The sequence below is a fragment of the Pogona vitticeps genome, chromosome 5 (assembly GCF_051106095.1).
Source record: "Pogona vitticeps strain Pit_001003342236 chromosome 5, PviZW2.1, whole genome shotgun sequence".
NCBI lineage: Eukaryota > Metazoa > Chordata > Lepidosauria > Squamata > Agamidae > Pogona > Pogona vitticeps.
In genome coordinates, this window is record NC_135787.1 from 8,295,353 (window position 1) to 8,367,441 (window position 72,089).

A 72,089-nucleotide genomic window follows, 5' to 3' on the forward strand; every position below is an offset into this window, starting at 1 on the left:
AAATTGCTTGTCTAATATGTCAGCTGGGGTGCTTCTCCAACATCAGAAACTTAACCCGGCTAACACAGAGTTCCTTATTTTAACTCCCTCAGTGTTTTCCCCTCACCATCTTCAGGTTTTTAAAAACAGTCTCTTTCTTTTATGCCTCATATTCAGGCTGCACTTAAAACGGGTAATTTTCTCTCTCTACATCATTGCTAAAATGCACCTTTTTATTATTTTCCTTTGCTAAAATTTCACATCTCACTTATTTCTCATTAAGAAAACTGTAACTATCTATCTATTTATTTATTTTTGGTTCTAGCCCTCCCGTTGCTGCCCTTCAGCAAGCAGGCAAAGACCTTTCTCTTCAGGCGAGCTTTTCCTTAGTGACTGAATGCCTGTAGATGAGTTTTAAGTCAAGTGTTATACCTTGTTGCTTTGAATCTTTTTGTGGTATTGATTTTGTTGACCATTTTAAGTGCGATATTTAGTGTGATTCTTTTTAAATATTTGTATATTTACTGTTTTTAGCTTTTAAATATTGTCTTTTAATTATGTAAGCCACCTTGGGTCATTTTTTTTAAAGGAGAAAGGCAGGATAAAAATATTTTAAATAAAAAAATAAAATAAGTGGGTTTGCTCCTTTTAATAACAACCAGGCTTGCAGAATATAAACTCAAACATTAGTTAAATACACATACATACAGCTGTACACATAGTTAAGGAAACAATGATGGAGCAAAGTTGCTTCACTGAATGATTGCAATTCATGAAGGATGCACTGAGCAATCCTGGTATTTTTCTCAAGTGCTCAACATGATTTGAATTCTTCATGTGTGCTAGCTGGTGTAAGGCAGTGGTTGCCAACCTTGGGTAACCCAAACGTTTTTGGACTGCAGTTCCCAGATGCCTTCACCAAGAGCTGTACTGGCTGGGGTTTCTGGGAGTTGCAGTTGAAGAACACCTGGATTATCCAAGGTTGGGCACCACTGATGAAAGGGCTGCATCTGGGCCATCATTACAACTATCTTCTCTCTCTCCTTTCCCCCCTCTCTCCTCTCTTTCTCCTTCATCTCTCTCCCCTCTCCTCTCTTCTCCCTTCTCTCCTCTCTTCTCCCTTCTCTCCTCTCTCCTCTCTCCTCCTCTCCTCTCTCTCCTCTCTCTCCTCTCCTCTCTTCTCTCCTCTGCCCTCTCCTCTCCCCTCCCTTCTCTCCTCTCTCTCCTCTCCTCCCTTCTCTCCTCTCTCTCCTCTCTCTCCCCTCTCATCTCTCCTCCCTTCTCTCCTCTCTCTCCTCTCCTCTCCCCTTTCCTCCCTTCTCTCCTCTCCCCTCCCCTCCTTTCTCTCCCCTCTCTCCTCTCTTCTACCTTCTCTCCTCTCTCTCTTCCTCTCCTCTCTTCTCCTCTCTTTTCTCTCCTCTCTCTCCCCTCTCCTCTCTTCTCCCTTCTCTCCTCTCTCCCCTCACCTCTCTTCTCTCCTCTCTCTCTCCTCTACTCTCCCCCTTCTCTCCTGTCCTCTCCTCTATCCATGTGCTGCCACCTGGATGGAGCGTTCCTCAGTGTGATAGTATTTAATGTGGCACAAGATTCTTTGTTACTTGGGTGGAGGCCCTGAAAAGAGAAGTTCTACAATATTTTGCACAGAGTTTGGGCTCCCACCTTTGTCAGTAACCCAACCAGATTTCAGAAGAGGAGGAGGGTCGGGCGAAGGGACCGTTTGAGGAGTGCTACGGATGTTAGGAATTCTGAGGAAGCTTTCCTCTGCTTTATGAATGATAAAAGAGCTGTTTCAAAATATTCACATGTTATCCCCCAAGTTAAGGCCATGAGGTGTTTGGTTGTGCAGACTCTGTTTATTCAGCAGTTTCTAGCAACCCATGACAGCTTTTTCCACTGAATGTTGTGGTATTCAAATGAAATATGGCCTGCAAAAGTGTTATCCACATACCTTGTATGCACATGGCAGCACATATTTTGTAAAATAAACCTTGCACATGCATCCACATGTCTCCACACACATGCGCATATATACATGCATGTTGTGTTTAGCTTGGCAGCAGATGACATCCTGTTAGAATCCAGAACTTAGTCTGTGGCAGGTCTTGCTAGACAAGCAATCCAAATACTGTATCACTCTTAGATGATGACGGAATCATTCCAAATCCATACTAATGTAAGAAAAGCATTCCTGCCCCCACATTCCTAGCAATCAAATATCATATAGAAATTATGAATTCTGTGCAAACCACAGAATCCTAAAAGAACTTTTCTTTTTCTTTCTTTTTCTTTCTTTTTTGCTAGATAGGGCTTGAATGTCATGACTAACTCATGAAGGTCACTCAACTAAATCAGCTGAAGGTGGTTATGCCAAGTCTTGTCCCATGCCATTGTTATTCATGGCTTTTTCCAGATTCTCCATCATCAAAACTTGGGTTTCACCCATCCAGTTTCCTTCTGGGGTCGATCTCTTTGCAACAGTTGATGTAAGGTTATGGCTGGGCTGCTGAGGAACCGCTGCTGGTAAAACAACATTGCTTTGTCCCCGCTGGGAATACATTTCCCGGGGCATCACATTTTGAGAGCAGAGCTGAAGCTGGAAGGCTGCTTGGAAACCTCTACGAAAGTTCTCGTTGAAAAAGCCATAGATGATAGGGTTGATGCTGCTGTTGAAGAAGGCCAGCCAATGAGCAAAAGGGTAGATGTAGATGTTGATGGTTTGCAACTGCGCTTCGCTCAAGTCAGCGTAGTCTGAGAGCATTGCCAAAGTCCACAAAGGGAGCCAGGAGAGGATGAAAAGCAGCGCCACAAGGATGAGCATTTTGACGACCTTGAGCTTCTTCTTGTAAACAGAGTGGCGCTCTTGGCCTTGCTTTCCACCCGCTGGCAAGGACGTGTGGAAGAGGGTGATGCCTATCCGAGCATACATGATGACAATGAGAGAAAGAGGTGCCAGGTAGATGTTAGCAAAGAGTACCGTTGTGTAGATCTTTCTCATATCCTGGTTGGGCCAGTCTTCCCGGCACCAGTAGATGGGACTGGTTTTGTTGCCATAGTCCAGCACCACCCGGAAATGCTTCTCCTCTTGTACCTTCAGCATCACGGCAGAGGGACACATAATAGCAACAGCCAGAACCCAGATGACCGCTATGATGACCACCGCTGTCCATACAGTGAGCTTTTGTTTAAATGGATAAACAATGGAACGGAACCTGGGATGGAGAGAAAAAGCAACCGTGTGAGGGTCAACCTGCAAGATTTTGCAAGATGCCTACAAGATTTTTGTTCCTCCCATCTCAGATTTGAAAATGTACCTCCCTGTGATAGGAAGGATGTTCTATTATAGCCAGCTGTCACCATTATCTGGATTCCATGACTCTCTCCAGCTGGCGATTTCAGTATCACAAATTTCACAAATTCACAAAAGAGTTATACAGTGGTGCCTCGCATAGCGAGGTTAATCCGTTCCGGATTAACCTTGGCTATGCTGAAGCATCGTTAAACGGTACAGAAAAGCCCATTAGAACGCATTAAACATGGTTTAATGCGTTCCAAATGGGCCAAATACTCACCGTTTAACGAAGCTTCGTAATGGCCGGCAGCCATTTTCGCGCCCTCGCCTCGCTTAACGAGGGCGCGAAAACGCTGCGGGCGGCCATTTTAGGCCATTTCCCGGCTTCCGGCGGCCATTTTGGCCGCCGAACAGCTGATCGGCGGGGGGCGTTTTGCGAAGATCGGTAAGCGAAACGCTTACCGGTCTTCGCAAAGCGAATTTTTCCCTATGGGAAAAACGTTGTGCGATCGCATTAGCGATCCGAAAAAACGGATCGCTATGCGATTTAATCGTTATACGGTGCGCTCGTTAAGCGAGGCACCACTGTACAGTCAAGTATTCTACCATCCAGACAATAAATATAAAGGTTTTTCAAATATTTCTGAAGGGTCAGGCTCACAGATACAACTGCCTTTGTGTTTGTGTGGGTCTTTGTGAAATCCCAAAGAGTGGAAATCTACTCTTGGGGGTTTCTTAGCACATATTTCTTCTTCTTTAATTAAATCCTTTATTTATGATGATTAATCTACATACTACAATTCACTCCGATGCTTGGAGGCATTCAAGGTCAAACTGGACAACCATCTTTCAGATAGTCATTGATTTGGGTTCTTGCACTGCCCTGTGGTTGGACCCAATGGCCTTATAGGACCCCTCCAACTCAATTATTCTATGATTCTAAAGTGGGGGCCATTAACGAAGAATTAGCCTGTCTCTGCATGATTGTGTTTCTACTCTTTGAGTAGTTTGGCCAAAATCCTACTGATTAAGTTTGTGTAACTTGCCATAGATTATTTTGGCCAGCTGACATCTTTCTCATGTCCTGGTTGGGCCAGTCTTCCCGGCACCAGCGCTGGGGCATATCTCAACCATGCACCTAGCCATGTGCCTGACTACTTAACCAAGATGTGCCTTGGTGCCTCCTCAATCAGCCACAATTAGCCACAGCACGTTAAATAGACCTTACAGGAACACCAGTAAGATCTCAGCCTTTGTAATGTTCTTGCACTATTAAGCTACAAACAGCATAGGCCAACAGTGAACAGAACTCTGAGCAAGAGCTAGGCCTAAGCTGACAGTCTGTATTCTGCACCCATTTCTGGGGTTTTACAAAGTCATACCTGTCAACAGCAATTGCCACCAATGTGAAAACAGAAGCTGACACCGAGATTCCCTGTACGGTCCCGTTCATCTTACAGACAATACTCCCAAAGGGCCAACCTGAAGAACAAAGAATTAAATCAGCAGAACGTATCTTAGCTGTATTCACACCACACTAACAATGAAGGATATAACCAGGATTAAACTAGATGTCATGGAAGTAGCCAATTACATTGCTTATGTGATTCCCCCGTTAATATACCCAATGCACAACCCAAAGGGCTGTATAGGTAAAGGGAGATGCACAGTTTGAATATCTGAAAATTCAGAGTTTAACCATTGTTATGGATTAGTGAGGACTTTTGAGGAATTCTAGGAACCAAAAGCAGAACCATCATACAAGCACACTACTTGATCACACACACAAAAAATGGGGTTTTTCAATCCTGCCCTATCAAGTATAATTTAGGTTGGGTCCTGATTGAGATGGTTGACGTTGGTTATTGCAGGCTACGTTGCCAATAACATGAAATGTCTCCAACTCTTTTAGGAAGAGTATGAGGCCCACCTGATATGATGTTATCCAGCAAGGTGGTCGGCATGCAAAATATCCCCACCAGCAAGTCACTGACAGCAAGGTTCAAGATGAAGAGGTTGGTGACCGTCCGCATGTGTTTGCTCCGCAGGACGATATAACACACCACTCCATTGCCAACCATGCAGAGGAGGAAGATGAGAAGGTAGGAGATAATGAAGGTGGCAGCTATGAGTGGCTGGTGGAGGTAAAAATCCACATAGGACACATTGGTTTCCATGTTACAGATGCTCAGATGTCCACTGCCATTTTTTCCCATGAGGTCCACTGACGGAAGAAGTGAGGACCAGGTCCTTCTTACTGACACTGCATTGTGCCTTCCAGAAGATAGAAAAAGAGGAAGAGTCTGTGGGAAGGAAAATAGCAAGATAGCACAGATTAAAAACAGATCACGATATAGGCTCAAGAAGTGGGGTGGAGTTTGTTCAATTATCCCTGAGATTGGTACTTGGTCTTCAATGTGTGATTAATACCTGCTACTTGTGTTATTTTAAGCTAGGCAAAAAGTGTCTGTCTTTACATTAAAGGTATGTTACAAACATAAAACAATTGGGTATTTGAAATGATTCAAAATGAGCTTCACGCATGGCAGATTGTATATTACACTGGTACTATAATGTTCCTCCTCCTGCCAACCTAGCTGTTCAAAAGCATGTAAATGCAAGTAGATAAATAGGTACCACCTCGATGGGAAGGTAACAGCGTTTTGTGTCTAGTTGTGCTGGCCACGTGATCATGGAAACTGTCTTCAGACAAATGCTGGCTCTACGGCTTTGAAACAGGGATGAGCACCTCCCCCCTAGAGTCGGACACAACAGGACTAAATGTCAAGGGGAACCTTTACCTTTACCTATAATGTTCCTCATACACTGACTTCTAGGAAGCATACATGGATATGGATTATCAAAACTGTGCACTCATTTTATGCGCATAATAAAGATGTGAAGAACACTTGGCTCACACAGTAACTGGTCCAAGTCAGCAGCAGGTCACAAATTTAATGATGGATCAAGGTGTGAACCCAGCTACCTCCAGTTCAAGTCTGACATGCCAACCACATGCTGCTAACTGCAAGCTCCCTCTTCTCTGGCTGTCAACTGATTCAAATTAATTGGTTATTAACTCCACAGTTTGCATCAGATTTAAAACCTGTTGACTACATGACTCAAAGTGAAGCCCAGGGAAGCCCAGTGGGCAATGACCTTTTTTTGGTGCTCCAATATGGGAAGATCCCCATGAAGATTGCCAACTGGAACTGCCTGGGAAGATCAAAGGCAGCTTCTGCTGTTGGAGTCCTGACAGACAGCGTCCGCTGCCTGTGTGCCTGCTGATTCCAGCGACGAGAGAACTGTGTGTTGTCTGGATGGCTACAGCAGTTTCACCCATGGAAAACAGCAGGAAGTCGATATGCAAAAAATGCAGATCAAAGCCTATTTTCCCTTCTGGGAAGGTGTTCTCTTTGACAACTGTTGTTGTTTAGTTGTTAAGTCATGTCCAACTCTTCATGACCCCATGGACAAGAGCACATTAGTCCCTCCTGTCCTCCACTGCCTCCAAAGTTTGGTCAAATTCATGTTGGTCGCTTCAGTGACCCTGTCCATCCATCTCATCCTCTGTCATCCCCTTCTCCTCTTGCCTTCACTCTTTCCCAACATCAGGGTCTTTTCCAGGGAGTCTTCTCTTCTCATGAGATGGCCAAAGGATTGGAGCCTGTATTGCTGTAATGCCAAGTGTCTGATGGTGGTTTGGCCTTGAATAAGCCATTGAGAACCACTGGCTTTATAAAAGACATACACCTTACTTGGGGGTGGGGATTATACGATGAACTGAATCGGAAGCCTGCATATTTGGATTCTCCTGATGGAGCAGGGTTGACGATGGGGACTGTTATGATCAGCACTTGCATTTCCACATTTACCATTACATCACTGCTGAGTACCTCATTTGACAGAAACATTACGAAGAACTTCTGGCTGAACATTGGGGAGAACTGGCAGCACAAATGATTTGATTAGTTTTTACTAATGGATTCCGCCAGTTTCAGTTGGTTTATTCAAATGATGGCTAAGTCTCACAGCCCAGGAAATCCATTTTCAAAGACTACATTTCCCAGAATTCTAACCCCTCCAGCTTAGCATCTTTTTATACTACTTAGGAGCTGATTAGGTGAGTCAACCACTCCATAAATTCCATGGATTCAGTGGACCTATTCTAGATTTTATTTATTTATTTAATGATATTTTTATCCCACCCAAATACTCTGGGTGGCATACAAGTAATATATTATAAGCACACAAGACCAATAAGAAATTGACATAAGATGACATACAAAAAAACAGAACCTCTAAAATTAGGATCATGGCAACAGCAAATTCATAGGCACAACAGAAAAAAGAAGAAGAAAAACCCAGTTATTCAAGATAAGATTAGTCTGAGGCAAGGCCATGAAAGGCTTGTGAAATCAGCCAGGTTTCAAGATGTCTCCTAAAATCAAGGAGGGAGGGAGCTAATTGCACCTAGATCAAATTAAGCTTGGATTATCACTGGAGACAAACAAATTGAAACTGAGGCTGTCATGAGAAGACAGGATTTTCTGGAAAACGACAACCATGCTAGGAAAGGTGGAAAGCAGGAGGAAAAGAGGAAGAGCAAATATGAGATGGATAGACTCCCTAAAAGAAGCCACAGGATTGACTTTGCAAGAGCTGGGCCAGGCAGTTCAGAACAGGGCAGTTTTGGAGATTGGTCCTTCATAGGGTGGCCATGAAGGTTGGACCTGACTTGACAGCACGTAATGACAACCACTCTGGTTGTGATACAGCACTGGATTTCAGCCAGAATGCACAAAGCACTGTCAGGAAAACAGAACAAAGCATAACTTAAGAATAGAAGCTGGACATTTCAAATTGACTTTACAGAATCCACTTTAGGCAGGAATTTTTTTTTCTTTAAAAAATTAACTGTATAATTATCAATGGAGATTAGCCCAAACCAACCTATAAACAGGAAAAACTACGTTTTCATTTCTGCATTCCATTTTGCCAAAACGAAACGAAGCGCCAAACTCTTTTTCTGTCCGGTGCTTCAGTTTTTGCTTCAGCAAAATGGGTGCCCTCACTTCCCACTGCCCTGTCATCTCCCAACCTGATTCTGCCACTGCCTCCTCTTCCTTTTCCATTGCTGCCATCTGGAAGCTGGGCCAGCTGTCTCTGCGCATGTGCTGGCCCATTAGCTGATCAGTGTGCCCATGTGCAGAAACAGCAGGCCTGGCTCCCGGAAGGGAAGCCAGGGGCTGCCTTTGAAGATGGCAGTGGCAGAGAAGGGGAGAAAAGGAGGTGGCAGGACCAGAGAGCGTGGCGACAGGGGCAGCAGGAAGCGGACGGGAGTGGTAGTTTTTCCTCTGCCCTGGCATGAATCGGAAAAACAAACAGTGAACTGATTCATTTTTCCAGGGTTTGTGGGTAGTTCGTGATTCGCTACGAACCACAAACCACCCCGATTCAACTTTTTCTTGTTCGTTCCCACCTCCACAGTTCACAACATCCAGCAGGGCTGTTTTCGTGGAAATAAGAGTCTGGAAAGCCATTGCTGACATCTCGGTTGGGCCGCTGCTATGGTGTTCCTTTCAAAACGACTATTCCGCTACCTTCCTTGAACTTCTAATGTTGGCAAAAGGTGGTGAGTCTCCTTTGGTTCCGAGAACACTTGACTTGACGCTCCCCTCTGATGAACAGGAAATCGTTAAAAGGCTGAGAAATAATACTGCCTAATTGCTTCTCTAATTGAAGCAGCGAGCGCCTGAGGAAACAAAAGGCCTATATTATGTAAGTAACAACCTGAGAGTACTGGGGATGAACCTATGTCACAAAATGGTCAGTCTTTTGATTGAAACAATGATGCAGGCTATGATACAGGGGGCAACCGCCTCACCAGGAAAATGTTCTCTCCACACAACACTGCAGCATCTTTGGGGTTACCAGTAGGAAAAGCACTATTTTTCACATGTTTGCCCTCCTCTAGGAGGGCCCATGGCTTTTTTAGGGAGGAGAATCCTCTATTTGAAAGGCTGCCCAATCAATTATTATTATTGATTTTGTTACTATTTTATAAGATTTCTACCCCACTCATCTAGACTAAAGGTCTACTGATGAAAAGCTAAAGAATGAGAGGGAGGAAGAATAGGGACCTTGAACCTACCCAGCCACCGCTGAGCCTTGACGGCAACTCACAAGTTCAATATTTTTCAATAGTACTCACATCCACAAGTTAAATCGATTCTCCCCAATTTCCTTCAATAAGAAAATTCCTGATCAGAGGCAGGGGAGGGACCAGCCAGGCTGCTTCCCGGTGCTGTCAGAGGGCCCCTGAGCTGGCCTGACTGGTTCTGAGAGTGGGAAATGGGCCATCACGGCCCCTGTGGTGCTGTGTTTCACATTTCATACCCTTTAATAAAGATTTTACTTTCTTGGGCTGTAAGATCACTGCAGATGGTGACTGCAGCCATGAAATTAAAAGACGCCTGCTTCTTGGGAGGAAAGTGATGACAAACCTCGACAGCATCTTAAAAAGTAGAGACATTGCCTTGCCAATAAAAGTCTGCATAGTCAAAACTATGGTTTTTCCTGTAGTGATGTATGTAAGTGAGAGCTGGAACATAAAGAAAGCTGACCACTGAAGAACTGATGTTTTTGAATTGTGGTGCTGGAAGAGACTCTTGAGAGTCCCCTGGACTGCAAGGAGAACAAACCTATCCATTTTGAAGGAAATCAATCCTGAGTGCTCACTGGAAGGACAGATCCTGAAGCTGAGGCTCCAATACTTTGGCCATCCCATGAGAAGAGAAGACTCCCTGGAAAAGATTCTGACGTTGGGAAAGTGTGAAGGCAAGAGGAGAAGGGGACGACAGAGGATGAGATGGTTGGACAGTGTCATCGAAGCTACCAATATGAATTTGACCCAACTCCGGGAGGCAGTGGAGGACAGGAGGGCCTGGCGTCCTCTGGTCCATGAGGTCATGATGAGTCGGACACGACTAAACCACTAAACAACAACAACAATAAAGTGCCCATGTGTAGTTCCCTAGAACTGGCCCATTGAGTAGTCTGTCTACTGGATGTTGAATCAGCTGAAGTTTCTGAACCATCTTCAAATGCATTCATATAGGGATGTCTGATCAGACTTAGAAAAGCCAACGCCATTCTCCAAACTCAAAAGGCAGACAAGAAGGGTGTCAGTCCCAAATACCTCCGAATTCTTGCTACCTACCCAGGTTCCCTTAATTAATGCCCAAACATTTCACATCACTCTAGAAAGTCATTGCTAGCTCTCCTTTAAAGCATTTCCTAACTGTGTCGCTGGTTCTGCCGATGATAAACAGAACCAAGAGAAAAGAAACCTTCAGATTCTTGCTCTTCCTCACAATTCTAAATCTCACAGCTATGGGATGGACTGCAGAACTTCATAAATGTAGCTGCCCAATATCTTGCTCCTGGTACCTTTTGAGATGAGTCTCTTCCTCGAGTTGTATTCTTCCCTTCCAAAACAGGTATTTCACTTCTGGCCTGCCCAAAAAGAATGTCATCGCTCCGTAGTAAACGTATGTCTTTGCACCCCAAGAATTCAAGGTTCAACCCTTCTGGAAGTTATAGACCCTCATTTCTAGGAAAGGATCCCTGTCTCAAACAAGGCAGAGCCACTGCCAATTTACAACATTGAGCTGGCTGGACCAATGGTTATACCGCCATCTCATGTAAAGGAAGGAAATGCCCATACTCTCCTGACTTCTGCATGAGATTTGAAAGCACAGGAATTGGAAACGCATGACATTCATACTATCAGAGATTTTGCAACCTTGCATGTTGCCTTTAGCAGGTTTGGTTGGAAGGGACCTTTCTGGGTTTAGGTGACTGTCAATCTATGCAGCACTAACCAATCTTTTCTTCCCTGCCTCTGAATTCTAAGGGCCCCGCCTCTCTGCTCTGTGTCTTTTTCCCCTCTCTTCAGTCTGTTGAAGTCAGTTTGTCAGGTTGCTGTTGATCTGTAAAGAAAATGTATTTTTATTCTTTCTCCAATTAATGTCTCAGAGTGAGTTATTGAGACTGTAAGTGCCAGTTAATGAGAAAAGGGATGGGCTACTCTGGGGTACTTGAAGCTATCCTGCTCTGTAAATCCCTGCACTTCTGCTGGACAGTTAGAAGAATTTAGCCCAACATTCAAAACTCTGGAAGACAGACTTCATCTTCCTACAGTTCTGTAGACTATAGAAAACAGCCCCATCTGTGTGTGCTTGGAAACCCTACAGAGTTCTTGAACTCAGCAGAGTTTTCATCTGTATTGTAGTTTCTTTGCTGCTGGCAAACCAAGAACAGACTGTTAGAAGACATATATTTTGGTTGGAGAGAGTCCTGCTTTGCTTATTGTCCTTTTCAGAGGTCTGCAAGCAGTTGTCAAAGATCTGGAAGGCCTTTGCATGGCTGAAAACACCACAGCAATTAGGGGATCCAACTTTTCTCTGAAACCTGGAGAGCAAAGATGGAGGCCGAGGCACACACACAAGCTGCTCTCAGATGCAGGCAGCTATTATGATCAGCAAAGCCTTGTAATCCCCAAGTTATGTTTCACTGCAATAAAATCCATGCCAAGACCAGTAGCATTGTATTGCTAACACAGATGACAAGTAAAATCCTTTGTGCTTTGGATTTCTTTCCTCCCTCACAGAAGACTCTTCCCCTTACACCTGCCATGAGAGCATCTCGTAGAGCGGATGAGCTACAGCTCCCAGGTTGTGAGAGCTTCCACCATAGCAGTTGCAGTGGCTATGCTTAACAAAATTCTTACTCCCTCACATGCCTTTAGTGACCGACAAACCTTGTAAAACTTTAGGGCTACGATCTCTGAAATCCGGGTGGATTTGAAAAGCCTGCAGCTATCTTGGCCAGTGCAAAGTACAACACTAAAGGGATTGCAAAGGGTGCTTTGAAAGAGGTGGAAATAGAGGCAAGATATTCACAGCACTGTGAAATTTGCTGACTCTGTGTCGCATTCAGAAGCAACAAGTGTTCGTTTGTTCGTGCATTTCATTTTTTTTTTACCCTGCCCATCTAGTTGGCCAGGCTTACAATTAGGAAATCAACATAACCAGAATAAAATTTGTAATGGTATATAAATGAAAACATTGCACCAAATATCCTCCCACACCTAACTATATATACATATAAAATTCTACACAAAAAACAAAGGACAGTGGCAAAATTGTAACAATCAGCCCATGAACCGCAGAAAGTTGCAGAGACCAAAATGAAACAGAGGTCAAGCTGTGAAAAGCTAGGGGGGAAAGACAGGTCTGGAACTTTTCCCCTAAAGCTGAGGAGGGAAGGTGCCTCTCACACCTCCACCGGGAGGGAGTTCCAGAATGTGGCGTCCATCAAGAAGTCCCGGTTACTGGTTGTGGATTTCCAGGCCTCCCTTGGGGTGGCCACCCATAATATCATAGATTGGGAAGTGCTACCTGGCCTAAATCTCCTCTGCCTCTGGAAGAGGGCTAATGGCTGGGGCTTGAAGCTCTTCCTATTGCAGAGTCGCTTGTCCCAGCTCCTGCCAACCTAGCATGTAGAAATGAGAGTAGATAAATAGGGACCACCTCGGTGGGAAGGTCACGGCATTCCGTATCTAGTCGCACTGGCCACGTGACCACGGAAACTGTCTTTGGACAAACGCCAGCTCTATGCCTTGGAGACGGGGATGAGCACCGTGCCCTAGAGTCGGACACGACTAGACTACATGTCAAGGGGAACCTTTACCTTTTAAGAGTGAAGAACATGCATTTGGATATGGGAGACTATAGATAGTGTTGTTGTTGTTTCAACTTGTATACTGCCCCATAGTGTTAAAGCACTCTCTGGGCAGTTTACAATGTAATTGTAGAAACAACACTTACACACACACACACACACACACATCCCCGCTCCGCCAGTGAACTGGGTACTTATTTTACCATCCTAAGAAGGATGGAAGGCTGAGCTCAGTGGTTTAAGCCTCTGTAGAGCCAGAGGTTGGGAGTTCGATTCCCCACTATGCCTCCTTGACAAGGGCTGGACTCAATGATCCATAGGATCTCTGCATTTCTAAGATGATGATGATGATGAGACACCATTTAAATACTAGAATAGGGCTCACTGACTCGGAATGTGCCTTTTTTTCCTCTGTCTCTCCCATTGTGTCGGATGGAGAACCTGTCGGCTGTGGAGATGAAGCGAACTGACAAGATCTTACAACCTTTTCATGCGCATTCATGGGAACATGATGTGCAATGTTTGGCGGGTACCTGTGACAAACAGCCGCAAAAGAAAGGTCTGTGTAAACGTACTTCAGGGCAGTGAACTAGCAAAACAAGTTCATTCAAGGTGAAAAAATTCTCACTCGCAGGCCATTAGGGGAAGTCACTTTTACAGGGGGTATTTTTGTGTGTGTGTGTTTTTAAACAACATGGTGCCTGAAGCCATACAGAAGTTCTGGACTTATGCATGGACAATTATATCAACATCAGGCACAAGTAAAGAGGGGGAAAGCTATATAATCAATGCTACTGCACATGTTCTCTGTGCTCGCTCAGGGGCAAACGAGGCATCTGATGGAGTCTTGCAGACAGAGGTTGATTCATGCAATCAACAAAAATATTGGGAATATAAGAGAGTTGAACAAAGCAGGCAGCTTTTATTCAGCTCTGGACCTTGTGTTCCAGCAACTTTTGTTTTTGTGAGGGGACACGGTAAACATGGGGTTTATTTGCAAATCTGATTGACTTCGCTCTGTGGGAATCTGACACAGCAGGGGAAACGTACTTGCTGTAGGCAATTCTTAGTTCAGGTCACGTACAATCATTATGTTTCCAGTTCTGAGTTATGGCAACTGTTTTCAGGGTTTTTTAAGGGAGAGGAAACTCAGAAGCGGTTTTCCAACCCTTTCTTCTGGGAGCATTTCTGGGGCTGTACTGCTTCCTCAAGGCTACAAAGATACTCTTCTTCTTCCGGAATGCAGAGAAGGATGTTAAACTCACAACCTGAGGTATTCAGACAGCCCAGAGATCAGAGGCTGGAGCCATCTAATATATATCCGCCTATTTTTCCCAAAGGAACTGGGGGGAAATAAACAACAGATTCCCCCCTCTTTCTTCATTGGCGTGAAAGCCAAACAAACATATCCTCCATTGAAAGCTGGAACTGGTTGCCTTCATGGATTGAGAATCCTTTATTTCCATCCTCCATGAGCCCAACTAGAGCCCATGGTTCTGTTCCAATTATGCATTAAACTGAATTTTAATTAAAATACAAATTCATCTCAGTGATTGAGCATGCTGAGACGCCACCTCTGGGATACATTAGCTGCAGATTTCTTTATTAGCAAGTAGTTGGATTAGATGACCCATGAGTTTAGTTTTACCTCTAGAGTTCATTAATTCATTTTAATATTCATTTAACCGTAAGTAAAGCCTCTCTCAAAATACATATTCAAACGTCTCTCTTGCTTGATTTAAATTACGGAGAACTCCACCTCAACATTTGGGGTTGTGTGAGGCTCTCAACCATGCAACACAACCTACAGTTTAGCACTAGAGTACCTGCTTCTCATGCAAAAGGCTCACGATTTGATCTCTGGATATGAGAAGGAAGAATATTGCCTGAAACCCTCAAGAGCTGTGGCCAGTCAACATTGATGACACTGTGTTAGAAGAACAAATGATTTGATTTCATATAAGGCAGCTCTCTATGTTCCCAAAGAAGTGTCAAATCTTGTAAACCACAACTTTTGTTTCCATCTGTGAGCCATTTATTTCGGACATTTCATACAGGAATCTGTAGAGATTGTATTCCTCGTGCCCCTCTATTTTGAGTTACAGATATTAAAAACAGCCACTAACAAACTTACTTTTCATTTCGTAGCATGGCTCAATAGCTCAATGGGATATGTGTTGGGCTGTGGAGCCAGTGACTGGAAGTTTGATTTCTCAGGAGAAGAGTTAGCCTATGTAGCCTTGGGCAAGCTGTATACTCCAAGAGCACACTCAGAAGACAGGAATGGTAAACTACTTCTGAGTATACCTAGAAAACCCTGAAGAAGATTGCCATAAGTGAGAGTTGACTTGACAGCATGTAATTAATTATCAACTAGTGACAAAAAGAATTTCTTAGACAATTTAGACTGTTTGGACTTTATAAGACACCTGAATGAGAAATTATTAGGCTTTGCAAGATTCCTCATCTCCAGCACAAGAGTGAGACAAAAAGCTTTTAAATAGCAAGTTGTGTAAATTGTTGTTGCACAAAATAGCATTCTTCCTTCTTCAGAATCAGAGCAAACACACAAGAGACAACAAAAGCAGGAAGACTGGATGAATGTTCAAAAAGATGTGAGCAACATAACCAAGGCCTCTAATTCTTCAAAGTCCATGGAATACAATAGCAGCTACGGTAGTTTTGTGCAGTTCGTGCAAAAAATTATTCTTGCACACATAAAAACTCTCTGAGTTACACACAGAGAAAAACCTGGCGCACAAAAATGCAGCCAATGAGATCTGCCTCTACTGTGAGCCAAGTCAGGGAGATAATTTAAATCCAATGTTCGTTTACTCAGCTTTAATTGTATCTAGCCTTAGGTCATCACAGTGAGAGATGATAAGACGGAGGCAAAAGTAAAAGCTACAAAAGGGAAGTGATATTGAGAAGCACAAATTAAACAAAGCTTTGAAATCATTCCAGGGGGTTTGTTACAACACTGAAATAAAAGCCTGGAAGAGAAGAGGATTAGAATTCAGAATAGGACTCTGTGTTTCACTGGACATTTTAGCTTTCATAAAAGAATGGTGTAACTTCTTAGCTGCCAAAATGAACAGAGCAACCGTACAGGTGACAAAAAGCTGATCATCACAGGAGTTTTATACAGGTATTGTTATATCCTGGGACAATTTGTTCGCATACTGGGTAATAATACGAGAAACGAATTTCGTTCTTCGTTCTATAAATAAGGAACAATCCAACGTGTAGTGCACAACACCCTCAACTTGGCCACAACCATAAACACAGATTCACTGTGGTAAAGGAACACTTCAACCCCCCCCCCCTTGTAGATAAGTGGATGCAAGACCTGGACTTTTAATACAGTAAAAGTGCTGTGAATCTTGATATAGCTCAAGATTTGGAGATAATTTGCCCTACAATGGTTTCTTTCAGTTTTTAGAATTGTAGAATCATGGAGTTGGAAGGGGACCTCTAAGGCCATCAAGTCCAACCCCCTGCTCAAGGCAAGAGTTCAAATCCAAGCAGATCTGACAGATGGTTGTCCAATGTTCTCTTGAATGCCTCATGTGCTGGAATGCTCACCACCTCCTAAGGTAATTGGTTCCATTTGTCATAATGCTCCTCCCCATATTGTTTACAGACCTAGGTGGGAAATTAGAGCCATAAATAGCCTACCCTTCTTCACACGCATCCTAATTAAAAACCCAGTTTTTCAAAATGGGGTTATGCCCGTATCCTATCAAATCAGGAGCACAGTCTCCCATCCTACTATTGTATGAGCCCAAGTCAAGATCCTAGCATTGCCGATACTACTTTTCCTCTAAGGCAATTTATACTTTTCTTTTCTGTCTTAAATAGGGCCCTTTGAACAGTTTTCCACTCTCCTAAGCAGAAAATAATATTTTAAGCAATCCAAAAGACTAAAACAGGCAATGAATCACAGACAGTCCAGCATCAACTAGATTCACAAAGGCAATAAAGGCAAACAGCATCTATATGTTAAGGAACCAGAATCTCCACCAGAAAGAAATACATTCAAACTAGGTTGTCTTGACGTATCTCCTGAGCCTGCAAATTAAAAACAGACTGCTATGTCTCCCAGGGCAATAAATCCCAAAGTCGAGGCACAGCTAGGAAGAACGTGTAATCTCATTGTCCCAACTTCACAAGGCAGAGACAAATCAGCAAGTTTATTTTAGAGGATTCAGCACTTGAAAAGTTATCCTCTTGGGAGTATGACTCTCCTAGCCAGGATGCACCACAAAAAGATCTGATCTGGCAGGGAGATTTGCAAGCAAAGCAAGGCTCACAGGCCAAAGCAAAGTCCTGCCAAAGAGCAAAGTCAACCCTCTGAAGGGTGTCTATAGGCAAAGTTATTTACCAAAGCCATTTACCAGGATCAGAAGGTAAGGAGGCAGGAACTTTCCAAGACACAATGTCAGATGAAGTCAAGGGTTTGGCACAGGAAGACCACAACGCAAGAGGAGCCAGGCTATGTGAGGAAAGCAGAACAGTGTACAAGGTCCAGCTACAGATGTTGTTCTTGCTCACTTGACTGAGCCAGTTTTGAAGCTGTTTGAGTCACATCTGGAGCTGGCATGCAGACCCTTCTGCATCTCTTGGTGGAGAGTCCTTCGCAATTCCTCTTCCCAACGACCTCCTCAAAGTAAACATATTTTCCTTGATAGTTTGAAACTGATCCTGTACACTTAGCATTGCTGTACAAATTTTGAAACAGTCCAGATTCTTCAGCGTACTGTGGTGCCTTGGCACACTGATCCACCTACACAGCATCTTAAACTCCTATTGCTCTTTCAGGGAGCATTGTGACTGTCAAAATACACCAATTTCAACCACAAATTGCATCCATTTCCACCTACGCTCTTCACTCCCAGGGATGCAATTTAAGTTCATAGATAGATAGATAGATAGATAGATAGATAGATAGATAGATAGATAGATAGATAGATAGATAGATAGATAGATAGATAGATAGATAGATAGATAGATAGATAGATAGATAGATAGATAGATAGATAGATAGATAGATAGATAGATAGATAGATAGATAGATAGATAGATAGATAGATAGATAGATAGATAGATAGATAGATAGATAGAAAACAAACAAACAAACAAACAAACAAACTCAACCAGTTAATCTACACATGCATCTGAAGAACTTTCCTTGGAATGTGGGAAGAAATATGGAGACAAATTTCTCTGGAGGTGGGAATTGACAAGTTGTTGTTTTTCTTTAGTCATTAAGTCGTGTCCGACTCTTTGTGACCCCATGGTCCAGAGCATGCCAGGCCCTCCTGTCTTCCACTCCCTCCTGGAGTTGGGTCAAATTCATGTTGGTCGCTTCGATGACCCTGTCCATCCATCTCATCCTCTGTCATCCCCTTCTCCTCTTGCCTTCACACTTTTCCAACATCAGGGTCTTTTTCATCACCCAGACTGTGATTCACAAAGGCCACGAAGAACAGTCCATTCCTAGGAAGAATACTAAACTGAAGCCATCTTCTTCAGTGGAATTTGGTTTTCTTGCCACCTCACTGGAAGTGGGCATCCCCATTTTTTTTAAATGAGAGGGTGCTATGGCTAATCTCTTGGATGACCGCTTATGCATATTGGGCTCCATGCCCACCTCAGGAGTGGCATGAGGTCCACAGTGGAGATCTATAAGAAGCAGGGCTCTATCACCAGCCTAAGAGCTGGCACGGCTTGCCCAGGAAGGGATACATTAAAAGTTCTGGGTCCTGATAGCAGTTCATAAAGTGTTGGTATTCAGATGAGAAGGGTCCAGGTGAGGGTCCCAGAGAAAGCCGGAATGGCAGGAGGCTATTGCCCAAAAGAAAACAGTTGGGGTGGGAACCCATATATATCTTTGAATCTTAGAATTGCACAGCTGAAGGAGACCCTAGTCAAGGAGGCACAGCAGGGAACTGGACTCCCAACCTCTAACTCTGCAGACAGAGACCTTAACCACTGAGCCATCCTAACGCATATATACAACTGTTGCAGATATATAGTTTTGCAGGGCAGTTTTAAAAAACATTTTAATTAAAAACCATGCAAGTGAAAAAATAGTTCAAAGGTGACTTATAAAATACGTTATTTCCCTTCAGTGGTTTGGAGCAGTTTCCTTCTTCCCTTGCTGCCTTACAAGGGCTCCTGAGTGCTGCTAGTGAGACAGTCAAATGACAAAGAGGGTCACACACACTGGAAAAACTATGGGGCTCTGCCCTGATTATGCCCCCACCAATTTCCTTGGAGATGGGAAAGAGGGCAATGAGAACACTGAACCACACACTATTTAATTACACATACTTTTAATCTGTAAACAACAAGTGCCGATCCATCTGATAATCACATCAAAAGTGGAACCCATTTAGACATTAAACTATTCATTTAAATAATAAATAAAGTTCTTGACATTCTTTCATAAGAAAAAATAATTAGTCATGCCCTTTTGTTTGAGGGAAGATTAATATTCCTAAGGATGCTCACAAACTTCTCTACTTCTGATTATGCGGAGTACGATTAAAACAAAAAATTAACCATGACACTGCTGAAAATGAAAATAAAATTAGTACAACATCAACGGAATGTTTTATGTACAGAAGAATTATCGAGAAGGTAAAATGTGTGAAACAAGATTTCTTTAAAAATGCAAATAAACTGGGGAGGTGGTAGGCTTATAAATTAAGAAAAGGAAAAGAAAAATCAGTAATACAAACCTTGAAAGAGGATACAGGAATAGAAACATCACAGCAGAAGGAATTTTTAAAAATTATAGAAAATTTATATCAAAATTTCTACACCGAAAAAGAAATAGCAAAAAAAAAAAAAATTACAGGAAAAATACCTGGAAAAACACAGTAAAATGAGGTTAACGGAATAGCAAACTCAGTCATTGAATGAACCATTGTCCTCTAAAGAGATTGCAGAAGCCTTTAAAAAAACAAAAAACAGGGAAGAGACGAGGTCCACGTGGATTGCTGGTGGAATACTACAAAACAATAGAAGCTACATTACTTAAACCATATAAGAGGCTATTGGAAAATATTGAAGAAAAACAAGAAATACCTTCACTATGGACAGAGGCGTTGATTACTCGCCTACATAAAGAAAAAACAGATCTGAAAGAAATAAAGAATTATAGAGCGATCTCACTTTTAAATGTAGATTATAAAATAGACACAACAATTTCAGCAACCAAGTTGAAAAAGATCTTAATCCAGATATTCCACCAAGATCAATCAGGGGTTTTTTTTTTAACCAAAAAGACAGATGAGAAACAATATAAGAACAATATTAGACATCCTAGAATACTAGGAAACACATACGGAAAAACAAATGGCTATGGTCTTCCTAGACACTGAGAAAGATTTATAAAACTAGTAAGAACCATTTATACACAACAAAGTGCTAAAGTAAAAATCAATGGAGAATTAGCAAAAGAAATACAGTTACAAAAATGAACAAGATGAAGATGCCCCAGTCTCCACTGCTTACATTGGAAGTCCTTAACAATTGAATTAGAAGTAATGAGTTCATAAAAGGATTAAAAACAAGAGAAGAATACAAATTACAAGCATTTGCAGACAACCTGGTTTTCCTATTAGAAGAACCAACTGAATCAATAATACCAATGATGGAAACGTTAGCAACTTTTGGAGAGTTAGCCAGGATGAAAGTAAATGGGGGAAGAACAAAAATACTAGTCAAAGAAGAGATAATAGAATTAATGGAAAAATGGATTTATAGTTGAGAAAATGATTAAATATTTAGGAATACAAATTATTAAAAAAAACCTACTACACTAGTAAAAGATAACTACATGAAACTACTAGACAATATTCAGAAGGACCTCGAAAAATGGCGGAATCTACAATGGTCCTTGATGGGGAGAACAGCGACATTTAAGATGAATATCCTTTCTAGAGTACTATTTCTTTTCCAGACTATCCCCGTGTTACTTAAAGAAACTTTTTTTCAAGACTTTAATAAGATGGTGATGAGATTTACTTGGCAAGATTAAAAAACATGAATAATAATTAAAGCTATGCAAGACACCAAACAAAGAGCTGGATTTGGCCTTCCAGATTGGAGTACATACTATAAAGCTTGTGCACTAGTCTGGATAAAGGAATGGATGACTCTTATAGATAACAGACCACTCAAGCTGGAAGGACATGACCTGATGCTTTGTTTGACATGCATTTTTTGGTACAAAAAAGCTAAAGTCCTTAAATATTATAACAACCATTTGATAAGAAGATCTCTGTTATGGTCCTGGGACAAGATATGATATCAGATAGTATATCGAAAGATACCAGAGTGGATCTCTCCATTAGAAGCTTTTACACAAGCCAACCTTATGTCCGTAAACATATTGCTCAGATACAAAGAATTACTAAAAGGAAACTATGAATTGAAAACAAAGGATGAGTTAGAAAAACAAGAGATAGACAGACAGACAGACAGACAGACAGACGGACGGACGGACGGACGGACGGACGGACGGAGACGGACAGACGGACGGACAGACGGACTGACTGACTGACTGACTGACTGACTGACGGGCTAGAATACAACTGGAATCCAGATATGTCAACATATAAAGGAGTGATTTTATGCAGAGCAAATGCCCCTGGATAAAATACTATTGGAAACAGATGACAAATTGATTTTTAAACATATGAAGTATTATTAGCAATTAAGATAGAAGATGAAGTGGTACAAGACTGTATGACCAAATGGGTGCAACATATAGGGCATAATACTGAAATTGATGACTGGGGAAAAAAATAGAAAATTAATATAAAAATTACAAAATCAGTACGTTTTAAAGAAAACATATACAAAATGTTCTATAGATGGTACATGACACCAGATAACTTATCAAAAATGCATGAAGGTATATCAAATGTATGTGGGATGTGGTGGCGCTGCAGGTTAAACCGCAGAAGCCCCTGTACTGCAAGGTCAGAAGACCAGCCGTCGTAAGATCAAATCCACACAATGGAGTGAGCTCCCGTCGCTTGTCCCAGCTCCTGACAATCTAGCAGTTCAAAAGCATGTAAAAATGTGAGCACATAAATAGGACAAAATGCTGGCTCGACGGCTTGGAAATAGAGATGAGCACCGTGCCCTAGAGTTGGACATGACTGGACTCAGTGTCAAGGGGAACCTTTACCTATATCAAATGTATGCTAGAAATGTAAATTACAAGAGGGAACCTTATATCATATGTGGTGGACATGTAGAGAAGCAAAAAACTATTGGATACTAATACATGAATGTTTGCAGAAAATTCTAATACGTAATATTTCACTTAAACCAGAATTATTTTTATTAAATATGTTGCCAGAGACTTTGGATAGGAGAGAGAGCCATTTTGTGGTACATATAATAACCGCAGCCAGAATACTATACCCATGGAAATACCAAACCCTGTAGAATTTACAGAAAAGATCATGGAAGTGGCGGAAATTGACATATTAACAGAAGCTTTGAAGGACAATTTAATCCAAGAAGCAACTGAAAAATGGGATCCTATATATAATTGGATCCCTATTATAACGTGAAAGCCAAATGCGATAACCTTAATACAAAATAATCAAATAACTAGGGCAGGAGGGCCTAGCAGGCTCTGGTCCATAGAGGTCACGAAGAGTCGGACACGACTTAACGACTAAACAACAACGCCCTGCCCATCTAGACCAAAGTTCTACTCCGGGCAGCATTACAAATTTAAAAACATGGGCCATATGTGGGCATCTCAGCTATTTTGATGTCACCTGGAGTCCATCACCATTGTGCAATTTAGCAGCAAATTTCAGAACTACAGCAACACACACACACACACACACACACACACACACACACACACACACACACACACACACACACACACACACACACACACACACACACACACACACACACATTCGTCCACCAAAATGACAGCAGACCTCCACGAAGCACTGTTCCATTTCAAAAGGTTCACCAAGTGTCCTGTTCTAGTATGGATGTTCTTCCAAAGGTCTGTCAAGAATCCTTCTCCTTAGCATAGAAGTGTGAGAAGAGGATTTAGATGTTTCCTCTCAAGTACAGGAAGAGACACTGGGAGCATATTAGTTTATCACATCTGACTATTGCTACTTCACCTAATTTCACTGATACTCAGCAAAGTGCAGCTGATGAAACTGGTCCCCAGATCTTCCAAAGTGACCCAACCCTGGGAAACTTTGTTAGGCAGAGCATGTCCTCCACCCTCTTCTCTTCTAAACAGTTTGTGCTGCACCCTCTTGAATAACCTGTCAGCAACGGGAAGATGCTATCCCAGGGCTAGGGTGGGAAAAGCTTCTGCTGCCAGTCCGATTTGCTTCTATTTATCAAAGAGCAGTGGAAATCATGCATTCTTCGTATCAAGCCATGAAATGCTTTCTGCCCACTCTACAGTTCCAAATTTGTTGTTGTTTAGTCGTTAAGTCATATCCGACTCTTCGTGACCCCATGGACCAGAGCACTCCAGGCCCTCCTGTCATCCACTGCCTCCTGGAGTTTGGTCAAATTCATGTTGGTCGCTTTGATGACCCTGTCCAACCATCTTGCTCTCTGTTGTCCCCTTCTCCTCTTGCCTTCACACTTTCCCAACATCAGGGTCTTTTCCAGGGAGTCTTCTCTTCTCATGAGATGGCCAAAGTATTGGAGCCTCAGCTTCACGATCTGTCCTTCCAGTGAGCACTCAGGGTTTATTTCCTTCAGAATGGATAGGTTTGTTCTCTTTGCAGTCCAGAGGACTCTCAAGAGCCTCCTCCAGCACCACAATTCAAAACCACACAAATTACATGGGAGATATTCTGGAAACAAGACTAATTAAACACACATAACACCTTCAAATAATTTTAATCCCTGTAACAATTTGGCAGTTATTTTGCGACCTGTCTCCTATTTGTTCTTGTTTTATATAATTTATTTTGTGTCGTTCCTACTTTTGCATGTTGTTTTGTTGGTTTTTATTATGTTTTACTCCATTTTATTCTGAATGCCTTGTGCTGTAGGGTCTTCCGCTACAAAGTGACTTGTATGTTGAATAAAGAAAGGCATAAAACATGTTCTGGCTTGTTGCAACCCTGGTTATGTAAATAACTCAAACTTAATGAAGAATAACATTTGGTGTTCTATTTTAGGTGATCACTTGGATTCGCCTGCCTCTCACATTTTGATCTTGCTATACTGCTAAAGTATTGTGATAGATCAAAGCTTGCAAGTTTCGACAGCTTTGTGTCAAGGCTATTTTTTTTTCAAAACTCTTGTTTTGCTTAACTTGACAGGGTGCGCCTCTTAATCAGGGCTCCTACTCCAACCTCACTTTGAGTAGATCATTGTTTTAAAAAATATGTGATTCTCTCCAGATTGTAATTCTTTCTTTTTTAAAAAAACAAAGAGAGAGAGAAAGACAGAGGCATATATTAAGTAACCAGTAGTTCAACAAACTAAGGACGCGGTAGTGCTGCAGGTTAAACCGCAGAAGCCTCTGTGCTGCAAGGTCAGAAGACCTGCCGTTGTAAGATCAAATCCATGCAACGGAGTGAGCCCCCGTCGCTTCTCCCAGCTCCTGCCAACCTAGTGGTTCAAAAGCATGCAAAATGCAAAACGTGAGTAGATAAATAGGTACCACCTTGGTGGGAAGGTAACGGCAGCTTTCTTTCCAAGACAACATCGTATATTTTTGAATGGCTGGCACATTTCATCACTCCTTCATTTTTCAACCACTCTGTCCTTCTTTTCTGCCACCAAGAGCCTAGCTATGTCTCTAGGAAAGCAGTTTCACTTTGATGACAGGGAAGACTAGCAAGCCAAGGCCATATGAGATCTGAAAAGTTACTTTTTGAAATATAATGCCTAACTTCTGAGATTTGTAAGCCCCCTGCAAGAAACCTCCAAACTGTGGCTAAAACTCTTATTGTCCCGCCTGTCACCATGTTTATGCTGGCTGTGGATAGTGGGAGCTGGAGTTCAAGAAAGTCCTTTTTTGAAGCTTTGACTAGAAAATCCTAGAATCCACATAGGGAGATTTTAAGATATGTAATTTAAAAAAGCCATTTTTTCTAGAAGACTGAGGGGAGATATGAAAGCACTTTTCAAATACTTGAAAGACATTCATACAGAAGAGGTGAAGGATCTGTTCCTGATAATCTCAGAGTGCAGGCCACAAAACAATGGGCTCAAGTGACAGGAAGCCAGCTTTCAGCTGAATATCAGGAAAAACATCCTAACTGTTAGAGCAATACGACAATGGAACCAGCAGCCTTGGGAGGTGGTGAGCACTCCATTGCTGGAGGCATACAAGAGAAAATTGGACAACCAATTTCTTGCATTGAGCAGGAAACTGGCCTCGGTGGCCTTATAGGTCCCTTCCAACTCCATTATTCTGTGAATCTATGATCTGTCCAAGGATTTTTCAAACAGACTGATGATCTATCTCAACCCACCAACTTCTTCCCATGACATCCCTTCCCCCAAATGTACCCTCTTCAGCATTTGTTCACTGTCTTTCTGCCAAGCAGCGCTCTCAACGTGCTTTTTGGTAGATGAAAATAATCAGGAACGTATTTATTTTTAAAAGCGTTCAAAATGAATTTAAAGCATCTAAAAGCAGGTCTGAAACATTTAAAAGCAGTTCCAGTTGCTAAGAGGGCATCATTTTTCTCAAGATGCCATCAGCTGTCAAGCTATAGTACTAAATATTCAGTTTAGAGATGCCCAAGTATACTGCAGTATTATTAAGAAGTATGAATCTACTGAATCATAGAATTATTTACTTAACTTATATGCCGCCCACACTACCCAAAGGGCTCTGGGCTGCTTACAAGAATTAAAATACAGTAAAAATAGATAAAACAATTAAAATACAATTAAAATATGAACTCTAAAAATTTCCATCAGGACCCACAGTTGATATAATTTCAATATAAAGCCTTCTGGAACAGGAAGGTTTTGACCTGGCACCGAAATGTCATCAGCGTCAGCGCCAGACGAATTTCAGTTGGGAGGCCGTTCCATAGTCTGGGGGCAGCTGCCAAGAAGGCCCTTTGTCTACAAGGTCCCTCTTACCTCCTTGATGGACGGCTCTTTCAAAAGGGCCCCCTGGCTAGGTCTTAACTGCCGGGTAAGCTCATATGGAAGGAGTTGGAATACATCTATAAGGCCCATCAAGTCCAAATCCACCCATCACCCCACTCAGTACAGACAAGCAGCTCGCTTTAAAGGGAGGAAAAAGGATAAATAATATTTAACAGCACCCATAGTAACACACTTAAACACCATGCATGCACAGGGAATGAGTAAGTGTTAAAAAGGCTTCTGATATTTCATGAATATGACAAAATGAGAATTGGGGCAACTTCATATAGTCACAGTTGGTTGCTACAAGAGAGCAGGTGTCTGCACATGAACAGGTTACTGAGATTAGAAGAGTGTACACTGGTATTAATTGACATATACCATATGTACACATAGTATACATGCTATGCACATGTTTTTAGACAGCTCCTCAGCCCTGAAATCTCTAGAACATATGAGTGAAGCCTGAAAGTTGCTTAAACGCCAAAGCTCCTTTCAAACCATCAAAGCACCATTTTCTCATCAAGTCATAATAGCAGAACAAAGAGATTTCTGTCTTTTCTTTTGAACAAAGAATCAGAAGATTCCCATTCCCCCTTTCTGTCCACAAGTGGGAGAAATCTGTTTACAGGTTTCTGAGGTGGAAGCTGCCCTTGGAATTACTTGGCAAAGATGAAAGCTTTAGATGAAAGGCAGTCAGATGATAGATTCCAATCACAATGTGTCAGCTTGCCTGGAGAAAACGGGGAGGATGAAATCTGGGTAGCTGGGCAGCATCTTAAAGATGCAGGAGAAGCTTTTAACCGTGTAAGAATATTAGTAGAAATGAAAGAGGGGAGGGAGGCTATAAAGGATTGCAATGCAAAGAAAAATTAGCTTGAGCCAGAATAGTTTAAGGGTGAAAGAGGAGAGTGCAAAAAACGGTCTGAAGCTCAACATCAAAAAAGCTAAGATCATGGCCACTGGTCCCATCACCTCCTGGTAAATAGAAGGGGAAGATATGGAGGCAGTGACAGATTTTACTTTCTTGGGTTCCATGATCACTGCAGGTGGTAACAGCAGCCACAAAATTAAAAGATGCCTGCTTCTTGGGAGGAAAATATTAACAGAAACTCCTCTGTGCGTGTGTGTGTCTGTGATAATATTTTTAATATTTTTAGACAGTGGATAAGTGAATCAGTGGATATTGATCTTGCAGATAAGGGGGTCTTGCTGTGTTGTACCTGCCCAAAACAGACAATTATAAAGTGGTCTGTAATCTGTATTGCTTTTGGTATACTATTTGGAATACTATTTTATTTATTTATTTATTTATTTATTTATTTATTTATTTATTTATTTATTTATTTATTTATTTATTTATTTATTTATAAATAAATAATAGTATTTGGAATACAATTTTATTTATTTATTTATTTATTTATTTATTTATTTATTTATTTATTTATTTATTTATTTATTTATTTATACCCCACCCGTTTAGACCAAAGTCTACTCTGGGTGGCTAACAATAAAAATGGCATAAAAGCAGTATCATAAAATAAAAAAAAATAAGAGGAATAATATAGTTCAAGATGGGAAAAATATCCAAGTGATGACAGGAGGGAAAGCCTGCCTAAAGAGCCAGGTCTTAAGTTGGCTCTTAGAAACACCCAGTGAGGGAGCCAGAGATTTCTGAAGGGAGATTGTTCCAAAGGCGAGGGGCCACTGCCAAGAAGGCCCAGTTTCTTCTTCTTTCTCTCTGGGCCTCCCTCAGCGTTAGGCCCCTCAGCCACCCCTTCCGGGCTAGAACAAGTGATTTGGGTAGATCTAGGTGGGAGAAGGTGTTCCGCTAGATATCGAGGTCCTAAACCGTTTAGGGCTTTGTATGTCATCATTAACACTTTGAAATCAATACTATCACATTTTATCTGGAAATCTCTTCCACAACTGACATCTGAGATACTCTCGCTGTACTGAAGGGCTCAAGCTGATGACAACTACTGTCTATCACTTCTCTTTCTGTTTGCAGTGAGGTTGGGAAACTGCCCTCAGCAGGGGAGGGGGGGGGCAAAATCAATTTCAGAGAAGCTCTTGAGAGGTGGTATCCCCGTGGATGGGTGGAGCTACAGGGGCCAAAAAAAAACCATCAATTTTAGTTTAAAACTCTTTTTTGTCAATTGCTTTGCTGGTAAAAGCACATCAGCTTTACAGAACAGGAAAAGAAAAACACACAATATCCATGGATATCATCCAAGTAGCTTCTTCAGTCTGAGGAGAGTTAATAGGAGGTCTGAATAGGCTCATTAGATGGAGAAAGGGTGGGCTGCGGAGGTGAGTGAAAATCCCACTTCTCTCAATCCAGCTATCTTCTCGGTCCAAAATGAGTCCATCTTGGTCAACAAGAGAGGTGGTTTGAGAGAGGGGTCAGGGAGGCTATACATGTGCATATAGAAAATTCCTCACTCAGCTGGGGTGGAGGCCTTAGGTACAATCTGTCTCTTATTTATCATGCTGCCCTTTCAGCTGTCTCCAGAAAGATCAGGACCACACCCACCAGAAAGACCACTGTTAATGACCATTAACGACCCATGACTATGGGTGGAGAAGAACTGCAGAAGTGAATTTCACTCACTCATCTAAACGAACCTATTCAGACCAGGGGGAAGTGGAGGATCTACTAGAGATCATCTCCTACCAACTCTCCTCAGACTGAAGAAGATACTTGGATGAGGAGCCAAATATTTCAACCCAATAAGAAAGGAGTCCAGTTGCCATGACTCAATCTCCAGATAACTTCATCTGGATGACTGAGAATCTTGATAGAAATATCCAGGGAAGCACCAAGATATATTATGTACCTGTAGAAATGCAGAAGACCAGGCTGGAGTCCCAGGAAGATCAGATTCTGCCCCATGCCCTAAAGTTGTTTCTCCAGATCCACAAGATCTCCCCGCTATAAGATCTCACCTTCTCTCCTAGCCTGGATTTCCTTTAATTATATTGGTTTCATTTCATTTGACTCCACTGCTCTGCCAATGAATTTAGCAAAGGAAGAATTTAGCATTCTTCAGTGGTGGTTCCTCACACAGATATTCTGGGTTACAACTCCATCAGCCTCTACTCAGAAGGCCGGGGTCACGAAGAGTCGGACATAACTAAACGACTAAACAACAACTACAAAACTTTTCATCACCTTCTTCATGTGTGATTCCTGCACGTTTAATCAGAAGTCACACTGTATCTACTGGAACTTATTCCTCAGCCTTTGGGATCATTCCAGGGACTGGAGTTACAACCTGAGAATCGAAGAGTAAGCCCTATTGAAATAAAAGATGCTTACTTCTGATAGACCTGACAGGATTGTTCTGTTTATTCAGCTGAAATCCTGTGCGCTTGTGACTGAGTAAAACTGCGCAAGATGGCAATGATAAAAAAAACACAAACATAGAGGGGTGGGTGGAAGGTTTTGGACTGCGAGAAAAACAGTACTCATAAAGTGGAATAGGTTCAAGAACATGCAGTTAAGTTGCATTCAGTTTTAAGCGGAGTAGACCCAGTGAAATGAATAGGGACTCACTTAAGGCTAATATACATCAAAATGTTCAGATTACCACAGTTCAGGCAAATAAGATAAATGGTTTATCTCTCCCGAATGCAGGAGTAAAGCAAAATTTCTGATTGCACATAAAGGAAAAAGACTATTTGCATTTTAGACCCCAGCCGCTGTGGGTTAAACCGCAGAAGCCTCTGTGCTGCAAGCTCAGAAGACCAGCAGTCATAAGCTTGAATCTCCGCGACGGAAGGAGCTCCCATCGCTTGTCCCCTTGACATTTAGTCCAGTCGTGTCTGACTCTGGGGCACGATGCTCATCCCCGTCTCCAAGCCGTAGAGCCAGCGTTTGTCTGAAGACAGTTTCTGTGGTCACATGGCCAGCACGACTAGACACAGAACACCATTAACTTCCCACCGAGGGAAGTTAATGGTGCTTTCACACTGCTAGGTTGGCAGGAGCAGGGACAAGCGACAGGAGCTCACTCCCTCGCATGGATTCGATCTTACGACAGCTGGTCTTCCAACCCTGCACCACAGAGGCTTCTGCAGTTTAACCTGCAGCGCCACCACGTCCCTCTTTCAAAGGAAGCATCATTTCACGCTCATGAGGTAGTGGAAGCTTATGGTGTCAATTGGATACCACTGTGAACAGAAACGTCAATTCTCTCCGTTGTTTTTCAAAATCGTCCTTCCTACACTTGTGCTTTCCAGTCTCCCTAAACCTTCTTTTCTACATTTTCCACTGTTGAAACTGGGTTTGTAATCTCCCTGAAGCTGAGACGTATTTTCTCCTGTGCTCTGAAAGTACCTTCCACTTAGACCAAGGATGTTCTAACATAAAATACAGCAAGAGAAGGAACAGGTGAGGACAGGACTAGAACTTTTAAATTCCTATTCCTATTGATTGATTGATTGATTGATTGATTGATTGATTGATTGATTTGATTTGATTTGATTTGATTTGATTTGATTTGACTTGATTTGACTTATGCACTACCCCATTAGTGCACACACTATTCTGGCCGGTTTACAACTTAAAATTTAAAAATCCTGGAGGCTCCACAGGATTTTGTCATATATATGACAATATGGGCATTTTAAAATATTATTAAAAATTAAATCATTTTTAAAAGCTTTGAAAAGAAATATTAATATCAGCAGGATCCAGGAGACTCAGCTTTGAACTGTTCTGCTTTTAACCATCTCCCAAACATAAGGAGGAAAGGAGCTTGTTGTATCTCCACAGATAATCCGATTCCAGAGAATGGGGGCCACCAGCGGGAAAGCCCAAACAACACCTTATTTTCACCTTTCTGGCCTCCCTCGGTGTGGCCATATTTCGCACCCTGGACTGAGATGAATAAGTGAAATGGGTAGCTAATCCCCTTCTACCCTCACCAATCTGGTAACTGGTGAGGCATGATGGAAGCTGTAGTCTAGTTACATCTGGAGGATATAGCTACACACAGCAGGGCTAAAGTACAGCCCTTATTAGTCAGAGCCAAGGAAGTTTCAAGAAGAATCGAGCATGTTGCCACTATTACAAGCTCCACAAAAAGCTTTTAGCCGTTCTCTACCCAAAATGCCCTTGCCCCCTTAAGTAGAAGTCTTTATTTCTCCCACAAAGCTGAATGCTTATGCACCTTTATAGAACAGGCATGAAAAACCACTTTGGAGTACTATGTGCCCCAGAATCCCCTAAGGCATTCTGGGAATTGTAGTCCAGAAATGTGATTTTTCTCTCTCCCCAAGATATGATTCATATACAGTATGGGTCTCATCCAAGGCCAAAGTTTGCTTTGCCACATGCAATTTTACACCTTTGAAAGCAGTAGGGCATTTCAGCCAGCCACCCCACACTCCCACTTCATGCTGGATGGGTATTTTAGATCACCCCTGTTATCATCCTCAGCCAGCAGTTGACTGGGAATGCTGGACATTATAGTCCAGTCCATATGGAGGATGTGAGACTGGGGAAGGCTGATGTAAAGATTCAGCATCTTGTGGATTATATAGCATTCCTCCATAGGCTGATTCTATTAGAAGACAAAAGATTTACTGTTACTGCAGTGGGGGAAGCCTTCCTGCCTGCAAGTAGACCAAGAAGGTGGGGCCGTCAAAACAATTTTATCCTTACTTAAATAAACACCTCATCTTTCCTCCAGTGCGTTGAAATGATGACTCCACTACACCCACTCCATGTTATCCCAACAACAACCCTATGAGGTAGGCCAGGGACAAAGAATGGGAGAGAAGGATGATTGGGCCAGAAATAGTGAGTTTCATAGCCTAGTGATGAACCCAACCAGCATTTCTTCTGCCCCAGACCAACATTCACACTCCATCGCACCCAGACTTTGAATTTCCTGTCCCATGAATGACATTGGATTACAACACCCATCATCCACAGACACCAGGGCAAAAGGGGTCTTAGCCCCATTACTTAAACCCGGTGCCCATCAGGGGTTCATTAATTTATCAGTCTGTATCCTCTGCAAGCTGATTTTATGGCTTATCTGCTTCCTGTCTGGAGAGTTTCATTCTATCCTCCCCCTTAGAAAAGTTATTCCTCAGCGGTGTACATGCGGCTTTAAAAACGCCGGAAATAAACCCGTTTCTGACGCTCAATCGGTGGCTCTTGCGTTAAAAACAACAGCAACAAAAAAAACCGCCCTTGAAATAAAGCGAGCCCGTTTGCCACGCTAGATTCTCGATATGAACAGTGTGCTTTGGCGCATGTACAGAGTGCCGCCGCCCCCCGCTTTGCCGCTCAGCCACAAGCATCCCCAACAGGAGCGCTTGAGAAGAGGAACGGATTGGTCAAGTTATTCCGCTCTTTCATTGAAGAACTTTAAAACCCGGAATCGCTCCGATTTAGAACCCAAGACCGTGCTTTTTTTTAAAGCGCTCGCGAACTTCAAAGAAGAGCCTCTTTTTTCCCAATCTGATCCGGCACCAGCCCTTGACTTCCCGCACCGGCATGCCAAAAAAAAGATGATGATGATCATGATGATCATGATGATGATGATGATGATGATGATGATGATGATGAACTTCATGCACCAGCCTACATGCCACGAATGAATGATGTTCGTGATTTCTGGCGATCCGCTTCAAGACGCGCGCCTGCGAGCACGAGATGAGGATAATGAGGATGATGATGAAGATGATGAAGCAGCAGCTCTCATCGCGCGCGTTCCCCCCCCCCCCAATCCACCGCTTTTCGATGCCCTCACCGGCTTAGAGGAAGCCTTTCCGCAGAAAGGAAGCGGCGGCGGCGGTGGCCGGGCAGGGCTTCCCGGAGCTGCTCCCGGCCGGTGCGCGCCCACCGGGTGACCTCGGCTCTTCGGCCGGCTCCACGTGCTCCATAGCCCGGTTCCCGCGGCAGGCTTCTCCGGCGGCTCCTCCGCTCCGGCAGCCGGAAGGCGGCGCGCCGCTGGGGCTCCTTCTGCCGCGCCCGATCCGAGCCCGTGGCATTTTGAGCGTCGGGCGAGAGGCGAGGGGAGGGGGACCCGGGGCGGGGGTGGGGGTGGGGGCGGACCTGGGAGGGGTCCCAATCCTTCCCCCCGCCCCTTAAGGGTCCACGGAGCTTTCCCCTTCCCCCTGCTCCGCTCTCCGATTAACGGGAGCATCGGCGCAGGGAGAGAAATTGCACCGGATCCACTAGTAAGGACTGCCGGGGAGGGGGGGGTTTCAGGAGGCGAACCACGGATCCCACCCCGGACCCCAAAATCTGGGGAAGAGAGGTGGGGTAGACCAAGGAGTCAACGGAATGAGAACCCGTAGTAGAATAAGGTAGCTGAACTGCAGGCTGGGGATCGGGGTAGAGGAGTCTCATTATTTGAATCTGCAAGTTTACAGTGCAAAGTTTAATAGCAACAATAATCATCTTTGAACTGCAGAGCTGGAAGGGACCGGGTGGATCATGGAGTGCGCCCCTGTCAAGGGGAATCGAACCTTTGACTCTACAGCCAGAGACCTAAAGCACTGAACTGCCCGGCAGTTAATAATGATCTTAGAAGGGCAGAGCGGGAAGGGACTCTTTGAACCATCAAGAACAGCTCCTCTCAAGGAGGCACAGTGAGGAATCGAACTCCCAACCCAGGTGCCTAACCTACTGAGCTATCCAGGAGTTCTTCTGGCTAGGAAAGATTAGCCTGTTGCACGCTGTCGGCTAGGCTAGGGGACAACCTGAGTGTTCTTGCAAGGCTTCTTCTGCTCTTCAGAGATGCTCCTTCTCTTTCCCCTGAAACCACTCTAGCCGCCTAGAGTGGTCCGAGCTGACTAGATAGGCGGGATATAAATAAAATAAATAAAAATAAAAAAACCAAACCCCACTAAAAAGTCTATTTGGCTCGCATGGCCGGACTTGAAGGACATCGAGAGGTGCTAGCAAATAATGATCAAAGGAAGGGAATGCAGCACCAAACCCGTCCATGCGTGGACACCAACCCTCTCCAAGACAGTTAAAATCAAGGAAAAGATTTCTGCACACGTCTCACTAGACACATGTCTAGCTTTTGGGATTGTTCTCTTGCGTGGCATCACTTTGACTGGGAGTCAGCACAAAACAGCATCCTGTAGACCAGTGGTTCTTAACGTGGGCAATAATGCCCCCCAGGGGGCGATTTCATTTTTCAGGGGGGTGGTAGAACGAAAAGGGGCGGTAGGGGGGCGCTGGAGCAAGCAAAGCCTGTGAAGATGGCTGCAGCCTTTTTACAGTGTGCATGAATATATATTTGCCTCAAATCTTAATTTAGTTTCAGAGTTTTCATCTTGAAATTTTTAGTTCCTGCATTGCAGTTTGTTTTATGCCCTTTTTATATTTCTTTTTGCGTCTTAAAATTCACTTGCAACTAAATCATAAAATATTACTTTTGGGGGGGCATTTCATTTTCTTGCAATTGAATTTTGTTTTCAGGGGGTCATTGGATTTAAGTGTCATAAATAAATAAATAAATAAATAAATAAATAAATAAATAAAGAAAGAAAGAAAGAAAGAAAGAAAGAAAGAAAGAAAGAAAGAAAGAAAGAAAGAAATCATCACCGCAGCGAGGGGGACGTTTCTTTCAAAAAGGTTAAGAACCACGGCTGTAGACCATCTTGACTGCTGACATGGATGCCATCAACATTCAGGCTATGTAAAGCTTGGCATCCTTTTTCCGGCTGGCGACATGGGCACAATATTGTGCATATCAGCCATTTCCTGGCTTTTGAATCATGAGTAGAGAAACACAACATCCCACATTCATAAAGTAGAGGGTCTTTTAAAAAATAGAATTGAATATTAAGCCAGTCAAGGCTTGGCTAAACCTACGGAGAACCAAACCAACACAACTTGCTGAATGGATGAATGCCGAAGAGTGTCTTCTTCCACCAGGACAATACTCTGGAAGTCACTTTATACTAGACTTCAAAGAGAAGTAGGAAGATCAAAGTAAGATCAAATGAAATGGGATTACTTGGATACAGGACAAATGTTCTGTGCCTGTGGAGAAATTCAATCAATGCAGCATTTATGTGCATGCAATTTATGCCCCACCACTTGTATTACTGAAGATCTAGTAAATGGCCAAACAATTGAAATAGCTCAACTCTGGTCAAAAAGAGTTCAATTCTCTCAATGTTTTGATTTGTTTTCAATTTTTTTGTGTGTTTGTTTGTTTGTTTGTTTGTTTTGTAAGCATCCTTCAGCCTCGAGAGACTATGGTAATGTGCTCTGAATAGAGCAGTGGTCTTGGAACAGCGTCTAGTGTGGCTGAGAAGGCCAGTTTAAAAGTGACAATTCCTTCCACACTGAAGACAAATACAGTCTGTCCCCTGTCCAGCTCCCTGATTTGGCTGCTTCTGGGACTGCCTCTTTGCCTCGGCCTGCTGGACAAGGGTCTCTTCAAATTGGGAGAGGCCGTGCTGCACCGCCTGCCTCCAGGCTGAATGTTCAAATGTCAAGGTTTCCCATCTGTTGTGATCTATTCCTATATTACTGCGCCTCCCCACCTTCTCAGCCTCTATTGAGGCTTTCTTCCCACCCGCCCACCCACCTTTTATCCAGTGTAAGTCTGACTGGTTGCCTTGGGGGGGGGGGTGGATAGGAATTTTTTCCCTGCTATCAAGATTGGCTTGTGGTTAGCAGGGCTTTTCGCCTATCCCACACTGGTGTGTTTGTTGTTTTTGAATGTTAAAGTTTGTTTATTGGTCACGCTGGTGGGTAGTGGGGAAATAATGACTATCAGTGAATGCCCAGGGAATACAAGGAAGGTGATAGCCCAACTAACTAACTCTGTTACAGTGCCGGGGAGGAGAGGGCATCCTGGGGCCTTCCCTGGGCCAGTGGTTGCCAGTGAGAGGGAAGGTACAGGCCCGGCGGGGGGGGGGTGCTTAAGGTGCCGGCCAGCATCATGTGGTCCAGGGAACCACACAACAATGGGGTGCAGGACTCACCTGAATGTGATTGGGGAAGAGTTCGGCTTCAAACCCGATACTGCACTACCATACCCCCCCTTGCTTGGGACCAACAAGAATTAAAGCTAACAGTGGTGCCTCAAGTTACGAACATCACAACTTACGTCCATTGCTTTTGGGGGGTTCCCCCATTCCCGATGGGTCTTGGGGGGTTGCTTGCTTTTTGGTTCCCCCACACACACTTCCAATGGGTCTTGCGGGGTTTGGTTGCTTTTTGGTTCCCCCCCCCATTTCCGATGGGTCTTGCACGATCTGCTTGCTTTTTGCTTTGCTTTTCAGTGGGTCTTGGGGGAGTTGTTTCCTTTTTGGGGGGTTTCCCCCATTCCTGATGGGTCTTGGGGGTTTGCTTGCTTTTGGGTACCCCCATTTCCGATGGGTCTTGCATGATCTGCTTCATTTTGCTTTGCTTTCTTTGCATTTCTGATGGGTCTTGCACACGCTGCGTGCTTTCTGCTTTGCTTTCTTTGCATTTCCGATGGGTCTTGCATGCTTCGCTTGCTTTTCTTTTCCCCTCCCCTTCGGCCAGAAGGGATTAATCGCGTTTCCGATGGGTCTTGCACTGATTTGATTTTTTTGGGGGGGGGTGATTTTTTTTCTTCGACCGGAACTGCATTTCAGTGCATTTCTATGGAAAATGGTGCTTCGACTTACGACCATCTCGAGTTCCGACTGGAGTTCCGAAACCAATTAAGCTCGTAAGTTGAAGCACCGCTGTACCTGTTTAATAAAGTGTGGTTCTAATTAATCTAACACCTGTGTCTTGCCTCTTTATTCCGAGGTGGGGGGACAAAGGGCACAATACATATAATGTGCTTGAGTTATAGCTATCCTCCAACAACCTAGTACTCCCAAGCACAGATGTCCCCCCATTCACGGACGGTGGCGGTGGCAGCCCTCCCCCTCCCGGTCCTTGGAAGAATGGTCTTCAACAAAACTGGTCCCTGGCATTAAAACAGTTGGCGACCACTGGTCTATAGAATGCCTTCCACCTGTGCAGTTCTCCGATTATTATTATTATTATTCTATGTATCGTCTTGCAAGGTTCATTTTTGGACCAGATTTCAAGGATTTTCCCTTCCTCTTAACGACAATATCCACATGACACTGATTGCTGTTGCAGCCATGCTTTAAATGCAGTGAAGTTAACAGTTACTTTGCAACAAAAGAATCTCATGATTCTTTGAAAGTTAAAACCACAGGCAAGTACGTAGTGTGCCAAATGCCAAAGGACTCAAAAGGGGAGCTCCGTCTGCCCCACGCTGTTGTGGAGGGTACAGAGGTGTGTGCTTGCAGTCAAAGCCTTTATCTAAGAATCGTGCCTTAAAGATACGCATGTCCGCTTGACGGCAAAGGAAACAGCCTCTGGAGTCCAGCAAGAGACACTTAATAATAAAGTTACTTGACAGAAGTTTCCTTGAGTATCGCTTCAGGAAATCTAGTTACCGTTTTCAACTTGGGCAGAGAGAGTTTCAGACTCCCCATGGAAGAGTTAGGTTCCCTGCAAACTTGGGGAAAAAAAGAAAGAAAAAACTTTGTTCAATTCCCGCATGCTTCTGCCAGTAAAGATGGGGATGGGGGGGGAGTGAAATCTAGATTTCTGCTGTAATTAGGATAGAGAGAAGCATGTGCTGCATGATGTAGAGAAGAAAACTGCAGGACACCACAGCTGGAGGAGACAGCTGGGTTTGGCAACTTCTGGCAGACTACAGTATACATTGAATAGAGCTGCTTATATGCTTTGCCTTAATCATTACCGGTCCGACTTTAAATGTATGTACAAAATGAACCCCAAGAGGGAACTGGCACAATAGTAATGTACTAAGCGAACATTTCCTCTGTCCCGTCACGAAGCTTTCTGTGTATCCTTCCAAATTTTGCACACTGTGCTACGCAGATGCCATTGGCTGCAATTTTATTTTATTTATTTCCTTCATATCTTTTGCCCATAGGACTAGCTTGCACACATAGACACTGATAAAACACTGCAGAAAAGCAATCTTCCCACAACTGTAGCTATTGTTTGCATTTCTGCAGTGCTGGAGGGTGTCGAGTCGACCCGGTGCCCATCTGTGCATTTTTAAAACACTTCCAATAAGCAGGAGAGGAGAAAGAGGGGTGAAAAATGTCTGCCTACTTATGCATAGTTCCATTCCTTTGTGCATTCATTCTCTTGCAAACTCACAAGCACTGCAGCAAAAGAAAATAGATGCAAACGGTGACTGAGGCGTCCTGATGGTTTCCTTGAATTGTTTTATAAAGCACATCATTAATGTGTTGGTGAGACTAGTTGAACCAAGCAAACGGAAAGCTCTTTCTCCCTGTTTTTGTGCCAACGTTGTAGCTGTATTCCTGGACTGTTTGGTTTAGATCTGCAGTTGTCCACCCCAGTCCAGAACCTTTTTTCCCCAATTCGTTAAGAATCTCTCTGGTTTATGACTATAGGACATTGTGCTTCTCTTTCCATGATTCACAATTCCAGAAACTGGCCCAGTATTGCTGCACAATATTGTGCCTGCATTGCTAGCAGGAAAAAGGATGCCAAACTTTACGTAGCAAAGGGCAGCTTGAGTGTTGACGGCACCAATGGCAGCAGTCAAGATGGTCTACAGGATACCCAGAAACTGACTCTCTTTTTTTTTTTTCATCAATTAACCACTTCTCAGCCAAACACAAAGCTATTGTCAGGGCTGTTTTTGACACATCTAAATACCAATGATCACAAGAAGGCATCCTGTAGATCATCTTGATTGCCAATGGTTGAGATCATTCATGAAGAAGTTTCAGCATTCTAAAATACTACAGAATTGGTAAGCAGTAAAATTCTCAATATTCCTAATACACTTAAAATGTTTAAAGTTTGAGCCAATAAGATTGTGCTGGAGATATTATTTTTTTTAAAAAAAATCAGCCGTACATAATCTTTGTAAGTCCTACCACTACCCCTAGATCACTGCCTTTAGACCTGCCTTTAGATTGCAAACCAGATTTTGCAATCATTATCTTCTGTCTATCTAGATTTTCCTAAAACTTTAGATTTTTTTTTTAAAAAAGTAGAGAGTGGATATTAGACAGATCCATGCCTATTAGCCATAAAAGGTAAAAAGAACCTCGAAGTTCAGCAACAGTAGGCTGAAGAAAACAAAATATTCAGCATCAGAAGCAGTCACTGAAAACAAAGAGCAGAGGACAATTTTTGCCTTAACAGCTTGCTTCTCATTTTTGCGAAAGCATCCATTTGGCCGGCGCCAAAGGACATGAATTAAATGGTTTTTCCATGCGATGCAGCAGCAGTTTTTAAGGGTTCTTAATTTCAAGCTAAAGGCTTTTCAGAACTACAGCTATAACCATCATGGAACAGTGATTCAACTGCAGTCCTGCAGTCAAGCCTCTGCTCATGTCCAGAGTTCAAACTTGACAGATTCAGGTAACTGGCTCAAGGTCTGCTCAGCCTTCCATCTTTCCAAGGTTGGTAAGATGAGTACCCAACTCACCAGGGGCCAAAGTGCTATTTGTATAATTATGTTATAAACTATCTAGAGAGTGCTCGAAACACAACGGGCTGGCACTGAAGTCAAAACAAGAGCAAAAACGATCCTCATAATTTCCTGGACACCATGTCCTCCAGCAGTTGTAGTCCAAAGAAGCAATTTCCCCAAACTCTGACTCTTGAGTATAAGCAGAGAACACGCTGACATCAAACAACTTCCTTTCAGCTGCGGCTAGAAACACGAAAATCATTTCTCTCGCTTTGTTACCTAGTGTTTTTATTGACTGCAGCATAACAGAACTTGTAAGGTCAAAACAAGGTGAGAAATGTGGGGCTTGTATTTTGAAAACACCTTGAAAATACAGCTGCTGAACACCTATAGCCAGGAGCGGCTAACTTCAAATAACAATAGATTGTAGAATATGTAAGGTAAATAGAACATGTAGAATATGTCAGGTGAATACAGCTATAGCTGCTGTAACAGAAAAAAAGGCTATGAAAGTCATTCTTCCATAAAATGGAACAGGAAGTGACATAAGGTAGGGGTCAATGAAGAGGGCCTTCTCTGTAGCTGCTCCCAGACAGTGGAACTCCCTCCCACTGGAGACCAGACTGGCCCCATCTTTGCTGTCCTTCCCCAAGCAAGCAAAGATCTTCCACTTCAGGCAGGCTTTTCCTTAATGACTGGTGGTCCGAGATGGGATTTTTAAAAGGAGTGTTGTGCTCTGTTGTTTAAATGTCTTCTAATATTAATTTCATTTATCATATTTAACATAATACTTGTTTAATCCTTTTTAAAATATTTATATATTTATGGTTTTTAGATTTCGACTATTGCCTTTTTAATGATGTGAGATGCCTCGAATTCCGTTTGGGGAGAAAGGTGATAGAGAAATATTTTTATTAATTTGTTAATTAAAATGTGCAAGCCTGGTGGCTAGCTAGCAAAATGCCAGGTGAGGAGAAATGCTTCCCAGTGACCTTGTGTGAGTATTCATTGTTGTACATGACGTCTTCCACAGTTTTCAAGGCAAAATGAAGTCTTCTCTCCCAAGGAACATAAAGAATATGGGGAGAATATTGGGACGGCAGAAGAAAAGGGCAATTATACTTCAGGAATGGAGAAAATGTGACCTGAGGTCCACATCGAAAAATATGATTTAGAGAAATGAAGCAAAGATTGGAAAATCATAGAATCACAGAATAATTGAATTGGGAGGGGCCTATAAGGTCATCGAGTCCAACTCCCTGCTCAAGGTAGCGATCCAAATCGAAGCAGATCGGACACATGGGTGTCTAATTTTCTCTTGAATGCCTCCAACGTTGGAACGCTCACCACCTCCCAAAGTAGTTGGTTCTTTTGTCGTACTACTTTAACAGTTAGGAAGTTTTTCCTGAGATTCAGCCTAAATCTGGCTTCCTGTAGCTTGAGCCCATTATTACGTGTCCTGCACGCTGGGATGATCAAGAGCAGATCCTGCCCCTCCTCTGTATAATCTATCTTTTAAGTACTTGAAAAGTGCTATCATATCCACCTCCAGTCTTCTTTTCTAAAGGCTGAACATGCCCAGTTCATGTCCACAGGTGCAAACAACCCCTATGGAATTGTGCGAGTCTTATTGCTAGAAGGATGGTGTTTATGAAAGCTTGCTTTTAGTTCCTGATCACTGATGAGATTCTTGAGAGATTGCTGTTAGGGTTTTGCAGAATGCATTGCAGTGGCGGAGTCAGGGGACTCTTTTCAAAATCACAAGGCCCTTTAACTTTCTGAAAAGGATTGCACTACGCGGACTTTGAAGTTATCTAAATGAATGTGGTTTTGCCGGATGAATGGGACCTTCCAGTATTGCACACGGATTTAGTAAGATTTCTATAGAAACACCGGGTTTAAGCTCAGAGGAGGCACAGTGGGAAATCGAACTCTCCATCTTTTGTTCTGCCACCAGATACTTATACCACTGAACAATCCAGCTAACTATCTATTCCAAATCTCTATATTGGAATTTCCCCCCTGGGAATGTTAGTCTCTCAGTGTAGAAATAGCTCGAACGTCGCTTCTCCAGAATTGTATGAGGCCAATCATCTGGACCTGGTTTCACTGGAATCTTAAACTCGTCTCCTGTTCTTTGACATCATATATCCATTTAGGAATTCCCAAACCAATAATCAAAGAAATATAAAATATCTGCAAGTATCGGAGTCACGTTTCATTGGCTCATGGAAAAAGGCTGACTTCCGCTCTTCTTGTGAGAAGGTTTAATGTGTGTTTGGTGCAGGTCCGGGATTCTCCAACATAGTTCTGCATTGTTATAGTTTTTATCACATTTCAGGACGATAAGTTACTATCCTTCTTCCCAAGTTTCCAGCTGAAGACAGTAAGTTTGATATACCATATTATTTATCTAGCACAATTCTTTCTGTTTATCCCTTTGTTGCGAAGCTCTTTTCTGTTACACTCAGAACACAAGCTTAGCAAATGCAACTTTATTGATGAATTGTTCTCAACTGGATTTCCCTGCATATCCATTTTTGTACATATTGTCTTTGTACAGTATGTGATTTTTGTGGACTTTCCACTTATCAGAATAAAGACTCACTATGTATGTCATGTTTAAATCTTCTTGCTGTTCAATGTGTGGTTTATTCCATGAAATGCACTTATGTTGTAGAAGGAAAATGGATAATTGCTGCTTGATCTCCTTATGTACCATTATGCATATTTATGAAGCTCTCTCCATGATAAGATTCCCAATATGGTGTAGTGGATAGAGTGACAGCTATAAACCCAATATGGTGTAGTGGATAGAGTGAATCTTATCTCTCCATGATAAGATTCCCAATATGGTGTAGTGGATAGAGTGGGCAACTGGGTTTAAATCCTTGCTGATCCATGGAAACTCAGTAGTAAAACCACTCCTTAAATATCTAATTTACCTTGAAAGCCTTATTAGGATTGCTATAAATTGGTTCCATCTTGACACAGAGAGAGAGAGCATTCTAAAATACTACAGAGAACTTGGAGGCTGTTTGCAGTGTGTGTGTGAAGACTTAATCATCACTCCCTTCAATTTCAGAATTATGGGATTACTTGGCAGAGAACATATGCTTAAAAAAGAAATAATGAGTATATTGTTTTTAAGTGATACCATGCATATTGTTCCGACCGCCACACTTTCCGGGAAAGTGTAATTGCTATGTAGATAATAAGCAGCTATCATTACAATTATACATTAGTAACTAGCTTTTAAACTCTGTGTGTAACAACTGAATTAGCACAATGCTACTAATGTAAAGGCTCCTGCTCAGTCACAATACACCTTTTAATGCACTTGACTTCACTTATGCTTCTGAACACATGGGCTCTCCATAATTTCCTCAATTATAAACAGAGACTCAAGCCTTAAAAAGAATGTATTTCATTGCATTTTACTTTTGGGCAGCTGGGTGCCCCATGTCATTTATCATTTCTCTCATCATGTAAATAATTGGATGTATTGTGCTATATTAAGATGCTGGCTTGTTGTTATCAGCAGGCTGGGAAAATACAGAAGAATCTTCTTCAGTTCTCTCTAATAGCCGATTCTGATCTTGTACCTTGAAAATATGAGGGGGTGCTGATACGTATTGAGCCCTTCCCAGAAAAAAATTGAGCTAGGAAGCTGTAACTGCCACACTATTCTACATATTCCCCCAGGAAGTCAATGCACTTGTGACATCTGTCCTGCAGCTTCTTAAATCTCTGCAAATAAAATTCTTCCGACTGCTGGTGTAACCACTCATTTGCAGTATTAGTTGCCTCCAGAACACTCCCAAATCATTGTCCCTTTAGGTGTTTTTTGAGTTTGGGAAACAGATAATAGTCAGAAGGAGCCAGGTCAGGAGAATAGGGTGGATGGGGCATCACTTGAAAGCCTAAAGACGTGAGTTTTGCCATTGTTGCACCTGCAGTGTGTGATGAGGCATTGTCATGCAACAGGATGACACTTTTGGAGAGCTTTCCTCCATGTTTTTCCTTGATGTTTTGCCTCAGCTTCGTCAATAAAGCACAGTAATATTTTGCATTGATGGTTGAACCCTGTTGGAGGTAGTCCACCAGCAGAACTTCCTTCTTATCCCAAAAAACTGTTGCCATTTGCTTCTGCACTGACCTTTGCACTCGGAACTTCTTTGTCCTGGGGGAACCATTGTGCCTCCATTCCTTAGACTGTTCCTTTGTCTCAGGATCATAACAGTAGATCCATGTCTCACCACCAGTTACCAGTTTGCCCAGGAAATCTGACTCATTTCTTGCAAAATGTCCCAAAACAGCCACCAATGATTCCACATGTTTCCTCTTTTGTTCGGTTGTCAAAAGTTTGAGGATCCACCTTGCTGCCAGCTTTCTCATTTCCAAGTCATTGTGGATAATGACACCAACTCTCTCACGTGATATTCTCAGATATGTAGCAATACTTCTGGCTGATACTCTGCCACCCTCCATGATTGTGTCATGGATGGCTTTCACATTTGCAGGCACAGAGACAAAAAACAGGCCTTCCACTAGGTTTCTCACTTTCAACACCGAAATGGTCAGTTTTAAAATTGACAACCCAATGTTTAACTGTTGCATAGGAAGGGCCACTGTCACCCATAGTTTGTGACATTTCATCATGGATCTGCTTTGCACCCTTCCCTTGGAGAAACAGGAACTTGATTATGGTCCTATGCTCTTCCACATTGAACTTTTCTGGAGGTGCTGCCATGTTCACTTTGGACCTGAACATGAAAGATAAGTTAAAATCATAGGTAGTTGATTTTTGCACCATTGAATACAGACAAATTGGCCAATACACCTTGCAATTTATAGCTTCCTGGCTCAATTTGTTCTGGGAAAGGCTCAATACTTATCAGCACCGCCATTGGTTAAAAAAGACAAAAGACAAAAGCAAGGATGTTTCCATCGTTACCGTAAAAGTGATAAAAGAAAGGCACGAAACATAGAAAAGGCTAATCAGAAGGTCACAAAAAAACTTTAAAGGGCCCTTAAAATGTAGCTTTTGAAAGGAACTGAAAGTATGCACTGAGCTTAAATAATTTTAAATGTTACTTGTTACAACTAAAAAGTAGCTTTGTAACTATGAGTGACATTAGTTATTGTTCAGAAGTAACTAGCCGCCTACTAACTATGTCCATCTGAACTCTCCAAGTTGCTGAAACTTACCCCTCAGATAGCTTCAGTGATCTTCGAGAGTTCCTGTAAAGTTTTGACAAACATCAGAGTTGATTTTTGCCAGACTTCATTTTCTGGCTGTATCCCACTGGCTGGTTTTTTCCCCCCTTATTGCTTGATTGACATAGGAGACAGTAGGGGTCTTTTGAATTTCCTCCCACTCTCTCTGGTGCATCTGGCAACCCTTTGTCCTATCCCAAGGAAGAAGGCAAAGACTGATTCTTGGAAGGAAGGAAGGAAGGAAGGAAGGAAGGAAGGAAGGAAGGAAGGAAGGAAGGAAGGAAGGAAGGAAGGAAGGAAGGAAGGAAGGAAGGAAGGAAGGAAGGAAGGAAGGAAGGAAGGAAGGAAGGAAGGAAGGAAGGAAGGAAGGAAGGAAGGAAGGAAGGAAGGGCCAGGCATTTCCATGCCCACCCCAGACCGTCCCCCATGCTTTCAACCCTTTTCACCCAGTTCATTCATTTCAATATGAATGAAAGAAGAATGGGTCAGAGTTCCTACTCCTGTCCTCTGAAGATGCCGGCCACAGAGACTGGCGAAACGTCAGGAAGAAAAACCTTCAGAACAGGGCCAAAGAGCCCGAAGAACCCACAACAACCAATGGATCAGCCTGCTCTTATGGATCAGGTTCACGTGCTCTATTCCCTGCTTCATTTTGTGAGGACAGCTGGGATACCAGCTCTCTGTGGGATGGAAGGAGGAAAGAGACAAAGATTCGAGCAGGTGCTGTAGCAAAGCCTCAATAATTAAATAAGCATAGATATTGTTTAAAAATGAATGGCTCCCCCATAAAAAGACATATGTGTAAATGTCTTTTTCTCTCATTCATTTAATATTTATAAGGGGATGAGGAAACTCAATCTTCTGTTTGCTGTGCAAAAGTGCAGCAACAATCATGTGCTTCTAGAAATCAACACTGGGATTTTTCCCTGCTTTGGTTATGGTAGTGAGCACCAGAGGGTATCTCGTCTTGACTGCTGCCGTGGGTGTCATCAACATTCAGGCTGCCCTCAGACTCCCATCAGAAATTGGGGGGGGAGCCAACAAACAAACAAACAAACACCCCAAGATGCATCAGAAATGGAGGAACCCCAAAAAAAGCAACCAAAGGCCACAAGACCCATCGGAAATGGGGGGAATAAAAAAACAAACAAACCCCCCAAGACCCATCACAGCACAGAAACATAACCCCCCTAGCTCAAAACCATGCTGCAAAAACACTCAGAACAGTTTTTTAAAAAGCAGAAAACAGCACCTTACCTTACCAGGCAGCCTGAAACCTCCGTGCAAACCCACACACACACTCTGACAATGCCGGCCACAGAGACTGGTGAAACTTTAGGAAGAACAACATTCAGAACACAGCCAAAGAGCCCGAAAAACCCACAACAACCATCAGATCCCGGCCGTGAAAGCCTTCGTGAATACACCCACACTCACTCACTCCAAAGCAGAAGCAGGCAGTCCCAAGCCTCCGACGACAATGCATGCTCTCTAACTGCTGGGGCGAAAGAGCTACAAAGAAGCAGCCTCTTCACCACCAATGGTTAGCAATCTGAATTCCCTGCCTTTTCCCCCTGCCTTGTTCTGCTTGTAAACAGAAGCTCCGGTCACAAGTTGAAGCAAAATTTTGTGGCCGGAGCTGGTCGAAATGGTCGTAAGTAGGGATGTTCATAAGTCGAGGCACCACTGTATAGGTTTTGCTCTTCTGATCATGGTTGAGGAAGGTTCAGAAGGAAACTGCTGGTTTCATTGACCTTCCTGGAAGTCTACAAGGTTGTGGGACAGGAATGAAAGCACTCCAGTCTCAAGGCTTCCTGTGCCCCATAGCAGTTTCCCATCTCGGCCCCCTCCCCATGTCCTTTTGCTTTTCTTAGTGGTCAGTGAATCAGAGATATTTTCATCTAAAACCTGGGATACTGTTGCATGAAAGTGACCTCAGTTTTGCAGCCCAGGAATCTGTCAATGTTTCTCTTACTCCTGTGTTGGATTCACTGAGTTCTTTGTCCCTGTCCATTTAGACTCTCTCAATACTACGAGAGACTTCAACAAGCCCTCCAAGATTCCTGCCAACAGAGCAAAACAAGAATTTCCTGATTGACAGAATTTCCACAATTATGTACAATGTCCTGTGCAAATCCTTTCCTGTTAAGGCATAATACATAGGCAAACGAAAAGCATGCCGAGGACGACTGGCTGATTGTTTTTAAAAGATACAAATAACCCATTTCTTGATTAGTAATTAAGCCATGTCCGACTCTTCGTGACCCCATGGACTAGAGCACACCAGGCCCTCCTGTCTTCCACTGCCTCCCGAAGTTGGGTCAAATTCATGTTGGTCGCTTCGATGACACTGTCCAACCATCTCATCCTCTGTCACCCCCTTCTCCTCTTGCCTTCACACTTTCCCAACATCAGGGTCTTTTCCAGGGAGTCTTCTCTTCTCATGAGATGGCCAAAGTATTGGAGCCTCAGCTTCAGGATCTCTCCTTCCAATGAGCACTCAGAGATGATTTCCTTCAAAATGGATAGGTTTGTTCTATTTGCAGTCCAGGGGACTCTCCAGAGTAACCCATAAATTGCTTCTAATCTTTAGAAGTACTACCAACCGGAGTTTTGAGTAGTTTGTACAAAATGCACCACTTATTTAATCTGCAGAAAATACATTATTCATGAAATTGTGCATAAACCTTGTCAAGTCAATAGCACCAGACAATACCTCACCTTTTTACAGCTCAGGGAGAAAATGTTTGCCATTCTTTATCCTTAGATTAGGCATCCTTCAGTCTCGAGAGACTATGGTAACGTGCTCTGTATGGAGGACTTGGAACAGCGTCTAGTGTGGCTGAGAAAGCCAATTCGAGAGTGAGAATCCCTTCCACATTGATCTTTATCCTTACCAGCAGGAATAATAAGAGATGCAAGAGTTAGAGCCCTTCTCTTGAACAACCGCTTCCTTTCAAGAAACCATGCATAAAACTGAGCTGTGTTTTTACTATTGGGGTTGCGAATTCCAGGCTAGTAGAAACTACACCTTATCGCACCCACGTTTGGTCCTGTCCTATCCTCTTAGTCCTGGTTATGGCTGGAATGTATCTCCTGAGGTCCTTCTCAAACTGGAATCCAGCCTCAGGTCAAATATACTGCCCCCGACCTGTGTTAGAAGAGTGTTCTCTCACACTGAGTGCCAGTCAAGTAGTTGTGTTGATGGGTGAGCTTTACAAAGCACTGCCTGTTATATGAAACAGAGATTCCCTTCTGGCCTGTTTTCTGTTTGTTTCCGTTGGGAGATCTCGTCTGTTGGTGTGGTCCAAACTCAGAGTGATCAGTGTGTAACTCACCAGGGTCTCTTTCTATTGCAAAAGAAGCTACCTAAGAAGATCAGAATAAATGTTCTTCTAACTCTAAGACAAGGATATGAGGGAAGAAAACCCACCAAAGTCTTCTTTCTCCAGCAGGTCGATCATCGTTTGGAAACATTAAGACATCTATTGAGGCTGACACCTGTAGAATCTATTTACTTTGCACAGCTAAGAACACAGCAAGCACAAGAGAATAAGCTGATACATGGCACAGATATGAACTGGAGATGAGCCCAAATCAGTTCGTCCTAGTTTGTCAAGGCGGCAGCACAGGTGCTGCTGCTCCGCTTCCCTGACTCCTCAGCTGCTGCTCCCCTGCCCTGACTCCTCAGCCAATCAGCTGCTCACCAGGCCCATCTTGCTTGCTTTGTCCACCACTTCAGCTCATCTCCCAGTCATGAGCAAGAGCACAGCCTTCTCTGCACCGCCCTTTTCTCTGATTGGGAGATCAGCCAAGAGGGGAGGGGCAGAGAAGCCTGAGCCGCTGCCAGGACTGGGAGATCCGTTGAGGAGGTGCAGGAAGCTCCCACACTGGGTCTGATGAGGGGCTGATTGAGCTCAGAGGAGGCGGGGGAGAGGACCAGCAGCACCTGTACTCCTGCCTTTACAAACTGGGATAAACTGGTTCATACCAATCTATAATACAAACCCATCCAGTGCTTTTGCTTTTTAATAGTTCATACAAAAAATAAGTTTTGAGCATTCATTCCCACAAATCTGCATAATTTCCACATTGTAGGAAAGTGAAAAGTCTTAGCACTTTCCCATCTGACACCTAAGAACAAGAGAAGATAGATTTACAAGATCCCTCTCTTGGGCTTGGAAAACTTTCCATTTTTTGGACTACAACTCCCAAGATCCCCCATCCAGCACAATCAGTGGCCATGTTTGTCAGGTGATTCGGCCCAAACATTGATTTTTTTTCCCCAGGCTGTTATAATCCAATCCTAATAGTGTGTTTCATAAAGCAAATGTTTTAAACCAGTGCTCTCCGGATGTTATTGGACTCCGGCTGGCCAGCATATCCAATAGTTAGGGTTGATGGGAGTTGCAGTCCAACAGCATACAGAAAGCAGCTAGTTCTCTATCCATACCCAAAAGCAAGAGCTACAAAATAAAACTCTACCTGTTGTTGTTCCCCAAGTTTCTGGAAATCCATTTCAACAATGTAACTTGAATGCAATTGGTTGGCAAGAATATAAACTTCTATCGCTATTTTTTTATTCTTATACATTGTTGGGATGCATTCTGGTCTGACCTCTGAAATGCTGCCTGGCCTTTCCTTCATAATTCAATAGATTGTTCATAAGCAGGAATGGAAACGAGAGATGAACGCTTGTTTGTAGACGGAGGACCTGTGGTAATGGCCATCTTTGCCTGGAGCAACAGTAAATGAATTATAAATGTCATTGAGGACAAACAATCCGGATGTTGTCAAAGAAAGCTTGCTGTGCCTTGATGACCCCTATGAAGGAACAGCCAAAATCAATTGGTGCTTATGAAGTCTCGTGGACTGGCAGGCTCACAAAGGAAAGACAGTACGACTTCACTGGCTGAAATAATTGCAGCTCTTTCTTCAGATGCATCCAATGACCTGCTGTTCCTCATTTTCTTTGAGGGGGGAAAAGGGGGAAAGCAAAGCAAATGCACAAGTTCTTCCCTATCTCAGAAGGACTGTACAAGGGACCGAGCAGGGAAGCTGAAGAGTTTCAGCATAGGCATTGTGTAGGAGTAACAGGGGCTGTCTCCCCTCTGCCTATCTGGCAGCCTGGGAGCAACCTACAGTTCATTAAGAGTCAGGAGAAAGGTCAGGATTGGGACACAGACCTATCCCTTGGGCATCACCAGAAGATTATTTTCTGACAGAGCCAGTGCTACCACGAGGCATAGTGAGGTAGTCATCTCAGGTGGTAGACACAAAATAATGGTATCCCCCAGGCCACATGACTTTGCGGGAGGGTTTGTTAGAGGACCAATATTGGTTTCTGAGGTACCCAAACTTGCATCTCCTAAGCTGGCTTGCTGCCCTCAAGCAACATGGAACACAGTGGCCCCTTCAGCGGTGTTTATTCATCCACTAGTCCAGTTGGATTTTGTAAGCCGGTGGTTCCCAACTGTGGGTAACCTGGGTGTTCTTGGACTGCAACTCCCAGAAACTGCAGCCAGCACAGCTTCTGGGAGTTGCAGTACAAGGAACCACTACTATAGGTGGAATGTGGTGGAGGTTGGGGCAATGTCTTTTTACACATGAGACATCTCAGCCTATTGCAGGGAAAGCAACGGAGGCTTGTGAAGACTTGCGGCTTTTCTCAGCGGGTCTCGCACAACTCCATCAAACACAAGCAGTTCAGTTATGGTTCTGAATTAGGAGCAGGGATCAGAATCTACGCATCCACCCCAATTCAAACCGAATTTGACAGAATTTCCAGTGCCTTCAGCCAGGGTTCAGCTTAGCTTTTTGGCAAGAATGCAAAAACACAAACATGAAACTGAAGCTAAAATATATTTTGGGGACAGGATTAAGGAAGGAAGGAAGGAAGGAAGGAAGGAAGGAAGGAAGGAAGGAAGGAAGGAAGGAAGGAAGGAAGGAAGGAAGGAAGGAAGGAAGGAAGGAAGGAAGGAAGGAGCATATTATTTTGAATCAGGCATAGTTGTAGGTGTGGAGCCGAATATTACAGCACTTCCAAATCAGAGTTCATTTCTGTGTCAGTTTGAAAACTGAGCTACTTGAAATGTAGCGGAAGAGAGGTTTAGAGGTATCACGGACTGTCAGAAAGACAAATAAATGGATGCTAAATCAAATAAAGCATGAATTCTTGCTAGAAGCAAAAATGACTTAATTGAGGCTATTATATTTGGGTTGCATTGTGAGAAGTCAAGACTTGTGGGAAAGACAATCAGGAAGAGAAAATGGAAATGCACAGGAAAAGAGGAAGATAGAACATGAGATGGATTGATCAATAAAGGAAGACATAGCCTCCAGTTTGAAAGTCCTGCAGGCACACCAAAAAGCCATGAATGAGGAAAAGGACTATGGAGTGAGATGGTATGTGCATATGCTGTAGCCAGTCATGAATTTGGGAACCTTGTGTCTCTGTCCACAATCAACTGGCGCTGAAACAATTCTGGCTGCCCTCTCGACTCCTGCTTCTCCACGACATCACAAGGACCTGCTCCCTCAACTCAGGTTTTAGCCCCTACATCCCAGGGAATGGGATACCACTGACCTAGCAACCCTCAATGAGGAGGCAAAGAAAGGAGAAAATGTTTGTTATAGGTTTTTGGGGCTGTTTGGCCATGTTCTGGAGGTTTTTCTTTCTAAGGTTTCCCAATCTCTGTGGCCGGCATCTTCAGAAGACAGGAGTCAGAACTCTGTCTGTGTTCTGGTGTAGTGTGTGGGACAGCTGAGTATTTGTAACTGTGGGATCAGCTTTTTGTCCTTTTCAGGAGATTGGGCGATTATGGTGATCAGGGTGTTTTTTGTTATGGGTGTATTGTTTTGATAAGGGGGAGATGATCTGCCACTGTGATTGATGGGTGTTGTTAGCTAGTCTATTGTGTGCAATGATCACCAGTCCTTGTGGCTGGGTAGAGTTCATTGACCTTTTTGGAGGCTGTATTTTTCAGTGTTGGGAGGCAGGCTTTGCTGAATTTTAAAAGAAGAAGAAGAAGAAGAAGAAGAAGAAGAAGAAGAAGAAGAAGAAGAAGAAGAAGAAGAAGAAGAAGAAGAAGAAGAAGAAGAAGAAGAAGAAGAAGAAGAAGAAGAAGAAGAAGAAGAAGAAAAGTCTAAATCTCAACAAACCTACAACAACCATCAGATACTGGCCATGAAAACCTTCAAGAATACAAAGAAGAAAATGCTTGCATCTTGTATCATTTCCTGACGAATTTCTTTCCCACAGCCAATCAATTGCTTTTCCTTCCAAATGAAAGCAAGAGTGCTAAAGAAAACATTTTCAAAGATGTATTTATGTGAAGTACTAGGTAATACTCCTTCAGGCATCTCTGCTGGAAAAATCAAATTCTTCATGCTTAGGAAAATACATATTTCAGGAGGAAAATCCTGATATCGATAGATATACTCCATTCTTTTCAACTGTTAAATAATGTATTTTGAAAGCTTTTTAATGTAATTCTTTTGTCTGGGTAAGACTAAATGAACTAAATAGTTTAGACCTGTGCTAGGGAACTATCATAATGGGAAAAGAGACATGGAGATGGATGAGGAGAGAGAAGGAGGAAGAGCCATTCCAAAGACTGCTAGCTAGGAGCTCACTCCTTCATACGTTTACTGGTAGGAATCATAGAACTGTAGAAAGGGTTCTCAGGGGTCATCTAGTCCAACCCTCAAGCTAGGGTGCAGATTAGGTTGGAGCCCACAGCTAAAGCATCCTCAACAGACAGTCACCTGAACTCTGTTACAAGGCCTCCAGAGAAGTAGAATCCACCATCTCTTAATCTGTTTCAATGTTTGACCGTTGTCCCAAATGTTTAGCTGGACCTTTCTTTTTTAAAAAATCCATTGGCATTTTTATCTGCACTGAAAAGGAACCCCTTACTCACCTCTTATGTCATCTTTCTGCAAGAAGTAGGAGATTCTAAGACAAAAATTTACTTAGTGGAAAAGAGTAGAAAGAGGAAAGCTTGGCAAAGTTGTTTTTTAGACAGCAACTTAGACAGAATCGCCTAGCCATCCTCTCACATGCTGTCTGTGGTTTGTGGGTCTGCAAGGGACCTTTCTTGCCTGGGATGACGATCAATCAGAGATTACTGCCTTTCTGCTGAGTGTTCCCTCTCTTTAATCTGATGGTTAAAAGCAAACCCTTCGTTTGCAGTTGATCTGTTCACAACTGTAAATGTACAAATGTGTGTGTGTGTGTGTTTTTAATTTTTTCTTCTACAGCATCTCAGTTATGTGCCAGTTAATGAGAAAGAGGTGGACTCTCCAGGGAACTTCTATCTATTCTCCTCTGTGAGTCTCTGCATAGTCTACTGCATAGCACAAAGCAACTGCACCAGAAATTTAAAACTCTGCAACAGTTATAACCCCAAAGAGAAATGTATTCTCGAAGGCTTTCACACCAGAATCAAAGAACATGAGAGACACTGCAGACTAAAACAACCGGAAAAATCAGCAGTAGCTGAACATGCCCTAAAACAAGCTGAACATGAAATTCTATTTAAAAATACTGAAGTACTGGACAACACTAGCAATCATTATGTTAGACTGCACAGGGAAGCCATTGAAATCCATAAACACCAGCAGAGCTTCAACAAAAATGAGGAAAGTCTAAAACTTAACAAGGCCTGGCTCCCAGCACTGAAAAATACAGTGTGCAAAAGGTCAACGAACTCTACCCAGCCACAAGGACCAGGGATCAATGCACAAAAAAGGACCAGCTAAAGACACCCATCAATCACAGTGACAGATAATCTCTCCCCCTTATCACAACAATACATCCACAACAAAAACACTCTTCTGAAAAGGACAAAAGCTGTTCCCACAGCTATAAATACTCAACTATCCAACAAACAGCAACAGAGCATGGACAGAGTTCCTACTCCAGTCTTCTGAAGATGCCGGCCACAGAGACTGGTGAAACATCAGGAAGAACAGCCTTCAGAACATAGCCCGAAAAACCCATAGCAGCAAACCCAAAGAGAATCTTTTTTCCCAGCTTCTGAAAATAATGCTAAAGTAAAAGTGGGTAGAGAGTAAATTAGGATTTTCTGGTACATCTCTGAGCAATTTCAAATAGGGTTTTTTGACCCCTTGTTGCTTAGCAATTGTAGCAACAACAGCAAAAAGACATTTTGTGTGGTGGTGCTAAATTTGGCAGCTGAACCAAACAGGGAAGGAGAAGTGGAGGATTTAAGTGTGGATTTCTGAACTGAGGGACTGCAAGTTCTGTCTGGGTCTTAAAAACATTTATTGGACTGTATGTGTGTTCAGGCAGTGCTTTTCCATGGGGAAGACATGCAGTCTCAAATCTTTGAGCAACTAGACAGCTGAAGATGCATCTGACAAGAGCACTTATTTGAAAATTATTTGAAAGTGGCACACCTGTCAAATATTACTTTTTTCAATGAATGGAGTGTGTGCAATTTTAAACGTGTGTCTATGGTCTCGGGCTCCCTCTAGTGACCAGTTCTGGTAATGACATTGTGGAAATTTATTTTTCTCAGATTTTTCTTTTAATATTTTAATATTTTCAGATTATGGATAAGTGAATCAGTGGATACTGATCCTGTGGATATAGAGGTCCTACTGTATACCTATTTATTAGATACAAGGTGTATAGCTGCAGCCTTCACAAACATTAAAGCTTCAATGCCTTGTTCTACCCAACTGGCATATAACACAAAAAAATTACAGAAACAGCTCTGGAAAAGGAGTTCTTAGTACCTCAGCATAGTACTGGATTGAAATAATTCTCCTTATAATTCTCACTGCAGAAGCAGTGATTAAGTTTAAGGTGAAGGTGCCAGAGAGGTGCCTGGAGCTACCTGGGGGGACGTGTGCAACCGCTTAGTGTGGAAAGGAGTGGAAAGGTTAGAGCAAAACATCTCATCATCCATTTTAGCAAAGACCTTACCAGCAGCGAGATTGTTTTCCCCATGGTCCTGGGCAAATCCCATTCATTTGATGCATCTTCTCCTATAAGGATTACTAACTGGATTCAGCCCTAAAACGGCATGTTTCCAATAGCCTGCAACTCTACAAAAGGAACAGCAGTGGAAATTTCTCCTTCCATTTAAAAACAAAGACCACAATATTCTGCTTATCCATTTCCTATGGGTTGCATCAGCGTTCTTTCTAGACTTGTTCCAAATGCCAGTTTAACTTCAATTTTCTTTTCAAAATGAAGACAGATTCTCATAATAAAGTAAGAAAAGCATTTTAAGCAGATCCCATACTGTTTATTTGTTCCCAGGCATATCTTTATTATTGTTGTTGTTTAGTTGTTAAGTCGTGTCTGACTCTTCGTGACCACATGGACCAGAGCACGGCAGGCCCTCCCATCTTCCACTGCCTCCCGGAGTTGGGTCAAATTCATGTTGGTAGCTTCGATGACACTGTCTAACCATCTCATCCTCGGTCATCCCCTTCTCCTCCTGCCTTCACTCTTTCCCAACATCAGGGTCTTTTCCAGGGAGTCTTCTCTTCTCATGAGATGGCCAAAGTATTGGAGCCTCAGCTTCAGGATCTGTCCTTCCAGTGAGCACTCAGGGTTGATTTCCTTCAGAACAGATAGGTTTGTTCTCCTTGCAGTCCAGGGGACTTTCAAGAGTCTCCTCCAGCACCACAATTCAAAAGCATCAATTCTTCAGTGGTCAGCCTTTTCTTTCTTTCTTTCTTTCTTTCTTTCTTTCTTTCTTTCTTTCTTTCTTTCTTTCTTTCTTTCTTTCTTTCTTTATTTATTTATTTATTTATTTATTTATTTATTTATTTATTTATTTATTTATTTATTTATTTATCTATCTATCTATCTATCTATCTATCTATTTGATTTATACCCCGCCTATCTGGATCAGTGGACCACTCTAGGCGGCTAGGTCCAGCTCTCACTTCCATGCATCGCTACTGGAAAAACTATAGCTTTGACTATGCAGACCTTTGTCGGAAACATGATGTCTCTGCTGTTTAAGATGCTGTCTAGCTTTCTCTTCGCTTTCCTCCCAAGAAGCAGGCGTCTTTTAATTTTGCGGCTGCTGTTACCATCTGCAGTAATCATGGAGCCCAAGAAAGTAAAATCTGTCACTGCATCCTTTATTATTAGTGTACTTCCCTCTTAACTGAGAGGGATATATTGTGGGGTTAAAGTGAAGGTGGAGAGGGCTCTCATACTTCCATACTTCCCTCACCATGAGTGGAGAATGCATCCTTTCAGAATGGCTTTCACTAAAAATCTGCCATCCATTAGTCCGTATTCTGCTCTTTCAAGGTTATTAACATCCTGACTAATTTAGAACCACTATGCAGCACAATGTCAAGGACAGAAGAAGTATATACATTCTATTTGGTACTAACTCTAGCCACTTCTTTCTTTTCTGACATCAGCAGCCTCAACAATGAAATGTTTCATAGAAACTTTGTTCGTTGGCTGAAATCTTAGTGCTCAGTGAAGTGAGTTGCAATAGAGTAGGCCTATTAACCAGTGAGGAGTCGGTGTGTCAGCTCCTCCCTAGGTTCTGTTGATTCAGATGGTCCTACTACACTGAAGAAAATGACATTTAGTTTAGACCCATTTGAATCAACAGAGTTCTACCACCAAATCCTCTGATTCAATGGGCCTTCTGTAGTGCAACTTTCTATGCTAAGCAATAGGATTTCAGACACTGAAGACCATTCTGGCAGGAAGACTCTACACATGGGCCGGACCCCTGAGCTTTTCTTGTTCTAACACACACAGGGAGCCTACAAGGAGAGAGCAGCCCTCCCACTCTTCAGACTGTCACTTTTGTGCCATTAAAGTAATGGCTATCACACTTACCTCAGTATGTGTGGAGGACACAGGCTTTGAGAATGACTAAATAGGGCCATAGAATTTAAGAGTTGTCATCTGGTCTAACCTTCTAGAGATGGAAGAAATCCACAGCTAAACTATGTACCCTTTAATTAATGATGAGAACCTACAACAAAGGATAATCCACTCCCTTCCAAGGTAGCACATTACACGGTTGAACAGCTCTGTCACAAAGTTCTTCCTAATATGTAACCAGAGTCTGCTTTCTAGTAATTTGAATCCATTGATTCAAGTCCTGCTCTCAGAAACATCAGAAGACAATCGTGCTCCCTCTTCCCTTCAACTACCTGAAGATGGCTGTCATACCACATCATGGTCTGTGAGCTACCCAGGCTGCCCCCCCCCATCATGGCACTACAGGTTTGCTGAATACAATGTTTTATTAGATGCTTTCAATAACAGAAACGGGTGGCCAACGGGCCTCTCTAAAAGAAGGCATCTACAGGTCTCAGGTCCTTATACCGACAGTCTCCAAACAGTAACAGGTCTAGTCCTGGGAAAGGGGAGAGAACCCTTTTCCTTCCACTAAAGGAGGAAGGCTAATGGGCAAGGCAGGGTGTGCCACAGCAGCGCTGTTGAATGGACATTGAGATGTGACTTTTGGCCTGAGTAGCCTCTGCCTTCCAGCCAACCTGGAAGGAGGGATCGCTTTGCATTGGGATGTGACAGGTGCCAGCCACAGCTTGGGACTTCATGAGCTCCCAGTCAAGGTGCACACATCCTGAGGTAGAGCTACGGTGTGAGGTTGTTGTAGGTGGTAGTTGGTCAAGTCCCCATTGAGATCATTGAGACTTGCTTCGGTGGGACTTCTTCAATGCATCTCGGGTTCTTCCTCTGGCTCACCTCCCGTTGACATCTCACAGGACCTCAATGGACCCTGGCAGCTTTCTCTGGGGACATGCAGAGGAGACTCCAGTGGTCTCATCTCCAGACGATCTCCCAATTCTCCAGGTTCCCTCATCTGTGCCTCCTCCCTTGCTTCTGCCGCTTCCCATTTTTCTCAGGAACACTCTCAGATTTTCCTTTTTTGTAATCCCTTAGATATAAAAGCCACTGTACACAATTAACTCCCAAATGTCTTCCCTAGTCTTTTCGGTGGCTGCTTCTCTACCACCACCATGGTCTAGAATGAACCAAAATGGAGGTTATTGTGCAGGAAGGAACCAGATGGCCAGGTGACCAATACAGATCATAGAATCATAGAATTGTCATAAGATTGGAAGGGACCTTGGAGGTCTTCTAGTCCAACCCCCTGCCCAAGGCAGGAGACCTCATACCATCCCAGACCTCCTGGACAGATGGCTGACCAGCCTTTTCTTGAAAACCTCCAGCAATGGGGCACCACCCACAACATCAGGAGGCCAGCTGTTCCACTGCTCGATGGTTCTCACCATCAGGAAATTCCTCCTTATTTCCAGGTTGGATCTCCCTCTGATGGGTTTTCACCTATTAGTTCTTGTCCTACTTTCAGGCACAATGGAGAATAAATTGATGTCCTCTTCCCTATAGCAACCCTTCAGATATTGAAAGACTGCTCTCACGCCTCCCCTCAGTCTTCTCTTCATCAAGCTAAACATACCTAACTCTTTTAGTCGTTCTTCATAGGATTTAGCCTCCAGTCCCCTTATCATCTTGGTTGCTCTTCTCTGCCCCCCTTCCAGGGCCTCAGCATCTTTTTTTGTATTGTGGTGACCAGAAGTGGACACAGCACTCCAAGTGCGGCCTCACCAGCATGGTATCCCCCTGTTGATGCAGCCTAGGACTGTGTGGGCTTTCTTGGCAGCTGCAGCACACTGCTAACTCATCCTTAGGTGGTGGTCCATAAGGACACCTAAGCCCCTCTCACAGGTACTACTGTTGAGCCAGTTCCCACCTCTCATGTACCTGTGCATCTGATTTCTCCTGCCTAAGTGCGGGACCTTACTTTCCCCACCACTGAACTGCATCTTATTCGATAGGGTTCAAATGTTCAAGTTTGTTGAGATCCTTCTGAATATTAAGTCTATTTATTTATTTATTTATTTATTTATTTATTTATTTATTCATTCATTCATTCATTCATTCATTCATTCATTCATTCATTTATTTATTCAATTTTTACCCCACCCCTCTAGACAACGTCTACTCGGGGCGGCTTACAAAAATTAAAACACATTAAAACAATGTAGAACAATAACTAACATAATGCAATTATTATAATTAATATTATCCAAGATGGCAACATTAAGAACCAGAAAAAAGGGGGAAAATAACTTAGATGACTGGGGGGAAGGCCTGTCTGAATAACCATGTTTTTAGTTGGTTTTTGAACACACCCAGCGAGGGTGCCAGCCGAATTTCAGTGGGGAGTGTGTTCCACAGCCGAGGGGCAACTGCCGAGAAGGCCCAGTTTCTTGTTTTCTCCTTCTGGGCCTCCCTCGGCGTCAGTCCCCTCAGCCGTCCCTGCTGGCTATGTCGGGTGACTAGGGTAGATCTGGGTGGGAGGAGGCAATCTGCCAAATATTGAGGTCCCAAACCGTTTAGGGCTTTATATGTAATCATTAATACTTTGAAGTCAATGCAGAAACGAATAGGTAACCAGTGCAGCGGAGCCAGAGTGGGGGAGATGTGCTGATATTTTCTCACCCCATTAATAAGCCTGATTGCTGCATTCTGGACCATCTGGAGTTTCCACATGAGCCTGAATATTAAGTCTATCTTCCAAAGCATGAGCAATTCCCCCCCAACTTTGTGTCATCAGCAAAGTTGATGAGTGATCTTTCAATCCCCTCATCCAGGTCATTTATGAAGATGTTGAAGAGCACTCGGTCCAAGACAGAACCTTGAGGGACCCCACTGCACACTTCCCTCCACATAGATGTGATTCTATGGAGGACCACACGTTGAGTATGGTTGGTCAGCCAGTTGCATCAGGTAGCTAGTATGGTTGCCCCTAAGCAGTGGCCATGAAATAAAATGTGTGTCTCTTTCTCTTGGATAAATCTAGCAAAATTGTTCCCCAAAGTTTCTGTCCTCAGGTAGCACAGAGATTATCAGAAGACCATTTCCTCACAGTTCTAATCTCTATATACCCACAGAGCAAGCTGAATTTTCAAAGCTCATTAATAAAGGTGTCCCAAATTGGCTGTTTATAGCACTTTGAAAGCTTTGTTAGCGGTTATAAACGCAATGACTTGCAAATGTATTATATCCATTCATTGGGGAGGAAAAAAAGGCTCAGAGGAATAATAAACGTTACAAATGGCTTTTAGAGAAGGACTTTCGATCTGCCTTTTAAAGAGTGTTACTGTTTTATAAACTGTTCCTAATTTTTTAAAAATGATTTGTCATCTATGGTAAATTGCTTTGGGAGCCCTCGTGCAGAGAAAGGTGAGAAACAAATATTCTAAATGAATACACAATACCAGTACAATCCTATCCAAAGTACTCAGAAGTAATCTCCCAATAAATTCAGGGGGAATTTACTCCAAAATAAGTATGCAGAGCACTGGTTCTCAAACTTTTTTGAGTCATACTGTTGTTGTAGGCATCCTTCAGTCTCAAGAGACTATGATAACGTGCTCTGAATAGAGGTCTTGGAACTAGTGGCTGAGAAGGCCAATTGGAGAGTGACAATTCCTTCTACACTGAAGACAAATACAATATGTCCCCTATCCAGCTCCCTGATTTTGCTGGTTTTGGGATTGCCTCTTTGCCTTGGCCTGCTGGACAAAGGTCTCTTCAAATTGGGAGAGGCTGAATGCTCAGATGTCAGGGTTTCCCATCTGTTGAGGTCCGTTCCCAAGGCCTTTAGATCCTGCTTGCAGATCTCCTTGTATCACAGCTGTGGTCTCCGTCGGGGACGATTTCCCTGCACTAATTCTCCATACAGGAGATCTTTGGGAATTTGACCATCAGCCATTCTCACAACATGCCCAAGCCAACGTAGACATCGCTATTTCAGTAATGTATATATGCTAAAAATTCCAGCTCATTCTAGGACTACTCTATTTGGAACTTTGTCCTGCCAGGTGATGCCAAAAATCCATCGGAGTCAACACATATGGAGTGTGTTCAGCTTCCTCTCCTGCCATGCACAAAGGGTCCAGAACTCACTGCAGTGCAGGAATGTGCTCAGGACACAGGCTCTATAGACCTGGATCTTGGTATATGTCATCAGCTTCTTATTAAGCCATACTCTTTTTGTGAGTCTAGGGAACATGGTAGCTGCTTTGCCAATGCATTTATCCAGCTTAATATCTAGGGAGTGTTAGAGATTGTTGAGCCAATGTACAAAAAGTCACAAACAACCTCCAATTCTTGTGTAGATATGGTAATAGAGGGAGGTGAGTCCACGCCCTGGCCCATGAATTGTGTTTTCTTCAGGCTGATTGTTAACCCAAATTCTTGGCAGGCCTTACTAAAACAATTCATGTGTTGCTGGAGCTCTTCAGCAGAATGGGCAACAACAGCTGCATCATTGTCAAAGAGGAAGTCCCGCATGCATTTCAGCTGGACTTTGGTCTTTGCTCTCAATCTATAGAGATTAAAAAACTTTCCATCTGATCTAGTCCAGAGATAGACACCTTCTCTTGCAGTTCCAAAGTCATGCTTCAGCATGACAGCAAAAAAGTATTACAATCACACATGGTTATTAGGATGCTGATTGCGATACTGATCACTCCCTGGTGTGTAGTAGAGTAAAACTGCGAACAAAGAAATTGTATCACACGAAAAAGGAAGGATGACCACGTACTGACATCAGCAAGACTCGTGATCAAAGAAAAATGGAGGAATTTGCCCAAGCACTTGAGGAAACCCTTCCAGGCCCAGCTGATGCAAATGCACCTGAACAATGGGAACACTTCAAGAACGCTGTGTATAACACTGCCTTGTCCACCTTTGGCAAGAATGACTGGTTCGAAGCCCATTTGGAAGAGTTAATGCCAGCCATAACGGAAAAGAGATCTCTAGCAGCATACAAAGCCTGTCCTAGTGAGTACAACTTGCAGGCTCTTCGGCTTGCTTGTAGCAAAGTCTAACAGGCTGCCAGGAGATGTTCTAACAATTACTGGCTTCAGCTCTGCTCTCAGATACAGACAGCAGTGGACACAGATAAAATCAAGGTATCAAGCAGGCTTTAGCTCCAATACAGAAGAAATCTGCTCCCTTAAAGTCTGCTACAGGCATGATGATCCAGGACCAAGCACAGCAGACGGAACGCTGGGTGCAGCACTACTCTGGGTTATATTCCAGGGAAAATGCAGTAACTGAAGAAGTGTTAAATAACGTTGAGTGCCTTCCTGCCTTGGAAGAACAGACAGCAAACCAACTTTGGCCACCCAGAGTGGTCGACCAAACCAGATGGGTGGGATATAAATCAAAATAAATAAATAAAAAATAAATAAAAGTGGCCTTGGATTCCATCACCTCTGGCAAGGCACCTGGGAAGGGTAACATCCCTGTTGAAGTGCTGAAGTGCTGTAAATGGACCATCTATTTCAAGCTAATAGATCCACTACTGACATGGTATTCTCCCTCAGACAGTGGCAGGAGAAATGTAGGGAACAACAACAGCCATTCTTTGTGGCCTTCATAGATCTCACAAAGGCCTTTGATTTGGTTAGCAGGGAGGGCCTTTTTAAAATCCTTCCCAAGATTGAATGTCCACCTCAACTCCTTAGCATCATCAGGTCTTTTCATGAAGAAATGAACTGTAGTCTTTGATGGCTCAACATCAGATCCCTTTGACATCTGAAGTGGAGTGAAACAGCTGTGTCCTCACGCTGACCCTGTCTGGGATCTTTGAGTCATAAACCTCTTTTATAATAGCCAAGTAACCACTGACTCCTACTGCCACCTTTGTCTAAACAGGCATTTTTAATAGGGTGAAGTCATCCCTTCTTAGAAAACAGAGGCTTCTTTCTCCCCCAAAGGGCCTGTTCCTTATACATACACATACACACTAAATTTAATATGGTGCCCCAGAAGGTCAAGGAAAAAAAATTATTTAACAAGGACAATGTGACCAGCTGTAACCTGGCTAATCACCTTTCAACTGACTTTACTTTCTGTGGGCTTGCCTTACACCCAAATCGTAACAGCCCAAGTGTTTTTTTTTTTAATTTGAAACATAAAAATAAGATTTTTATTGAACAGCAACAGCTGGTTATCTGCACAGATTTTAGGCTCAGGTTTATATTAATAGTACACGCCAGCTTTCCACAACAGACCTTCCACTCCTCTTTCTACAGCCCACTTATAAAACCCAACCTCCCTCGTTGGGAAACCAAATTAACTCTCTCTTCACTCTCTCTTTCTCTCCTCCCTCCTATAGGCTACTACATCCATTCTCCCCTTTACTTTATTTTTCCCCCCTTTCATTCATGTATATTGTCACTCAGTCATTTTAGAAAATATATTCCCAGAAACTAGCAGTTACTCCATTTTTCAATCTTACTTCAGGTCATAACCCAGGACTTTAGCCCTGGTGCAGCTTCGTAAGAATTTAATTGAGAATTATTCTTCAACAGCCAAACAATATTTGCTCTATGGTTTTAAGTGTGCCACTTCATTCTCCCAAGGTCTCCTTCAGCTTCGATACAGCACATTTCCTTCAGCTTCGATACAGCACATTTTAAAGGGATGTGGTGGCACTGTGGGCTAAACCGCAGAAGCCTGTGCTGCAGGGTCCGAAGATCCGGCAGTTGTAAGATCGAATCCACGCAACGGAATGAGCACCCGTCGCTTGTCCCAGCTCCCGCCAACCTAGCGGTTCGAAAGCATGCAAATGCAAGTAGATAAATAGGGACCACCTTTGTGGGAAGGTAAACAGCGTTCCGTGTCTAAATCACACTGGCCATGTGACCACGGAAAGATTGTCTTCGGACAAACGCTGGCTCTATGGCTTGAAGAGTGGGATGACCGCCGCCCCCTAAAGTCGGACACGACTGGACAAAAATTGTCAAGGGGAGCCTTTACCTTTACCTTTGAACACAAACCAACTTGACTTCATTAGCAACACAGTTGCTTCAATTTCAGATTTCCCTCAGGTGCTTGTATTTCCCTTTGGAATTCGGGACTGTAGACAGATTAGGGTTACGTTTTAATTTTTTCTTTAAAAACCCTACTAACGATGCGACAGCAAACTCAGCTGCAGTTTGAGGGAAGGAAAAGCAAGGTAACAATAAGAACTGGCAGAATACAAAACAACCAAGAACAGTGTAACAGAAAGAGAAATCTCATGTCTTAGTGACAAAGACAGAGGAACAGACAGCAATTGAAAAATCTAGTCAAATTTCAGAGCCTGAATGAATAAAATGTTTATTAGAATGAACTGAGGTTCTCCTCTGAGTTGAGATTAGTAAGAGATACAGCTGGACTGTTCCGTCTCTACATAATATTGATTCAGCGCTCATCATGACATAGCCACCGGTTGTTCACTCTGCTTGTCGTCTCAAGCTGAGGACACACTACCATGGCTCCGTGATGCTGCAGGGACTCATGGCATACTTCTTGAAGGATGAGCGATTCCCCAGACCGCCTCCTGCTCTTTATGGAGAGCCATTGGCTTGCATCTCCAACTGAGTCTTGCATCCAAAGGCAATAAGAAGCTCATGCTCCTGGAACTCTACTGCCAGCCAGTAAATGTAGGAAACGGACCACATGTTGTCTAATCCTGTGGTCCCAAAGTTAATTTTACATAGCCAAGGCTCACTTGCTCCTGATGACAGCCAACTCTGCTGTTGTGGGAAAAGCAAAGACTAACTGTCTTTGCTATTACATGCCGTCAAGTCCTCTCTGACTTATAGCAACCCTGCAAATAAGCCATCTCCAATTGACGTGTCCTCAACTGCCCTGCTCATCTCTAGGGATCTCAAGTTGGCGGCTGTTCAGAGTTTGTGGGCATCTGCTTAGTGCCCTTTAAAATGTGCAACAGAATCCCAGCTACGTAATTAAGGTCAGAATTCAGAACAAGTTTCCCTTTGCAGTCCCGCCCCTCTCCCAAACTTGGGATTTTGTAGAAATAGCACCTGGGAAGGTATCTTTAGGTATAAAGTGGGGAGAGATGTATTTTGCTTACTATTAGCAGGCTCCTCAGAAGTTATGAGGAGGAGAAAAAAAGATTAAAAAGTCGCAACAGCTTGTTTTTCTCATTCCCACGTGCTTTGAAAAATCCAGGCCAATGCAGAGAAGCCTTAATCTTCATTCTTCCCTGGGGACTTCTTGGAAGAAAAAAATGGTTAACAGACCAGGATCCAAAGAACATGTGGAGCAAGAAGCAAGGAGCAGATTCTTCTAGCTGTGGGAAGATAAGCCATCCAGTTGGTTAATAATGCAAACAAGCAAGCAAGCAAGTTAATTTGGTGAAACTAACTTGACCCCTTTCCACATGACAATGCGTTTAGATTTGCATGCAAGGTTCCTTCCTTGATGGACTCGATCCATCTCATATTTGGCCTCCCTCTTTTCTTGCCGTCTTCAACTTTTCTCAGCCTTATTGTTTTTTCCAGAAAAAATCCTGCCTTCTCGTATTGTGCCCAAAGTAGGATAGCCTCAGCTTTGTCATTTTTTTGCCCCCACAGGAATTTCAGGCTTGATTTGATCTGCTTTGGGTCATTTTAAGGAGAAAGGCAGGGTGAAAATATTTCAAACAAACAAACAAACAAACAAATATGTTATCAAGTCACCCCTGACTTACAGCGACCCTATGGATGAATTATCTCCAAAATATCCTGTCTTCAGTTGTCCTGCTCAGCTAAATTCAAGCCTGTGGCTTCATTTGGGAGTCATTCCATCTTGTGGCTGTTCTTCCTCCATATCCTGCTGCTTTCCGCCTTTCCCAGCATGATGGTGTGTTCCAGGGAATCCTGCCTTCTCATGAGGTGCCCAAAGGAGGAGAGCCTCAGATTCACCATTTTGGCCTCCACGGAAAGCTCAGGCTTGATTTGCTCTAGGACCCCCACCTATTCTTGTAGTCCAAGGTCTTTCTCTGCAAAGCTTTCCTCCTGCACACATTCCAAATGAAACTTTTCCCCCCTTTCAGCTTTCTTAACTGTCCAGCTTTCACATTCATACAACAGGGATCAGGAATATAGCAGCATTTGCTCAAATGTCTCTGGCATTGGAGCACTGTCCACCTCCTGAGGTCATTAGCTCCGTTGTCATACTCCTCTAACAGTTCAGATGCTTTTCTTGATATTCAACTGAAATTGGGCTTCCTGTAACTTGAGGCCATTATTACGTGTCCTGCACTCTGCACACGAGAACAGATCCTGCCCCTCCTCTGGATGACTTTGAAAAGTGCTATTAAATCTCCCCTCGGTCTTCCTTTTCAAGGCAAAACATGCCCAGCTCTTTCAGTCTTTCCTCCTAGGGCTTGGTTTCCAGTCTCCTGATCATCCTCGTTGCCCTCCTCTGAACTTGCTCCAGTTTGTTGGTATCCTTCTTAAACTGAGGTGTGCAGAACTGTTGTACGTTCAATTGTTTTTAGTATTGTTCTTATGGTGTTTTTAATGGCTACCATTGTATAATTTTAACCTATTTGGATCCACCTTTAATTCCTTCTAGGGGGAAAAGTGGCATATAAATACCGTGCATACATATATAAAACTAAGCAAAAGAAGCAAATTTCTGTACTGAGCCAAGTTCTTTATTGAGCCACAAAAAAGTATAAACAGTATGAGTTTCCACATTCTGCAGAATTTTTCATCCAGCCAAGGTCATACAAAATTGGAGATTAAGGGAAGCTGTGCTAAAGAAAATTCTGCTACTTTGCCTTCAGAGGAAGTTCAGGTGAAACTGGATAGGATGTGATTATTGTGAGTTTTCAAACCAGATTGCCAGCAAGGTCAGATGGTGTTTTGCAGTTTCCACCTGAGATCAAGGTGTCAAACCTACGGATTGACAGTTTTACCCCCTTCTCTCTCCAGACAAAAGGCTGGCTTGGATGCCTATCCTTTGCCTTAAGGTAATAAAAGCTGATGTGACATGTCGGAGTCCGGTTCCGGCAATCCTTGGTGAAGGGAGAGATCTCTGAAAGGATCTGTGGTGAAGGGAGAGATCTCTGAAAGGACCTGTGGTGAAGGGATTGATCTCTGAAAGGACCTGTGGTGAAGGGATTGATCTCTGAAAGGATCTGTGGTGAAGGGATTGATCTCTGAAAGGACCTGACTGCAGTCATCAAAATGGAGTGTGAAGCATGTTCCATCGAGCTCTCCAGCAAAAGCCATCCTGGACACCTCCTTTTATTAACCCAACAGGTTACCTAACTCAGTGACATCACATATCATATGATGCATCTTAACCAATCAGGCGTCAAGTATATTCTGCCTAGAAACAGTAATGCACATGTGCAACTCATACATCTATAGAACTATAACTAATGTATATGTGGCATACAACATAACTATATATGTGATTACAAAACATCAAACAAGCATTTCCCATAAACATAGCAGTTTCCTCATACATGCCCAGTTGTTACATGAGGACTTCTTCAGTTATGGGCAGTATTTACAGGCAGCCAGGATTCCCACAGTGACACTCAAATCGCAGCTCCTGTGTCGCTGAGGTAAAGGCTGTTATCTTGTGGCACAGGTTCCTGCTCTAAACCAACAAAGAGGCTTGTGGACCTCACTTTAAGATTTTCCATCAAAGCAATTTTCATAGTTTAAAGAGGATTAGACAAAGAACCAGCTGTGTACCCTTGAGTAAGCTACGCTGTCCCAGAAAGCCCTCAGAAGAATGACTAGTAAGCTACCTCAGAACACTTTATGTCTAGAAAACCCTAAAAGGGGTAACTCTATGTACCTTGGAATCCACTCAACAGCACCTGATTATTACAGATTACTTCTCACTTTGAAGGAAGACCAAAGATGAGATGGATTGATTCCATAAAGGAAGTCACAAGTTTGAATTTACAAGAGCTGAGCAGGGCAGTTGAGGACCAGGACATTTGGAGATGGCTCATTCAGAGGGTCACCATGAGTCAGAGGCAACTTGATGGTACATAATAACATCAACTTCTCACTTGGGCAAAGGCTGGACCCAGGTGGCCAGTGTGACAGCAGAATGTGTTAGCCAGGTGCTAGGCATGGATGGGGAACTTCAAGGCCCCTTCTCAAACTCCTGGTGGTGCTTTCTCTTTAGACTCAAACTTGGAATGGAGAGTAATTCCAACAGAGGACACCAACAAAACCAGGACTGTTTCATAGAAGCTGTCCAAATAGCAGGCTCTCCCCTCTAAAAGAACAGATATGGTTACATTAAATGAACTGAATCATATAGCGGCTAGAGGGGACTTGCTCAAAGTGGCCTTTTCGAAGTCTTGACTGATGTATTGGCAGTGCAAAATAATCTTTGTATAAATATCTGGAGTGTATAGATAGCTCAGTGGTTTAGGTATCTGGCTGTGGAGCAAGAGGTTGGGTGTTCAATTCCCCACTGTGCCTCCTATGAGAAGAGCCAGCCTGGGTGGCCTTGGGCAAGCTGTACAGCCCCATAGCGCCCCTAGAGGAAGGGAAGAGTAAACCACTTCTGAGTATTCTCTATCTGGAAAACCCTGGAAAGAGTTACCATAAGTCAGAATTGACTCAGTGGCACATAATGATGATGATTACATATTTGGAGAACAACTTGACCATACATACGTAACAATACATTTAGGAAAATTGCATATGGATTATCAGTTCCTGCATTGTAGCTCCCTTATCTGGCCCAGGTTCAGAGAAATCTAGAGATGGGCACAAACCGGTTTGTCCCAGTTTGTAAAGGCATTGGCGCAGGTGCTGCTGCTCCCTTTCCTGCCTCCTCAGGCAATTCAACCAGTCCCCAGGCCCTGCTTGCTTGCTTTTTCCACCTCCTCAGGTAATCTCCCAGTCATGAGCAAGAGCACAGCTTTCTCTGCCCCGCCCTTTTCTCTGAGTGGCAGATCAGCCAAGAGGGGAGGGGGCAGAGAAGCCTGAGCTCTTGCCGGGACTGGGAGATCAGTTGAAGATCATGCAGGCTGAGCCTGGTGAGCGGCTGATCGAGTGCCAGAGTAGGCAGGGAATGAACTGGGATGAACCAGTGTGTGCTCATCTCTAGATTTCTCTGAACTTGGGCCAGACAAGGGAGCTACAGTGCAGGAATTGATAATCCATGCACAATTTTTTTTTCCTGTATGTACTGTTATGTGTGTATGGTCAAGTTGTTCCCCGGATATGTAATCATCATCATTATGTGATCTCTAGCAATGACACTCTGGCTGAATCTGTGTCTTAAAACTTTCCAGCAATCCCCAAAGCAGGAGATCATGAGCAAGCTTGACCCTGATTCATGCCCAGGCTGTTAGGGCTACTCTTCTGGGGAAGTGGATTGAAGCTGGAAATATAGCTTGGAGGGAGATCACCCCCAGCCAGTTGTCCCTTTTCGGGGTTTTAAGTTGTGATGCTTTCTCCTCTTCTGACCGCAACTTCACTTCCATAAGGCAGGGCTGTCCACTTACCATTCCCGAAAACCAACAGAGCATCCGAGATACTTTTATACATTGAATCAACTCTCATTACCTCCCACAGGAATGAGGGAACACAGAAATGTAATGCCTAATTTGTTGCCTTCAGAGATAATGCTTGTCCTTTGCTTTTTGGCTTTGTTTAATTCTGGCATTTGATTCAACCTTTTTTTTTATCAAGTTCTACAGCTGCAGACTCTTGGCTGCATCCTCCTTCCACACAGTAAATAATCCACACAACCGTCTTCCTGCCAGCATTGCTCCTTTAACCATAATGTAATATTTATGAAAGTAGTTTTATGTGAGCATTTTACACCTCTGAAATTCATTTTTAAAGAAACAAGGAAATGTAAGTAAGCAGATGAGACCCGGCCGGTTCGGACAGCTGTATTTTGTGCTATGCTGGCTTTGGAACTTATTTGTATCTGAGACTCACTTTTCTATATACGACTCAAAACTCTAGTTTTTTGAATTCCTTGGTAGCAATCTATGTTGACTCAAAAAGTAGCCCTCTTGATTTGCTCTCAGATTGCATTCCCAGGTTCTTTGCTTACAAAGGATTTCCAAGTTCTTACTGTTCTCCAATACACCACAATTCAAGCTGTAGCAGAATTTGTAACTGCCTTTGCTATCATACAACAATATGACCCCATTAGCACTTCAATCCCATGCATGTGTACTCGGGAGCAAATCTTTCACTCAAAGCCTCACTAGGTACATTAAGATCTGTTTCTGCATTGCAATTGTTAGATGCCATTGAATCACTTTTAATCTATAGTAAACCCAAAATGGTTTTCAGGGTATTCAGAGAGCAGCTTTTACACACAGAGAGACACACGCCATGGGTTTCTGAAGCCATATCGTAGCCTGGTACTCCATCCACTATACTGTACCTGTGGTTCCCAATCTTGGATCCCCAGATGTTCTTGGGTTAAAATGGCCAGAAGCCTTCACCACTAGCTGTGCTGGCCAGGATTTCTGGGAACTGTAGTCCAAGAACATCTGGGGTCCCAAGATTGAGAACTGCTAAGCTATACAATGCTGGCTCCTATACGGTTCAGATTTGACATGTCCCAGATCTTCAAGCAAACCTAGTCATCTGGGAGCAGGAAGACATAGAACAATGTGGTCTTCAAGAGCAATTCAAGCCAAGGACATTCAGTGGCGCTGTTGGCCTAGATGGAGCCCTATTGGCCCCTTTGTGTCACCTGAGCAATCTGCAGCATTGATGCTGTGAGAGATCAACCAGTACTTCCTTTCTCCATCAAGCCATTGTGGCCACACAGGAAGTAAAGAACTAGGGGGCTGCTGTTAAATCCCTTGATTCGTGGAACTTCTGCCTGATGTTCTATCCCAGGCAGGAATCTGAATCTGCCACAGGGCCTGGAACCACTTCAGAGTCCAGATCTCGGTTCTTGGTCCTAGGAAGAAAACCCAACCCATTACAGAAAAAGGTTAAAATGGCTTAGCCCCCTGCCTTATCACCATGGATGTCTATTTTCTCTGCTGGTGTTTTCAGTACATTGTATAGTGTTTCTCCACCCTGTCTGTTACAAATTCTGGAATGGTACTTCAGAGAAAGAATATCATGGAGACCAGTTGAATTTCTAATGTTGTTGTTGTTGTTTGGCATCAAGTTGCCCCCGACTGAAGACAAGCGTGCGCGCGCAGGAGTGGCGCCGTTGGGGCCATCGATCTGGGCAGCGTTTTTGCTTCCCCGGCCCCGGGAGATGAAAGGCAACCCGGGCCACGTGACCTTTTTGGCGCGAATGGCGCTATATAGGGAAGTGCCGGTTTACAATCTGGTCCTCTTTCGTTTCTGGCACTGAGGAGAGTGGATCACTGTGGCTACACTTGGCACATTGAGGACGTTTGGAGGAGGGTCGCTTCTGCTCTCTCCCTCCATTTATTGCTGGTTACAGGGTCGACGGACGGAGGTTGTCAGCCCGCAATTTCTGATTAAAGCTAAGTGGGGGAGAAGCCTCAGAGGGGGAGATTTGTAAGGGAGCGCCTTCGCGCCTTCGCGCGCGCGCACGCGCCTACCTCCGTTTCCCATGATCGGCTGTTCCTCGGCTGCCCCCCCTCCGACTGTCAGCTGTTTAGCGCTGCCTCTCTAGCCTGTAGTTGCGAGTTATAGGAGGCAGCAGGGAGGCAGTTCATGTTAAACTTTCCCTTTGGTATTTTTCTTTCCCGACTGTCAGCTGTTTAGCCCAGCCTCTCTCACCTGTAGCTGCCAGTTATAGGAGGCAGCAGGAAGGCAGTGCAGGCGGGAGAGATTTTGTTGTGTAGGGGGCTTTATTTCTCTCCCCCACCGAGTTAAATTTTGAAGGGACCTGAGGTATTTTGTGTTCCCGGTTTCCACGCTAACTTGAGTGGTGGGCAGGAATCGGCAGGGATCGCTGGATCGGTGGTTTTTATTGATCATTTGGCTGTGTTTTTGTGGCGGATGGGTGAAATTGAAGGGGGCTGCATAATTTGGGAGCTTCCCCTCCCCCTCAGTTTCTTTTGGGGCTGTGGTTTACTCGCCCAGCTTTTGTTTTTAAGTAATAGGGATTGGGGCAGCCGATGGGGAGGGGGTTTGAACAAGCAGCCACCATTTTGTGATTTTTTCTGGCTTAGCCGCATGGCTTAGCTTCCGTCCGCCATTTTAAAACTAGTTTCGCTTTTAAAAAAATTAATAAATAAATAGGGGTAGCAGTTAAGGAATTGGTTTTTCCGGTTATTGAAGTACAGTTAAGTTTTAGAGCTATTGAAGGCTGGGTGGAGTGTGGGTCTGACAGCTGTGGTATATATAATAATTATATTAATTAAAAATATATATAAAGAAAGGAATAAAAATTAAAGTTTTTAGGCCAAATAATGGACTGGATTTTTGGACTT

General features: G+C 43.2%; 1 protein-coding gene across 1 annotated transcript; it reads right to left on the reverse strand.

Moving 5' to 3' along the window:
• Window positions 1-283: 283 nt before the first annotated feature.
• On the reverse strand, window positions 284-33,291 carry NPFFR2 (neuropeptide FF receptor 2). Its single transcript, XM_073002093.2, has 4 exons — window positions 32,929-33,291; window positions 5,199-5,571; window positions 4,651-4,750; window positions 284-3,188 (listed from the first exon to the last, which is right to left on the reverse strand). The coding sequence occupies exons 2-4, from the start codon at window positions 5,482-5,484 to the stop codon at window positions 2,342-2,344; spliced, it is 1,233 nt and encodes a 410-aa protein (XP_072858194.2). The 5' UTR covers window positions 5,485-5,571; window positions 32,929-33,291; the 3' UTR covers window positions 284-2,341.
• Window positions 33,292-72,089: the final 38,798 nt, after the last annotated feature.

Excerpts from the sequence above, each read along its gene's own strand:
- NPFFR2 (XM_073002093.2), bottom strand. The coding sequence starts at position 5,484 with ATGGGAAAAAATGGCAGTGGACATCTGAGCATCTGTAACATGGAAACC. Across the intron at positions 4,751-5,198 it reads GCTGGATAACATCATATCAG|GTTGGCCCTTTGGGAGTATT; the intron begins GTGGGCCTCATA and ends TTTGTTCTTCAG. Across the intron at positions 3,189-4,650 it reads GTGGCAATTGCTGTTGACAG|GTTCCGTTCCATTGTTTATC; the intron begins GTATGACTTTGT and ends TCTCCATCCCAG.